Genomic DNA, 72,089 nt, shown 5'->3' with positions numbered 1-72,089 from the left:
CTACTAGTATCTTTATTCCGTCTTTTAACCTGTAGATTATATACTGTGTAAATTTTAGTTGGTCCTTGGTATTGTCTTAAGGGATAGTTATTAAAGTGTTTGTGCGCGTATATTGCAAACAAAAAAAACCTAGTGGATCTGAAAAATGTAAGAAATTTGTATTCATTAAAATTAATATATAACTCATTCCTTCCTAATGACAAATTCCAAAAAGAATGGCATATCACAAATTTACGAAACATGATAAATACAATTGTTTCAAATGTTGGCTATAAAACCAGTTGTTTTTCATGTGGTATAGTGAGTAATTTTTTTTTCTTAATTTTTTTTGACAATATAATCAAACATGGTGTTTCCATTTCAACTGATGATCTACAGTCACTTGACTACAGTCAAAAAAAACATTAAACATTTTGATTTCTTTGAGTTTTTTAGTAACTTATTATTAATAAATAATATATATATCGAAATCCTCTCAAGGTCGTTGCGAACTCTAACCTTGAGAGCTTCTCTATTATAGGCAGAACAGACCACCTGTGCTGTGTCATATATTTTAGCTTAACCATCTTGCTATGTACATTGTTGATTTAAACAATTTGATTTCTTCATCTACAAAACGATTTCCAAATGAAGCTAGAGCCCTGCCACCTACTCCATATTTTTTTAATTTCGTGACAAGTAAATCTATGTCTAGGACATCGAATGTTTTCTGAATATCAAAATATATAGACAAGGAGGTGTATTCATGATCATCCAAGCTGCCAACAACAGTGCTATTGTGATAATTCAATGCCATATCTGTACTTTTCCTGGGAAAATAAATCCCTAACAGGTTAGAGGAAAAAATTTATCAAGCAGTAAAATACATTAACTTTTCTTTTACAATGTGCTAAAAGATACTACTGTACGGATCAATGATATTAGCCTGTATGAGGATAAATCTCTAATATTCTCAGTTTTGTAAACTGGTATGACAGCTGCTATTATTAACTGTTTGGTACTATCCCATTTTTTTAGTGATTTTGGAAACATTAAAAAAAGCACTGAGACAAGCACATCTACATTTTCTTTAGTAACATTAACACTGATAACATCAAACCAAGAACTATGCTAAAACAATTTTTTGTTAATAGGTTTTATTAAAAGCAGTATTGTTTAGAAAATAACATTTTAATTTAATTTATTGTAAAAATATACAAAAAAAACTAAGTCTTTTCTCAGTTTAAAATACAAAATAAAATTTAAGTGGTTTGGTTATTTTTTTATAAAACAAGTAACATTTTAACATCAGTTTATCTAATTAGGCCCTACCAACATCTTTCGAACTGTACCTTTTTTGTTTTGTTAAACGCCAATGTTTAATAATCTTCATTGAAATGACCTTTCTATTAGTGCCTTCAACAGACATCACTAACAAATTGCTTCGATTGGTTATGCTTAACCTTTCATGAATGTCTGACATTTAAAAAATAAAATCTGACTAATAACATAACCTCAAATCTCCAGTACTAGTTACAGACATCAAGACAAGGCGTTTAGAAGTGTCAGCCATAGTGCTGTAGTAGAACTGCTGTTATAACAACAAACATGGGTGTGTTCGTTGGATACTACTTTCACATCAAAAAGTACAGATAACTTTGTTTGAACATTGACCCACAAACTAACTAGTTGAATGAAAATCATGGGAGTTAAAGTTAAATCAAAACGTAGCTTGTTTACTTCTGTGTCTAGAAATATATCAAATTATTTACAAACATTAAATTTAGGTTTTATATTCGTAAGAATGAAAAATGGTACCTGTTTTGGTGCTTTTCAACTAGATTACAATTTTGAACCTTTATAAACAGAAAAACTTGTAATCCTATTAAGACCAAAGTTTTAAACAAGATATGTGCAATAGTACTAACTTAGATGATTGTAATTTTAAAATTTTTGAATTATATGGATAAAATTTTTTTGTCAAACCAGTTTTTTGGTAAACCATTTTAACTTTTAGTCATTATTTTGGTTTTAAAGCAATACATTTTTGTATGTAAACACAAAATTAAAACTAGTTTTTAACACCACTTTAACTTAATTAAACAGATTTTGTTCATTTGCCATAGCTGGCACTTGCTTGGAACATGTGAACCATCAGACTGTCGGGGGCGATGCTGCAACGATCGTGCGAAGCCGTAGTAAATTATATATTGTTTTTAAATATATTGGATCATTTACCATCAGCTTTTTTATACAAGCTTTGGGCCTCCAATGGCATGTTTAACAATGAATAATTTAATCTTTCAAAATTTTAGTTTTGTTTAGTAGTAAAGCGCCAAAACCGGTACCTTTTTTCATTGTTACAGACACAAAACTTGGATATTGTTTTTAAATAATTTGATTATATGAAGGGAATTATTAATGGTATTAATTGGTCTTTGTATAGTCTTAAATGCAATGTACAGGAAGTATGGCCGAACACCGTTAGAATGCGTTCTGGTGACGCTGTAAGGCAACAGAAAAATGTCATATGGGTAAAAACTGGCCCGATTGGACTGGTGACTTGCTCTAACCATAAAAACTGTGCCGATCCGATTGGGTTGACATTACAGTTCAAATGATAAGATAAAATACTTCACACAAATGCCACTAATATCTAAAAGTTATGCTGGTAGATGAAAACCCACCAATATTACACATATCACAAAGTTAATTTGTTGGAAAAGTACATAGCATTCATTTCACATTATGCTTGTATATTTTTTATTGTATATGTATTGTATTTGTTTTGTTTTGTTTTTTTTTTTTTGTAGTTTTTTCTAAAGATTGCATTATAATGCTCTCCTAAGTATTCCATTATGACATCAGCAAGTAACAGTATAATGTAAAGAGTAGAGTTTCATGTAGATTGAAAACAGGTATTTTACTATTAGTTATTATATTAAACTTTCAATGTTCGGAAACATCCTAACATAACATGTTTTATAACAATGAGCATTTAAATCAGTTCATGGTTTCATTCTAAAACTTAATGTAACTTTGAGGGGAGAACTGTTTCGAGAAAAACTTAAAAAAGATAACACATGTTTGTTGATTGTGTTTGACAGTTTTCTATGATGGATCCCAACTCTGTACCAGATATAATTCCAGTGGAAAACGTCAGCCAATCCCTGTCCCAGAATTCATCTGATAGATGTCTGTCTCAGAGTCTAAACAGGTTAGCAGGGACCTACTTCTATAAAACTGTTTCAAATTTGTCATCTTCTTATGTGTATATTATATGATTACTTTTCTTTTCTATTTTCATGAACTATTTTCTCTAAAAAAATGATAAAATACCTGACCCGTTATCAAATTTTTAATTGATAAAAGTTTAAATTTGTCTTCTCTTTTCCTATAAAAAATGAAGTGGGTAAAGATAACATTTAATTAGTGCATTTTTAAATGGTACCATTTTTAATGTTGTAAGCTTGCTGCAAAATTACATAAAATTGTTTTATTGACTTAGTTGTTACATGCATTTAAATATGACCGTTAGAAAAAGTTATATATAGTATTTTAAGCCCTTTTTGATAAATATAACTGATATTGATATATTATTATGTAAATGCTTTTCTTTATTATTCATTTTGTTTTGAAACAAGAGCTTTTGTAATTTGATCGCTAATATCACAATATTTATGTTTGGAGCTTATCACTTTGTAATATGTATAAAGTAGAATCCCATAATTTAGTATATGCACTAAATTACTCATGTTTAAAAAAGTATATGCTAGTAAAATATTTCAATGATTTTGGCTAAATAATAATTGTGGCTCAGATTTCACGTCTCCTGTTGAGCTTGATGAAGCAACAAAGCTGGCATATCAAAGGCTGGCTGCAGAGTCCCCAGGCTTTGTGTATCCCCGGGGTCCAGACATGTTAGAGAGGCCCAGGCAAGAGAAGTTCAGGTAAAAATCTCTTGACTAGTTTTAGAAAATAAGAGGGCATAATTAGCTTTCATATATTTATGTGATAAAAATTAATCAAATATACATGTTACACTTTATTCATTCTATGTTTTCTATGCCGGATAAATAATTTATAGTATGATAATATAAGACGTTACAAAAGTAACCATCTTTCGCTTACTATTAGTGAGATTAGTGCTCTCTCTTTCACACATGTATGCACAGCAGGTAAGTCAGCATCTAGCCATACCAGTTGGAAGTTAATAAGCATGATCGTTAATTTTCAATAGCTTTTCAAAATGTGTATCACGATTCAGTTTAACGCAGATGAAAGTGCATGCTGTAATTAGGTTTTTTTATAGCAAAACAATATTTAGCAGCAACTACTCTTTATAGTTGTAACATTTATGGGTCAAACGTTTATGGGTGAAGGTCGTGCACGTGAATGGGTTTTGATATTTTTTTAAGTGGAAAACCACGGCAAAGAAAGAAGTAGCAGGCCATCATTGATGAAAGATGAATTTGTCAACAAAATCAACGAAATAGAGGAGATCAATGTTTTACAATCTCAAAGCTTTCAGATAAATTTCCACAAATTTCTGAACCGCTAGCTCTCAGCATTTCAATAATGACTGTCTATTCAAAGATATTGTCATTGGCTGGCTTAAGATCCAGATGACAGAATGTTTCAAAGAAAGCATTTTTTACATTAGTCAAAAGATATGATATGCTACTGATAATGGCAATTAGGCACAATATTTTTAACCCGGATACGTTTTATAATACTATTTTATGTTATTAACAAATGAATAGATTTTGTTATGCAAATTTTACAAAATATACTTGGAAAATACTTTAATTTCAAGACATAATGAGTTTCTAAAATATTTCATCAGTAGTACTGTTAATATTATTGTTTTCAGATGTCAGCCCCAGTACGTTCTCAGTACTTCTCCAGCACTCCTGCCACAGTCATGCAAGGTAGGTGTAAATCCTCTAATTGTTGTACTTCTGATACTTGTTAAATAAAACCGGTTTTAAGGTATGAAAAATCTCCTTCAAATGAAGGAGGTAAATAAAATAAAAGTCGAGTTGTTTTATTATGTATGACTTTACAACATTCAAATGAAGTGCAGGAGCAGACAAATGGTAATTGTGATACCAAAACATTGCTTGATCATACAGAATAAATCATTTTAAAAGAATTAAAGTCAGTGAAAACAATAGAAACCTTTTTACAGGAAAATAACATTTAACATTATTACTATTTATTATTATTTGGCGACTAAAACAGAAAACATTAAGATATGGGACATTTCCAGAATTTCAAACGAGCAACTAAATACAATGTTTTTGGTAAAGGAAATTAATAAAATAGGGATGTAGTGATACAAAACATAATTAATAGTTAATGATATAACATTTTAAACACAATAAAGTAAATAGGACTGTTACAGATATTTATTATTTAAAATTATAAAACTTAAACATGACACCTGCAGCCTGTTAGCAGTCATATAGGTACAGTGTAAAAGCTTTGTTCCAAAGTTTAGCCATGTCTTAGACGATTCAGATATTTACACTTGCTCCGCATTCTTTTATTTAAATTTGCAAAATTAGTAAATTGGTGATGTTAAATTTTTATGTAAAAGGTCTTTATTTATCAAAGTATTGTTATAAGCATTGAATGTGTTACAAATAAAATGTCACTTATAACTTTATTATTAAAATCTATGATTACACATTTATATTTTACTATAAGCTACCAACTATGGAGACAAAAATTATTATTCTAAAATTCTTGAACAGAATATAAGATATTGTTAATAAGACATGTTTTATGTGTAGTTTTAAATTATGTTGATTTGGTGTATTAATTTTATATGATTTGGCAGGCAGTTTTATATAATCTACAAGTGTATATGGACATCTTCTCGTGAAGTGTGAGTCTAAATGGAATTACTCTGTAAGATGAATAGTACCTTGCATAATCATTGTGCTTTCATACTTTTTCATTAGTTACAAATTTTTAAGTAAGAAAATAAATATTATGTAGATATAAGACCAATGCCAGAAATGTTTATTTTTACATAGTATTTTCTGGATGTACGAAGCTTTTTCTGATCACTATTTTTTCTAATGTTACAAAATAGGGAATCTCACAAGTGGAGGATCGAATTTGAGGTGATTTAATTTAAGGTATAGGTGAGGTAATTTACAATTAAAAATGTTAGATGGTAATATTAAACCATTTGTAAGATTTGTATTAAAATTACTTTACTTACTGGATTTACTAAATAAAAACTGTGTTATAACAAATGCTTTTACTTTTTAGGTTTTATTGTTGTTTTAACGTATAATTTATTTTATATGTACAAAAATAATATATGATTGATATAATATTAATTGGTTTCAGATTCTTATCAACCGACACCTTACTCTCCACCTACTCATATCAATACAAGCAATGTTCTCTCTCCACCTGCTGGAAAATTTTGGGTAAACCTTAGATCATTTTTATAACCAAAGTATCCTATAGTTTAGACCTGAATAAATCGAAGGAAACAAGCAACACTTATCTAAATAATAATGTTTACAGTTTAAATAATCAGAAATCTCTCCACGCTATTATAGTGCAGTTTTTTATGACAGTAGACTCAACCATGGAATACTACTAGCCTGCATAAAAAACACCATTGAAAACAATATATATAGAGTGTTCCTGATTTAAGGGGAAAACTGGCTAACAATTCAGTTATATATTTTACTTTCTTTCATGGCCTTGTGTGGTGCACTTGTGTATGTAATGAATTTGAGGAGATATAAATAAATTTTATTTTAATTAAGTGGTTTATTTAAAAATTACTAGGAGAACAAACAGATAACATGGAATAATCATGGAAAAGTTAATGATAATTGTATTGATATTTTTAGTAACTTGTGTTTGTTTATTTACATTGAGCCAACATAAATGAATAATACTGTCGTACAATATTTTAAACATCTCGTTAAGACACTCTCTTCTCTCACAATTTCAATTTGATGACAATAATTTATAATTTTTTTAATGATATCAAATTAAACCTTATAAAACTGCCTTCACACATTCCTTCCCCCCAAAAGTTATATATACATATTTCTAATATATTTGTATAGTTTTCTAAATTTGAAATGTTATTGATGAAGCATCCAAAATTTAACTTTTTTTCAAGGTTGAGTTTAGATTGTGAAAGCCGTGTAAGTGATAAGTGAATGTTTTTATTTGATCTGGTGGAGAGTAGCAGCTCAATGTTGAGTATATGTTGAAATAAATTTACATTAGTCATGAAAATAATGTCTTAAAATCAGTTTTAGGCTTAAATGTATGTAACAATGCCAATCGGTTAAATGAATCATGGTTTATATATTTTATTTATGTATAAAATACAATAAACTGACTGATGTAAGCCAAATTTGATGAGATGTCAATTTTGATGAGGACCCCTCATTGCTGCGCCTATTGATGTAGGTCAAATTTGATGCGAGTGTAAATTTGATGAGAGTCCCAGGTTATAACACCAATTTGCTATGTGTCACTCCCACGTTGGTTACGATAATTTGCTGAAAGTCAGTTCTTTAGAATTATTCACTCACCATGTAGTTGTACGCGCCTTGTCACCAGTGGCACGTTGTTATAACCATGTTGTTCATCATAGTATCGGTCGCCATCTTGCCCAATTGCTAGCTGTATTTCCCTCGTATTACTCAAAAATTATTAGATTTGAATGTCTCTGGTGTTATCACCAGAGACAAGTCTGTGTGTATGTCAGGGTTCCAAAATATATTAAGTAATAATTACAAAATTTAACATCACTCCACACTTTTTGTAAAAGGGATATTTAAAGAAAGTCAAAGCAAGTGACCACGAGATTAGTTTTATTAAATGTCACACTCTCAACAATATTATAAACTCACTCACCTTGCAGTGCTTTGATAATTTTAAAAGTCTAAACAATATCCCATCCTTGATTAAATTTCCAATATACTAGTACAACAGATCATTACTTTCCCAGGAGAAACTAACACAACCTCCTTGCTTCGAGTCTGATGGTAGAAGAAGGAATCTCCGTATAAAACGACGGATACCGACTCAAAACAATACTCATCCCTTCTCTCGTTCAAATCAGCGTCTTCACGAATAAATTTAATTTAATTCTTTTTTTTATAATTGTCGAAATTTATTACGTTTACCTATAATTAATCAATTTAAGTATTTCTATTTTCCTTTTTATTATTTTTTCAAAGCTTTTTATTTAAATTTTTAGCAACATGTGCTTTATGACGTCATCAATATACAATTCATTCATCCCACAATTGGCTTTTCTGCGTAATTCTATTTAAATGTATTTTGTAAAACACGAATTTTGGTTATGTTTTACTTCATTTTAATTAATCAAATCTTTTCCCGAATAAAGTTCAATAAATGTCTTCGTTATTAAATAAATCTCAATTCCGACAACATGTGATTCACTGATGTCACAGTTCCTCCCGATTCATTGACGTCCACAGTCTGCCAATTCCCACGCGGAATATTCAAATGTCGTAATTTGACCTGTTACACAACCCCCAAATATAAATTGATCATATATTTGTTATCAATTTATATTTCTCCTCCAATTTAAATCTTTTAAATTTTTGGTCCAAATTACGCTATTATTTAAATTTCTTGATAATTTGTTTTTAAAAGTATTCATTTAAAAGAAAGTAAAATATCAAAGCAAAGCTTACAATCATATTACACACAAATTACAATGTATTAAATGTTCACACAAATTATAATTAATATTAAATGATTACACAAATTATAGTGGTACATATAAATCAATACAATTAATGCAAATATCAATGAAATATATAAATCAGCTACACAAAATTATAATTAATATTAAATGATTACACAAATTATAGTGTAACATATTATCCAATGAATATATATATATATAAGAAATAGTACTAAAGTTTTAAATATTTTAAATTGAATACTTGTAACCTCTATATGTTTTGAATATAATGTTTAACGTGTCCCATTTCACATAACACAATGTTTAATACAAGTTAACTCTATCAGATTATACACTCACAAGTTATAATAATTACACAAATACTTTTGTAAAAATCCTAAATATATTCTTACTGATAAACAATATTGTAATATCCTTATATTGTCATCTCCTACTGGAAACAATTATTACATATACTATCTACTATATTACATTATCCTTGTCACATCTTATTCTAAATATTTATACAACCCTATACTAATCTGACTAATTGTCAGTTTTTTGGGTTCAAATGAATTTTATACTTTTTATTGTTTTATCTGACCGTTAAGGTCAGATATTTTTATGTCAGCCCGTTTTTTTTGAAAAGGTTTATTTGTCATTATTATACGGGGCATAGGCTGACTACATGGGAGCCTACAATATTTTGAAAGAAAAACTGGCTTATTCCCCTCAAGGTTTAAATTTTGACAGGTAAAAAAAATATTTATATAATTGGAGGGGTTATTCTTTTATTGGCACATTTCATTAAAGAGAAGGTCACAAGTTTTATTTCATAAGCATGTATTGTTTTTTATGTGCTTCTCTGTACATTCATCCATCCACACAAGCCAGTTTATAGACCATGTTTTTAAAAATTTCTTAAATAAAATGGTCTCATTCAGCATCAGTATGGTCATTCACACTTAAAGAGTTTTTCATACTCCTTATTCTATGAATCTCTTTAGTTCCCTTACATTACGGATCCCAAAGAATTCATTATTGTCTAATCTGGTTAATGCATATGCATTTTCTCTTTTAATGCCTGCGATTACATATGGTCCTTCATAAAGTAAGAAATATTTTTTAATCTTCTTATCTAATGCATTTGATAAAATATGGTTTTTTTTACTAATACTTTGTCACCTATTCTATACTTAATTGGATTTAATTTCTCATCGTGCCTTTTATTCCTTATTTCTGCCTTACTTATTAAGTTTTCCCTTACCATTCTGATTTTATTCAAATGATTAAATTTACATTCAATTGGAAACTTAATTATTTTACTTAGAAAATTATCAGATCTTCTTCCAAACATTACTTCATATGGTATTGCTTCAATGGTGTCCTGTACTGAATTGTTTAACATATGTTCAGCAAATAACAGAATGTCAGGCCATTGAGTATGTCTTTTATGACAATATATCCTACAAATTTTATTTACTTCTTTATTTGTCCTTTCCACTATTGAACTTTGTGGGTGATAAGGTGTACTGTGATAAACTTTAATATCTAAGTTATTAAAGAGTTTGTGTTCCACAAATTTGAATTAAAACATGGACCATTGTCGCTGACTATTGCTTTCATTTTTCCTACTTGAGGTATAAACTCTTTAGTTACTTTACTTAATACACTTCTACTGTTTGGTTTCTTTATGGCATATAATTTCACAAATTTTGAAAAAACATCTACCATTGTTTAATATGTATTGTACATTTCCTCTTCCCCTTTGGTAATGGACCTATCAAATCTATTGACACCAAGTCTAGTACATTCTGAGATATTATATTCATTTGTCTACCTTCTTGTCTTACATTCCCATGTTTACTCTTTTGGGCACAATATACACTTTTTTAACTGTTCTTTTACACTTCTTTCCATATTCTTAAAAATACAATACTCTTTAAGTATATTAAATATTTTAATGACCTCCTAAATGTCCATATTTTAAATGTGTAAAATTAACTAAATCCTTTTTAATATACCTTCTGGAATACATACTTTCCATACATCACTATTTTCATCCTTTCTCTTAAAAAATTATCCCTCTATACTCCATAAATATTTTATTTATTTTTTCCATAATGAACTCCTTCGCTGTCATTTAAGATATTTTTTATATTTCTCAAATACTCATCCTGTTCTTGTTTTTTTATCTAGATTCTTTAAATATTTCCTTTATCTCACTATCTTTAAAACCTAAATCAATTTTGTTGTACAAAACCTTGATACTGTATTTTTCTACTGAATTTTGACTATTCCTTCTGTGTAATCCTTGACAGTATGTCTGCTGGAATGTTTCTCTTTCCCTTTAACAAATTCTATTTCAAGATTAAACTCTTGTAATGCTAAAGCCCCATCTCAACAATCTACCATTTGTTAATTTACAACTTTTTAAGAATGTCAATGCTTTATGATCTGTTCTCACTATCACTCTGGGATGTCCTATTAAATATGATCTAAATTTTTTACAAGTTAATACTAACAGCTAACAGTTCCTTTTCTGTGATCGTGTAAAATTTTTTTGCGCTTGTGTTAAAGCCTTGCTATAAAAATTATATCACCTGTTCCTCATTGATTTCATCTAACTGGTATAATATTCCACTAATGTTAAGGTCACTTGCATCTGTATTTAAATAAAATGGTTTGTTAAAAATCTGGATGTTTTAAAAATGACTGCATTTAAAAATTCCGTTTTAATTTGTCCAAATGCCTTTTCTTCTTTTTCTGTCCACTTCCATTCTATTTTATTACTCAATAAATGATTTAACTGTCCTATTAAATTGCCATAATGTCTTTGAAACTTTGCATAATACAAACATAATCCATTAAACATTTGTAGTTCTTTTATGTTTGTAGGTCGCTTAAAATTCACTATCTGTTCAATTTTATTTTTATCCATTTTAATTCCTTCAGCTGAAATAATGTATCCTAAATAATTTATCTCTTTTCTTAAAAATTGTGATTTTTTTAATTTGACTGTTATTCCTCCTTCTTTTAATCTACTTAAGACCTGTTTCTACATGTTTTAAATTTTCTTCATATGTGTTTGAAGTGATTAATATATCATCCACATATGTAGTTACAAATTCTGTCAAGTCATGACCTAATACTTTGTTTAAAACCCTTTAATGAACAACGCAGTACTAACATTCAAACCATATGGTAGTCTTTTTATATTGTAAATTCCTCCCTTCGAAGACAAACGCTACATATTTTCTGGACTCCTTTACTTAATTGTGTTTGTAGAAATCCCTGTGATAAATCTAATGATGTCATATATTTGACTCCTATAAACTTTTTCAATACATCATCTATGTTTATTGGTGATTCCCTATCTGGTATTATGTGTTGATTCAAATTCCTGCTATCTAGACATATTCTCAATGACAGATCCTTTTTAACTACACACACCAATGGGTTAGAATATGGACTATCAGACTCCTCTATTATGTCTCCTTTTAACATATTTTCTATTTCCTTTCTTACACCTTCCCTCTTTGAATAAGGTATTGGATAGGATCTCCCTACAAATGGCTTTTCATTTGTTATATTTTAATTTGGCCTCATAATTCTTTATACAACCTGGTTCATCTGAAAAAATATCTTTATTTTTCATCAGTATACTTTTTAATTTATTTAAATCTTCATTTTCCTTTTAGTACGGGAGCTAGCAACGTTTCTAAAAACAAGAATTTCAGGTCAGCTGAAATTTTGATATGCTGTCTTTCTTGCTCTTTCGGTTGGAGTCCGCGCTATCTGGCTGGCGGTAGTGGTTGCGTTTATTAATGCGCATCTTACCTGCACAGGTAAAAATCCTGGAGCGCTTCGGCAAATGGACAACATGGCGTCAGTCCTAAAGTCACATGTTTGTTTTTTGTTTGTGTTATTTGTGATGTTTATTTATTAATTTCGCTACAATCGCCAGTGGTAAAATGAAATGTGTTTCTGTAAAGCACATAAAGATAAAATCATTCTTTTCGTGGTTGATAAAACTGAAAGAAGTGCCAGGAAGTTTTGAATATACGTTTAAAATATAAATTAAAGTACCGTGACATTGAACTGCCTACTGGAATAAATGAGACAGGCGGTTGGAGAGAGACAGTTGAAGTGCTTTTTTTTTAATTACAGAAACACATTTCATTTTACCACTGGCGATTGTAGCGAAATTAATAAATAAACATCACAAATAACACGAACACAAAACAAACATGTGACTTTAGACTGACGCCATGTTGTCGATTGACCGAAGCGCTCCAGGATTTTTACCTGTGCAGGTAATATGCGCATTAATAAACGCAACCACTACCGCCAGCCAGATAGCCCGGACTCCAACCGAAAGAGCAAGAAAGACAGCATATCAAAATTTCAGCTGACCTGAAATTCTCTCTCGAAAACGTTGCTAGCTCCTATACTATTTACTTCACAATGTTCTAATATTTCTAAAACCTGTTTATCCTTCTCATCATTAACTTTGTCCTTCATATTTTCTGTATGTGTTTTTACATAGAAATTCTATGTTGTTCCAAGAATTTTTCAGCTCATCTTCACTTACTAATGTATTTATGTAATTGCACCCTAATTAACTTTATACCATTGACTATATCCTCTGATTCACTGTTTGATTCAGTAAAATTCAACATTTAATACTTCTTTATCTACCTCCAACTTTATCTTACCATGTTCAAAAGTCAATTTTTGCATTGTGTTCTCTTAAGAAGTCACATCCTAGTATTATTCCCAAGTTCACTGCTTTAAACTACTAGAAAATTTATTTGAAATAATTTATTTTCTATTTCCACCTCTATCATGACCTGTTTATCAATCTTTTTTACTTCTAATACCTGTTTACTCCTATTATACTTAAATTTGTTACCGGCAGCTCTAAAATTTCAAGTACACTTCTTTCTTTTATCTCATTAATAATACTTTTCTGACATTATTGTCGCCTGGCTTCCCTGAATCTATTATCATGTGATACTCCTCTTTATTTATTTTTCCAAGTATCTCAGGTAGTGCTTCTGCTACTGGTTTTATGGGAATTTTTATTATAATTATCTTCATTGGTCAATTCATCAAAGATGTCATTTTCTAGTATAAAAGCTGTATTCACCCCCTAGTCTTAGTCCGGATTTTTTCTTATCTGATCTTATCAGATTTTCTAAGCTCATTTGCTAGAATTGTTAGAACCCTCTTTATTCAGATGTATTAAATCTTCACACCTTTATAGAATATTTCATTTTCATATAATTTCACATTACAGTCTGTACTATCATAGTTATCATAATACTTCTCTGCCACTTCTAAAACTGTAACTTTTTCATTATTTTCTTTACTTTTTATATGTTCATTTATTCTTTCAAGTTTATTTAAATGATATATGTCCATTCTCACCTAACTTTGGTATGGGTGGAATGGTTACCAAGATTATTTTATCAGCTTTCTCCAGTAAAAACCTCTACTAGTTTATCATAATCATTACAAATATTTTTTACTTCTTTATCCCCTTAATAAATCATTTGTACTTATCATTACTATTAGCTGTTTTTCTAAATTATTTGTATGTTTTAGCTCTCTGGTCAACTGTTTCAATTGTCTGACCTCCTATGCATAAGTTAATTCTCTTTCCTCCTTTCTCTCTATATTCACCTCTTAAATTCATTATTTTCTCCCCAAAATCTCCTAAGTTGAGAATCTCCTATCATTTGGTATCCCTCAAAATTAGGTTCCTTTTTCTCAATCGTTTCCTTCATTCTAGCCTGTCCTACCCATTTGTTTTCCATCCTGTTTTCCTCTAGTCATCTATTACCTCTCATACTTCCTCTTCCCCTTGTATATATTCATATTGATCTCTCTGATGCCTCGTTTCGTTGTTTTCATACCTTTCTTTCTCCTTTCCATAATCATTTGTATCTCGAAACCCCTATTATTGCTTTGTCTTCTCCTATCATTCTCAAACTCTAGTCTCTCCCTATTGTATGTGTTCTTATTGTAGTATGAGCCTACTCTAGTCAAATTATTTCCTCTAATATTCCCTCTAACTTGTGTCCCTCTATATGGTGTATCTCTATGTCCTAAATTCTTGTATTGATTTACATTTTTATTGAGTGTTGTCTCATTTCTCATATCAAATGATCTGTCATAACTTCTATATGTGTCACTATTCAGTATATTAAGTTGATTCAACAGGTTTTCTAGATCTTCTGATCTTTCAACATTTTGGGCTGCAGCAATTGCACTACGGTACTTATGGTTCTAGGAACATGTTTTGCTTATATATGCTAGGAAATGTTCCCATGTCAATTCTAGTTTCCAAATACTGGCTTTTATTATAAAATTCCAATACATAGGTTACTAGATTATCAAATCCAACCCTGTATGTACCATTACCCATTAGTTCTTTTTCAAATTTTTTCTGTTCCCCTATGGACCAATATTTCCCTTTAAAACTCCTATAAAATTGTTCAAAGTTTTTCCAATTATTTATATGCTGTCGCCCCCACTTTCCTGCTTCATTTTTCATATATTTTAAGATTATCAATACCTGGAAGTCCCATCCTTCTCCATTTTTCTCTATATATTTTTTACAAGCTTCCAAAAATTCCATAGGATGTACATTATTTTTTATTGGATCAAATTCCAATAAGAATATTTCTGTGTTTGCTGGTTGGCTTATTCTCATGCCCACCATGCTTTGATTTCTCATCATATTTTCTAGTTGTGTTTGTTTGTTTTCTAATTTCCCTAGAGTTTCATCCAATCTCTTATTCAGGGATTTTTCTACCCTATTTTCCCATGTCCTCTATTTCCTGTAAACTACTGCCCGTTACTGACTTGTTTTTCTACATCCCTAGTAGCCTTACCATTTTCTGTATCCTGGTCAAGTTCTAAGTTAGTTTCTGTCCCTATCTACTCTACCATTTAATTCATCTAGTCTTGTTTTAAAATCTCTTATTTATCTTTTCTAATCTTTGATCTATTTTCTTTTTATCATCCTCAATGTGTACAAACCTTTTCTCAATTTCCCTCATATCTTCTTCTCTTTTATCTTTTAATTTCTTTATCTCCGTAGTAACCTCTCCTCTAACCTGACTTTTAAGTTTATTCCTCTCACCTTTGTTTTTCTCAGCTTGTTCGTTTATTTCAAGTCTGACCCCCCCTCCTCCAAGTTTCTTTAAGTCTTTATTTAAAGTATTTAAGTCTTTATTTATCTCTACTCTCATAACCTCCGTTGTCTCTACTATTTTATTGTTTAACTCACCTCTCATCTGTTCCATGTCTCATTTTAACAGTTCATTACTTCTTTGAATTTTCCTTTTTTAGTTTCCTCATTATTCTGATCTATTTTATAATTCAGATCCCTTAATTCCTCATTATTTTTTTCCATCTTTTCATTATTTTTATCTATCTTTTCATTCAAGTCCTTCCTTAATTCCTCATTATTTTTCTTTAACTCCTCATTATTTTTATCCATCCTTTTCATTATTTTTATCTATCTTTTCATTCAGACTATTCATCATAGTCCTCATGAATGCAATAAGACCTTCATCCCTATCAACTCCTACTGGACTACTGACTCTGCTAACCCTCATTCTCTAATGAATTTCTGTCATCTCTTGTCGACACCTCCTGTTCTACTGTATTAGGGGATGACCAACCTAAAAAACCCTGTATCTCCTGAGCTATGAAGATCTATTTCTATTGATCTAAATATTGGTGTGGGCCCTTCATTATTTTGTTCGCCTTCCATTTTGTAGCCCTATGTTTAATTTGAAAATTTAATTTAGGCCTTATTTTTTGTTTTATTAGCCTACCAGGAAAATTTTAACCAATTTATATTATAACTAGGTTGTTCAAAGTTATCAAACTTATAGACTAATAATAATTTGTCATACTTCTTCTAGACACACACCTGAAAATACAATTTACAATTATATAAAAACAGTAATTTTTCACTTAGTCTAAAATATGCTTACCACTAACCTACTTAAATTAGTTGTGGAAGTTCGAGCCCTCCAGTTGGTGCGCCATTTGATGTAAGCCAAATTTGATGAGATGTCAATTTTGATGAGGACTCCTCGTTGCTGCTGCGCCTATTGATGTAGGTCAAATTTGATGCGAGTGTAAATTTGATGAGAGTCCCAGGTTACAACACCAATTTGCTATGTGTCACTCCCACGTTGGTTACGATAATTTGCTGAAAGTCAGTTTCTTTAGAATTATTCACTCACCATGTAGTTTGTAGTACGCGCCTTGTCACCAGTGGCACGTTGTTATACCATGTTGTTCATCATAGTATCGGTCGCCATCTTGCCCAATGCTAGCTGTATTTCCTCGTATTACTCAAAAATTATTAGATTTGAATGTCTCTGGTGTTATCACCAGAGACAAGTCTGTGTGTATGTCAGGGTTCCAAAATATATTAAGTAATAATTACAAAATTTAACATCACTCCACACTTTTTGTAAAAGGGATATTTAAAGAAAGTCAAAGCAAGTGACCACGAGATTAGTTTATTAAATGTCACACTCTCAACAATATTATAAACTCACTCACCTTGCAGTGCTTTGATAATTTTTAAAAGTCTAAACAATATCCCATCCTTGATTAAATTTCAATATACTATACAACAGATCATTACTTTCCCAGGAGAACTAACACAACCTCCTTGCTTCGAGTCTGATGGTAGAAGAAGGAATCTCCGTATAAAACGACGGATACCCGACTCAAAACAATACTCATCCCCTTCTCTAGTTCAAATCAGCGTCTTCACGAATAAATTTAATTTAATTCTTTTTTTTATAATTGTCGAAATTTATTACGTTTACTATAATTAATCAATTTAAGTATTTCTATTTTCTTTTTATTATTTTTTTCTAAAGCTTTTTATTTAAATTTTTAGCAACATGTGCTTTTATGACGTCATCAATATACAATTCATTCATCCCACAATTGGCTTTTCTGCGTAATTCTATTTAATGTTTTTGTAAAACACGAATTTTGGTTATGTTTACTTCATTTTAATTAATCAAATCTTTTCCCGTATAAAGTTCAATAAATGTATTCGTTATTTAAATAAATCTCAATTCCGACAACATGTGATTCACTGATGTCACAGTCTCCCGATTCATTGACGTCACAGTCCTGCCAATTCCCCGCGAGTATTCAAATGTCGTAATTTGACCTGTTACATGACTTGTTACAGTTCTAATTCTATATAAAAGTAGCCTATGTTGTAGTCCTCCTAGAAGTATCTTGTGTAAGTTGGTTGTTTTTTTTAATTACTCACTAAAGTAAAATTTATTTCAGTGTAATGGGTCTATCTCAGTGCCGATTTGATCAATCATAAAATATCAATGGATTTTTCAAGACAAAGTTTATTAAATTTCACTAAAAATAACATAACATTTAAATTATTGTGACATGAAGGCAATTTAGAAAATTTTGAACAGAATGGAGTCTTAATAACTAATTATGAATTTAGTTTTTAATGTCAGCACATGTGCACAGTTCAAGATTTTAGTTTTTTCCAATGAATTAAATGTATAGTTCTTGAACCCTAGAATTGGCTAAAGACTCATGGGAAGTTCTTTCAACAAGCCTTTCTTACTATCATATTTATTTTAATCCAAATACAGCTTATGATGTAATCTATATAACATTGCACTTAAAAAGAAATGCTGAGTATTTTGGCTTAAGATATTTGATTTTTAAATAAACAAACTTTATAAAAAATTGTAAACTTTGGTAAAATCATAATTAATTGTCATGGCAGCATCTATGATTAACATTTCATACAGAATGCTATTTTATCACTTCATTATTAAAGTTAAATATTTTTTTATTTGTGATTTTGTTTTTCTTGTTATCTCTTAAAATAAATTTGGAAGTTGTTTTAACCCTGGATATCTCAAATGACTAGTGACTAAATGTTAAAAATGTTTCTCTAATGTTAAGCGACTAATCTCTAATCGGTTTTGCAGTCATATTTTTAATAAAACCTTTTCTGTTAAAAAAACTGATTTAATTAGAACAAATTGTGTATCAGAAAAGTTGAGATGTTTTACAGTTTAATTTAATGTATTGTTTATTGAATAATAATGCATAATAAGTATGCACTGACACAATAAAATTTCAATACAAAACATTGGTTTGCCTTTTCTGCTCACCCAGTTCAACAGAATGCAAAATAACAGGACTTTTTTCTTCTATTTTAGACATGGGAAATTTTGATCAGGCAAAATTTTGGCTACATCACTGTATTTAGAATTTCTCCCTCAAAAAGATCATCAGTTTCAAACGTATGTTTATTACTCTTTAGTCCGAGGAAGGATATCTGTTGCAAACATGTTTAGCGGCATTTCTATAATGTCAAACTACTAGTTTTGACTAATCACTAGTATTTTGTTATTTTTTAATTTTACTATGGAGTTGTTATTGTATTAAGTGACATCAAATTTCTTATCATAAAATTTGCCAAATTTTTAATATTAATATTTGGTTTTTTTGTAAAAATCCTAAATCTTACTATTTTTCTAAAAAACATCAAAAAGTTTGTGGAGAGTCAAACTTCTTTTATGCTTTGGATAAAACATTTAGGAGACATTTTTTATATTTTGAAAAATAAATTTAAAAGTTTCTATTTTTTATAAGGCTTTACTTTGGATTTTTTGTTTATTTTTTCATTTGTGGTGCCGAAAAATTGTAAATTGACAATACAAAAATAAATAGCAGATAAATGTCCCTTGCAATGCACTGAAAAATAAAATATATTAGACTATATATTTTACTTCAATAATAAACATTCTACATAGGTTTGAATTATGATGTGCTTAACCAGAAAAATAGTGCCTGACATTACAGGAATTTCAACAGTCAGATCCAGACTTAAAGAATGATTTTGTTTTAATTGTAATGTTAGTCCTAACAATTTCAAGCTTTTGAATCAGCAGTGTAAATAAAATAAAATGTACTAGTTCGTTCAGAAAAACATTATGATTCCTAAGGACCAACATTTCTTCAAGTTGCAATGTATAAAAAGTAACAATGATAATGATAATTTGTGTTTTGAATTTTGCAAGAAAATTCACACTGTTTGGTAATTTGGTAGACTTTTACAATTTTAATTTTATTATATAAAACTACAAAAATGTATTCATAATTCTTATAAATATAAGTTTTTGTTATATAACAAATGTTATAATTATGACATAATGTAAAAGAGCATTTCCTTGCGAATGAAATAGTTTGCAACATGATAAGATAAGTGTAGAAACTAGATTTTTTATGAATTTGTAAAGTATATCTTGCATTGAGGCCAAAAATTATCATTTTATTATAATTTATAATAAATATATTATGTTGGAAGCCAGAAACTCAGAAACTTTAATTTGAAATAAAATCTGTACACAATCATTTAATATATGGGATTAAAATTTTCCAGGATTAATTTTTTATCAGTGAAAGATTGTTTGTTAGACACATTTATTCCCTCTTTCAGTTATTTTATGAGGAGTATGTTTTATTACTAATAAAATCAATAAATCTACTGAAATTAATATCATTCTATGTATTTTCAGACTACCTTTCTTATGAACTAACCTAATTGAAAAAAATTCTTTGTTAATGTATGATGTAGTCGTATGTTTATTCTAGAGTCCTTGTAGACTACCATGTAAGCTAATTTTAAAAACATTAACATAATTTTTCCAGGTATGTTCAGTTTTGGAAAAGATACTTCTCAAAACTCATGTGACAAACAGATGGAAAAACAAAAATCACCTGATGGAGGGTTTAACTTCAATTTTATGTCTGGGCCTTCTTCAAGTAGTTCTTCATTTTTTAGTCTATTCTAATTTATCATAATTTTATAATAATATTAGTATGATAATTTAAAACTAGAAGACAAACTGTTTATGTTCATTTTTAAGTTTTTTGTGAGTTCACTCACAGGTCATGAGTTTCTAAGAAAATGTTTAATTTTTATCATAGCATTCATGTAGTATTTGTAATTTTGTTAGATGTGTTTCATTAATTTGTTCATCTAATATAATGGTAGTTATAGTTGCTGTAATAATAACATAAGAATTTCATGTATACTATTAGCATTATTAGTGTGCATTCAAACTGTTAATGAAATAGTGTCTTTTGTATGAAAGACTTGTTTGTTTAAAACAAAGGATTTCATTTATAGGAAAGGTGACTTTTGATGTTCTAATACCCAATTACATTAAAGATTAGTTTTAGATTTTGTATAGCAGATTACCTATGTAAACAAGGTTTTTTCAACATTAATCATATATTCCATTAGTTAGGTGCTTAGTAACTAAATGTAAAAGTGAAAATTTATTGAAAATAAAAGGTTTTTATATTAAATTTTGTGTATTATCTATGAGTTTAGTCAAAGTTTTTAACAAATACTATTTAATAACAATCCTAAGATATTTATGAGAAATGCCTGCAAGAATAAATATGTCAATCAAGTGTGTAAGAGGGAGGGAAACACCTCAAATTAGCACTGAAATAATGGATAATAGATTGGCCCTTAATTAATTTTTCCATGTAATCTCCTAGTTTTAACTTACCTGCACAAATCTTAACTATTTAACCTAATCCCCAGTCCATTCCTTGTATAAGTCTTACTCTGCTTGCCCTCATGGTATACCTCTTGTTATGTATAGAATCCTGACACCATTTGTAATATTAATAATTACAGTATAAATAAAGCAGATTATAATACCATATAATTAACCGTTTGAGTGCTATGGTGGCGATCTGTTGTCACCACATTTTGCCGGAGGGTTTAATGTTTGGCACTCTTTGTTTCAATGTTGTATGCAGTCGGCGATTTGTCCAACATTATGTTGATGTTATTCTCTGTGACTATTAAAATCAACTTCTGCTCTGAAAATAAGTAATTTTCATTTGTTGCTTAGTCATGAAATGGAAATTACACATCTAAACGTAATGCATGATATAAATGTTTTTTAAGTAGAATTCTAACACGTTTTTTAAGCATTTTTAAACCTAGCCTAATATAGGAGTTCCAAAAATATTTTTTGTGAATTTAGCCTTTTTTAATTGTTGACTGTAAAGAGATTTAGGGTAAAAATTATCTATTTTCTATGTAATAATTACTATGATGCCACTATGACACCATTTGTACAAATGGTGATATGCCTCATACTAATAGTGGTAATGAAATGTAGAAGAACAGACTACTACAGCAAGTTTATGTTACATCATTGTTTATGTAACATTAAAATTGATAAATGTAATGATATTGTAGTGAATAAACTAATTTTTTTGTGAAAAGTGCTGAGACACCAGTGTGACGGAGGCCGTTGTACTGGTGGTATATCAAGTTCGTGACAACACATGGTGTGACACAGACTTATATGCCAGAGAACGCGGCTGAAAATATTACATTATCTTGAAGGAATTAAAGAAACAAATTGAAGCAGCAGTTAAATCACATTGTGTTATGCTAATGTTTAACAGTGGAAAACATTGGGTGAATCATCTACAATATTCACCAGTATTTCTGTTCCATGTCACTTTCATTGCCATATAAGTGAGTCTATAAAAGATAGGAACAGTTCTAAGAGAAAATATAACCTCAAGTTACCTTAATTTTTCTGTACCAATTTACATCACTTTCTGTTTAAGTTTACAGAAAAGCATACCTTTATTTGTTAATTTATTTACTACATCCATGTCCCAATTTTTAAATTTTGCAATTTCCTAATTATCATAGTCAGAAATCTGAGAACCAATTTACATTTTAGGTATAATGCATGCTTTTTTAAAAATCAACATTGAAGATAAGTTTCAATTAACAAAAGAAATTGATCATCGTCAGAAAGAAATTGCTAGCTTTGTAGAATTTGAAATGGGATGACATCGAAATGGTTCAAATTACCGAATTATAACTTTTTTCACTGTCAATATTTTTATCTTTATACAATTATTTTTACAAACCATCAGAAACCTAATTAAATATCATTGTCAGCCAGTAAAAAGACTAAAAGTCATCTTTTCCATATAAATGGTTGGCCCTGATACTGATTTAACTTTTATTTATGTCAAGCTAAAAAAATATGTATGGAAAGTTTATTGTTTTATATTTATATTCTTTTCATAACCCCTCATGACTCAGTTACTTCAAAAACACTCATGACTTCTTTTCAGTTACTTGTGGTAACTGTATGTGAGTTGCGTGGATGGGGAATGAAAGCTGATTAGGATAGGATAGTTTTATTAGTTGCCTGTAAAGAGATTTATGTTAGAGTTTAATCTAAATGGTTAATTTTAATTATAATTTATATATATGCATTATTATGTTACATCCAATATGTAATTAATTATTAAAGTGATTTAGTTTAAGTGTCAATTACAATGTTGTAATAGGTATGATAATATTTTACTTTGTTTGTTTTTTTTTGGAGGTTAAGTGGTAGAGAGGACTTTTAAGTCCTAACTTCGCCTCTGTAAATAAAGGCATTTTTCATTTCATTTCATTTCATTTCATATTGACCAATATCAAAAATACCACTGCAGGCAATTAATATCTTCCTTAGAGATATTCCGTTACAATGCAAATTGGTTTTCAGTTTCCACACTTATATTACTAAAAATACAAGTTTTCCAGGTTAGAGGATTCTGCACCAATCAATTTTGAGTACCTACTACTAATTATCCTTGTTAAAATAGTTTTCGCAAAATTCTTTCTCAGGATTCTGCATTTTAAGTTGCAGAATTAACTTGTAGTGAAGGATACATTGGCTAAGTATTCCCTTGCATACATAGTGCTATAAACGAAAGAAGAATTATGGAAAGGAAAGTTCTGGAAGCCTCTTACTTGCAGCTTACTTTTCAACTTACTAATTTATACGAAAGAATATGCAAGTTACAGTTTTCTATTAACACGTTCACGACGACGGCAATTTTACGTGTTGTTACATATTGAGCATTCATATATAACACAAAATCTTCAAAATAGGCGTAAACGTTGTTTTCTATAAAACCATTCTATAATGCATAAATAATGCATTTTAGGTTGAAAAACAATGATAGAATGTATATGAATAAGTTAAAACCAGTGTGTCACCGGTGGCACACGACCCCTATACATTGCCCTTCGCTTCAATGGGCGTCGTGTATCACCGGTGACACACAGTTTTACTGAACCTAACCTACTCTATGCTACGATCAGCTGGCGGGTGGCGAGCCACATCACTACTTTCCCGCGTTTTTACTTGTTGTTGTTCTCTTCCGCGCAATCATCAAGCTAACCTAGTCACTCGCTTGCGGCTGCTCTGTTCTCTTACGTCTTCACGACAGCTTGTGTTCTGTTTATCACAATTAGCTCAGTGCTACTATTGTGGTGTTTTATATTGTGTATATTAGTTTTTATTGTGCAATTTGAATCTTAGCTTGGGAGATGGATGACAGTGACATTGAGAACGCTTTGGACGATTTTGATATAAGTGAACTAAGTGATTTTGAGTACTCAGGAAGCGAATATGTACCTTCGTCTATCTGCTCTGACGACAGCAGGGCAGAATCTGTAGGTGATATGAGTGATGTGGAAGATAACCCGCTACCTGTAAGTAATCAACAGCTTGTAAACATTGACATTGTAGCTAATCCTCAGCCCCCCCACCAGATTGTAAATAATTTACATGCTGAAAATAATCTACAAAATGATCATCACCCCAATAATAGGCCTCAACGACAAACTGAGATTGTAAGAGTTTGGGGAGAATGCACAGAAACTGTTAGGCAGTTTCCATTTACTGGAATATCTGGCTTACAGCTCAATGTTGATGTTTCTGATCCTATGTTGGTTTTTGAACAGTTTCTAAATAACGATGTACTGGACCTTATTGTGACGGAAACAAACAAGTTTGCAGATCAGTTTTTGACCAATAACGATGTAAGCCGAAGGTCTATGATGCGTCACTGGCTTCCAGTTGACAGACACCAAATAAGGCAGTTCTTAGGTATTGTTATGATAATGGGTATGTGTCCTTTACCCCACATGAGATTATACTGGTCATGTAAAGATATTTACAAAAAAGACCTGATCAAAAATACAATGAACAGGGACAGGTTCGAGAGTATTTTAAAGTGCCTTCATTTTAACAACAATGATGTTGTTGATACAGTTGAACCTAGGCTCTCTAAAATAAAGGAGCTAACCAATTTACTGAACACTTTGTTCAAAAACATATATGTTCCTGGGGAAGAAGTCGTCATTGACGAGTCGATGGTGCCTTGGAGGGGAAGACTGATCTTCCGCCAGTATAACGCTCAAAAATCCCATAAATATGGAATAAAACTTTATAAAATATGCACAACATCTGGCTACACACAAAAAGTCAAAGTATATGCAGGAAAAAGTGATGATACGGCCAACGTTGGTCATGCACAAAAAGTTGTGATACATTTGATGGAAGATTTGCTGAATAGTGGCCGTACCTTATTTTGCGATAATTTCTACAACAGTGTTCCTCTTGCTGAACAATTACTAAGCAAGAAAACCTATGTATGTGGAACACTGAGACAATATCGACGAGGTAATCCCAAAGAGTTGTGTGCTGAAAAAATAAGGAAAGGGAATGTGCATGCGAAAGAGAATGAGTTTGGGGTTAAAGTAATTAGTTGGAAAGACAAACGAAGAGTTCTGATGGTGAGCACTCGTCCAGAAGATGTCGATAACCTTATACCAACAGGAAGGCGCAACCGAAGAGGTGAGTAAGTACGGAAACCATCAGCTGTACTTGCTTATAATGCTGCAAAGAAAGGTGTAGATTATTCTGACCAAATGTCTGCATACTACACGTCTCTAAGAAAAAGTACAAAATGGTACAAGAAGGTAGCAATCGAGCTTCTGTTGGGTACATGTGTGGTCAACGCTTATGTAATATTCAACGAACATCGGCAGAAAAAAATAGAAATGTTACATTTCAGAGAATCACTGGTAAAGTCACTTATAGCACCAGCCGCAGCACCTCAGCAACCTGTTCGGAGGAGACCATCACAGAACCACAAATTTTTGCAGAGACCAGGACCAGCACGATCATCACGAAAACGATGCCTGCCGTGCTACGAGAAAATGAGCAGTGAAAGGGGAGCAAAAGAAGCACCAAAAAACTCTAAGCGGGTTGTAACTTATTGCAGTGGGTGCCCAAATGAACCTACCATGTGCCTTGAATGTTACAATGCGAAACATATGTAATTTTATATATCAAACATAAAATGTTGTAGTTGTTTTCTTCATAGTTTTGTCAACAGTGTGATTGGTTATTATACACATTTTTATTAATACTACTGAGACTTTACGTACATTTTTACCTCCCAACCACAATCACTTTATATATGAGAAAACACCATGCTAACTTTTATTTTAACTGTATTTATTAAAACAAACATTATTATGATAGGCGTTGAACATAAAACATGGCCTTAAACTCTGGCGTAAGTTAACAATTCATCATAACAACGTATAGCGATAGTGCGTCACCCGTGCCACACTCCGCCCAGTTATAACCTATAGAGTGCGTCACCGGTGACACACGCCGGCATTCTGAACGAAGCAGCGTGTGTCACCGGTGACGCACGTCGTCGTGAACGTGTTAATGGCTCTCAAAACTTTGTTACGTTGTTTTTTCATTAATTATCATTAAAAAGTTGAAATGATAGGAATAAATTATTTTTTACAATTTAGATTATGGATTTTAATAAACCTGAAAATAATATCAGCTGTTAATTCTATAACAGTAATTCCAAATCCTTTTAACCTAAGACACAAGGTGCACTGGGCATTAAATCAACCTTTTTATACACTGGATGAGTTCCTGAACGCCTGCAATGGAGAATGGAGACTACAAAAACCTTGACTTTGTTTCATCATAAGCTAACTTTTTGTAATATGTGACTCTATTACTATTCTTTAAGAATATGTCAATAAAGAAACTTGTCTATTGTTCTTTGTTTAAAGGTTATTTTTGACGATGGAAGGATTGTGAAGGAAACAGGATTTTTCCGGACATTTGCCATCGTTCAGTGAAACAAGAAAACAGTAACACTACGTTTCGAGATCTGCAATCTGATCTCTTCTTCAGGTAAAGAACTAACCTAATACATAATTACAAACTAGGTTAAAATAAACAAATCTTACTAAAGCGTTGTGGCACGCCTAAGTCAGGAATCACAACGTACATGTTGTTGTCAACTTCACTAACACTAAAGACATGCACTTAATACAAAACTATACAAAACACTAATCATTAAAACTAAAATACGGAATACAGGTCACAATACGTCTTCACTCGTCTACTAACCACCTACGACTGACCAGAGGGTCTAACCAATGGCAATCGTGACGGCTGGCTAAAACAAGATGGCGGAAATACAAGGGAAGGGGAACAGGAATGGGCCCTTTCGTTATTATTGGTTCATGCGAGATGAACTTCTTAAAACCATATTGTGACTCCGCATTGGTTTATTACAAATATCCGATCCGTTTGATACTTTTGGTTTTCTCTTTAGTTCATTTTTTAGAATTGGCAACCAAAGCGGCCTAATCTCGACTGATGGTTGACTGATTGGTTGGTCTGCCAATTTAATGTATGTTGCCTCAATTAATTTCCTTTTGAAGAAATGTGGTTCCCGATGTATTATGTGGGCTTCATCCCAATTCATATGATGGTCTTCGGACCAACAATGGTGTGCAATTTTTGACTTTTCTGTGAAACCCTTTCTCGTGTTTTCTTTGTGTTCTTTTATCCTTACGTTTAGTGGTCTTTTTGTCTCGCCTATGTATTCCCTATTGCAGCTACATTTTATACTGTAAACACAGTTTTTGGAATCCTGTGTGCCATTTTTTTGTTTTGTTTTTACGAGACTTTGTCTAAGAGTGTTGTGTGTTTTAAACGCGGTACTAATGTTGTACTTTCTACCTACTCTTCTAATTTTCTCCGATAATCCCGGCACATAAGGGATTGACATAAACGCAAATTTATCACAATTCTGTTTTTCTGACTCAGGAATGATTCTTCTGGTTCGTTTGCACTTATTAATTACTAATTGAGGGTATCCATTGCTTCTGAGATCCGATTCAATTTTCTTAAATTCTTCTTTTAGTCCATCTTTATCTGAGCACAAGCTCTTTGCTCTATCAAACAACGAGTAGGCTACTCCTTCTTTGACAGATTTTTGATGGTTGGAATGATAATTTAAATATTTTCCTGTGTGTGTTATCTTTCGAAAAACAGTTGTCTTAAGGACATCCCTATCTCTTAATACACACACATCCAAAAAGGGAAGCTTGTTTTGGACTTCCACTTCCATTGTGAGGCGGATGGAAGGAGAAATACTATTAATGTGATTCAAAAAATTATTTAATTCAATGTCTCCATGAGAAAAAATAACAAAGGTATCATCCACATACCTCCACCAAATCTTCGGTTTGAACTGAGCTGAAGCCAAAGCTTTTCGCTCGAATTCCTCCATAAAGATATTGGCGAAAATAGGAGACAGTGGAGAACCCATTGCCATCCCCTCATCTTGACGGTAAATTTTACCCTCTAACTCAAAATAATTGCATTGAGTGCATAGTTCTAACAGTTCCATAATTACTGGCACGGGAAGTTTAGTTCTATCCTTTAATGTTTGGTCTTCTTTGAGACGTGATTTAATAATTCCGAGAGTTTCTGGAACTGGTACATTTGTAAATAGACTTTCGACATCAAAACTTACCAGTTTGTCAGTTTCAGTCAACTTTAGGGATTTTGACTTCTCTACGAAATCCCTGGAATTTTTGATGAAAGAGTCAGTTTTTCCTACCAATGGCGTTAAGATGTCCAAGAGGACTTTAGACAATTCCCTGCAAGGTGAATCACGAGAACTAATGATGGGCCGAAGAGGGATGGTAGGTTTGTGGATTTTGGGAAGGCCATACATATGGGGGATTTTTGAGTGGCGAGGAGTTAATTTAGATCTAAATTTATCTGAAAAAAATTCTTTATGTTTTCTTAAGGTGTTTGCTACTTTGCGTTCAAATGAATCAGTCGGGTCTTTATTTAAAACTGTATATTTGCCAGTATTTAAAGTTTCCGCAATCTTTTCTTTATACGCTACTGAGTCAAGTACCACAGTAGCGTTGCCTTTGTCGGCAGGTAAGATTTTGACCGTATCGTCTTTCCCAAGGATCGACCTGGCCTTTTTCTCCTCTATTGTCAAATTGGGTTTTATGGGAGGAATTTTTCTGAGTAAAAGACTGGCCTCACAACGAAACCGGTCACCCTGTTCCTCAGGTAACTGTGAAACAGCCGACTCGATTCCAGTTACGAAATCCAGTGCCTTTACCGATTTTTGTGCCACAGAAAAGTTTAAACCCTTGGATAAGACTGATATTTCCGCTTCATTCAGGATTTTTGAAGAGAGGTTGATTACATTTTTATTATTTGCATCCGTATTCACGTTGCCATCCTTAGGCAAATCACATTTTTTAGGCCTAATTTTTTCCAGTTTGGAGATTTTCTTTTTCTTATCTGTTTCAGAAACTTTTATACATCTATTTTGGATGCTTTCGAGAATGTTGTTGAATTCTGTACCGATCAGTGTTTTTAATTCAGTTTTTTTACACTCAATACTATTTTGGAGGAGGTATCTTTCACGATGATGATATGCAATTCTTTCTTTAAGTAAAGATTTAGAAGCAGAAGACAAAATTTTACTGGCTTTCCTACTATGAAAAGGAGTTTTTAGAGTTAACCCTATAGGCATAAGGTCTTCAACCTTACATTTATGCAAGAAAGTTAAATGATTAATGTGTTTAGTTAATTTAAGATGCAAGCTCTCAAGGTCTTTGATTTGTTTACTGGTTCCGGGTCCGTACCGAGAATCAATTCTTTGTTTAAAGGTTATTTTTGATGATGGAAGGATTGTGAAGGAAACAGGATTTTTCCGGACATTTGCCATCGTTCAGTGAAACAAGAAAACAGTAACACTACGTTTCGAGATCTGCAATCTGATCTCTTCTTCAGGTAAAGAACTAACCTAATACATAATTACAAACTAGGTTAAAATAAACAAATCTTACTAAAGCGTTGTGGCACGCCTAAGTCAGGAATCACAACGTACATGTTGTTGTCAACTTCACTAACACTAAAGACATGCACTTAATACAAAACTATACAAAACACTAATCATTAAAACTAAAATACGGAATACAGGTCACAATACGTCTTCACTCGTCTACTAACCACCTACGACTGACCAGAGGGTCTAACCAATGGCAATCGTGACGGCTGGCTAAAACAAGATGGCGGAAATACAAGGGAAGGGGAACAGGAATGGGCCCTTTCGTTATTATTGATTCATGCGAGATGAACTTTTTAAAACCATATTGTGACTCCGCATTGGTTTATTACAAATATCCGATCCGTTTGATACTTTTGGTTTTCTCTTTAGTTCATTTTTTAGAATTGGCAACCAAAGCGGCCTAATCTCGACTGATGGTTGACTGATTGGTTGGTCTGCCAATTTAATGTATGTTGCCTCAATTAATTTCCTTTTGAAGAAATGTGGTTCCCGATGTATTATGTGGGCTTCATCCCAATTCATATGATGGTCTTCGGACCAACAATGGTGTGCAATTTTTGACTTTTCTGTGAAACCCTTTCTCGTGTTTTCTTTGTGTTCTTTTATCCTTACGTTTAGTGGTCTTTTTGTCTCGCCTATGTATTCCCTATTGCAGCTACATTTTATACTGTAAACACAGTTTTTGGAATCCTGTGTGCCATTTTTTTGTTTTGTTTTTACGAGACTTTGTCTAAGAGTGTTGTGTGTTTTAAACGCGGTACTAATGTTGTACTTTCTACCTACTCTTCTAATTTTCTCCGATAATCCCGGCACATAAGGGATTGACATAAACGCAAATTTATCACAATTCTGTTTTTCTGACTCAGGAATGATTCTTCTGGTTCGTTTGCACTTATTAATTACTAATTGAGGGTATCCATTGCTTCTGAGATCCGATTCAATTTTCTTAAATTCTTCTTTTAGTCCATCTTTATCTGAGCACAAGCTCTTTGCTCTATCAAACAACGAGTAGGCTACTCCTTCTTTGACAGATTTTTGATGGTTGGAATGATAATTTAAATATTTTCCTGTGTGTGTTATCTTTCGAAAAACAGTTGTCTTAAGGACATCCCTATCTCTTAATACACACACATCCAAAAAGGGAAGCTTGTTTTGGACTTCCACTTCCATTGTGAGGCGGATGGAAGGAGAAATACTATTAATGTGATTCAAAAAATTATTTAATTCAATGTCTCCATGAGAAAAAATAACAAAGGTATCATCCACATACCTCCACCAAATCTTCGGTTTGAACTGAGCTGAAGCCAAAGCTTTTCGCTCGAATTCCTCCATAAAGATATTGGTGAAAATAGGAGACAGTGGAGAACCCATTGCCATCCCCTCATCTTGACGGTAAATTTTACCCTCTAACTCAAAATAATTGCATTGAGTGCATAGTTCTAACAGTTCCATAATTACTGGCACGGGAAGTTTAGTTCTATCCTTTAATGTTTGGTCTTCTTTGAGACGTGATTTAATAATTCCGAGAGTTTCTGGAACTGGTACATTTGTAAATAGACTTTCGACATCAAAACTTACCAGTTTGTCAGTTTCAGTCAACTTTAGGGATTTTGACTTCTCTACGAAATCCCTGGAATTTTTGATGAAAGAGTCAGTTTTTCCTACCAATGGCGTTAAGATGTCCAAGAGGACTTTAGACAATTCCCTGCAAGGTGAATCACGAGAACTAATGATGGGCCGAAGAGGGATGGTAGGTTTGTGGATTTTGGGAAGGCCATACATATGGGGGATTTTTTTAGACAATTGTCTATTGTCTATTGTCTATTGTCATTTTGGATTCGGTTGATACCAAACTGTAACTATTCAAATGCACTCCACCCTGCAAATAATAATTAAAGCAATTACTATTAAAACCAAAGGTCCCTAACATGGCTCAAGGGGGCTTCACCCTAAGCCGCATTTCCCTACAATTTACATATTAAGGATATTTAGCACAATGAAGAGCTGATCCGCTGTTGAATAATTCCCTGGCCGTGACACGACAACTAGCTACCCACTGCCACAGCTCCTGCCCTGTCTACTCTAACCCGATCAACGGGCTCCACTAAACCAAACACAGAGACGTTCCACCTGATAGCTTTTTTTATATATCTCCGCTACATTTAGTAATTTATGAACATTAGGATGTATATGGAAACTAATCCTGTCTACAGCTTCTTAAACCCTGGAAGGGTCAACCCTTCTTTATCAGTTCATTCATATTCAATGATTGGAATTAATATACCATTGTTGTTATGATATACAGACCTACTATAAAGCAAATGACAAATTTTTTTTATGTTTTATGATCTTGTACACTTCTTACTAAAAAAAAGTTTCCAACCTATAATACTTGCGTAGCCAGTGGTCCAATATTGCCATCATATGATCAGTCAAATATTAGGTAATTGTAAAAATCAAGTCATCTTGTTTTCATTTTAATTTTTATTGTGTGGATTGTTTGTCTTTTTATTGAATTGTTAAGTTTCAATCGTCTAAAATATATGATTCTTTTATATCATGATATAAAGGGCATTTTTTGCTAATTTCTGTGATTTCATTGATTCTGTAGTTTAAACAAGGGTTATCACCAGTTCTTCAGAAATGTATTGTTTTTTATGTTTCCATTGTAAAAATAGAGTTTTATAGACGCTACACTAATTTTCCTTTTTAACGAGATAATTAAAACATATTATTTTATAAAAATATTTACTAAATATTGTAATACTGTGATATTATTGCTTGACACCATTTTAATAACATGTATCGAATTCCAACATCCAAATTTCAGGAAATTTTTAAAAAAGAAGATACTAAAAATTTTCCTTTTCTACATACTGTATTTCATTAATTCTCAGTAAAATTCTAATTGTTAAATGTTTTATGTACTGCACAAACACTGCAGATTGTAGCAGCAGTGAAGGGTGAAGAATACAACTTCACAATTAAACACAATTGATAACAATATTCAATGAGAATGGACAATAATTATTTTGAATATTTTATTTTTATTTTTGGAAACAATTTAGTAAATATGATTAAAAAATTTAAAAATGTTATGGGGTGTTGGTTTCATTAAGCAGGGGATTTTTCTTGATTACTTCTTCGACTATTAACCTTGAAAATTCTTAAGCAATTAATACTAAGATAATAGTAAGGTATTAAGGATACTTTTTTGTTTCTTACAGTTTATAAAAGTTTTGAGTATATATAGAATGTTAATATACAGATTTTTCAAAAACAAACAATTTTTTTGAAGTGAAAACTTCTTTAGGCGCTTTGAGCGTTTTGGTAGAGGGTAAAATCCTCGGTTCGCGTCACCGACATGCTAATGATACTAACCTGCATGAAAAAGTCAGTCTCGCTGTGTTTTTTAACCGTAGACTTGGCCGCGGACTACTAACCTGCATGAAAAAGTCAGTCTCGCTGTGTTAAAACTGTCCCGGCGGAGTATGAAAACAGACTGCGAAAATCAGTGACCTTTACGGCTTCCTCTCGCGATTTAAAAGTGAAGCCAATGTCGTACAATTCTGTAAGATGCGTCAATTTAAAGCTCTTAATATTGGCAATCTATTGGTTACATTTTTAAATATTAAAAAAAATTTCGAAATAATTTTGATTATTGTTTACATTTTACATAGCATTTACAATGACAAGAAAAAAGTAGTAAGCGAGGATTTTTTTTATTTTTTGGTCAGACAAAATTTATCAGCGAGAAAGTTGTGTGAAAATATATGAATATTTTTTTTGTAATTTATCATTTTTTTATTGGAAGTTTAGTTTAGCCTGTAGTAGCGTATGAAGTGATGAGTGAACGTTTCTGCCGGAACTGTAGTTGGCGCATTGGCTCACTGATACCGTATTAACTCAATAAATTAGTTTATTGTGCAATAAAAATACCTTTACGAAAGAACCAAGTTAATTTAACTAATTTATTAGTTTTAAAAATATTGTGGGTTTAATTGTTATTGCAATTATATACTTTATCCGTAGCAATAACTGTATTATTTACAATGGTGTTCAACTCACTGTTGTTCACTCGGTGTTTACTCACTTGTATTCTATGTTTAACTAACTATTAATATTGAGCAATTACAACAAGTATAATGATTGCATTGAACTTTTTTTCATTAAAATAATATTCTTTAATACTTACAGTACTTTTTTATTAAGATATTGTTAAGATAATTGTATATTAATTATTTTTTCAACCACTTTGTATTTATATTTTGTTCATGATTTGTTTAACCCATCATATGTAACTAATAAATAAAACATAAAAAATTTCATATAATTTTTGCATATAGTTTTAATTACTCTCAACTTAATAGTTCCGTTTTCACTTCTATCGGCAGTCCCACGACTGCTACTGTTTTTTTTTAGCTGATGTATTTATTGGGAACTTATGTTTAATATGTACAAAGTTATTGCATCTTTAAATAACGGTACCGTATGTAAGTTGCTAAAAATGGCATAAGCGTTTTGGAGTAACACCTCTAAAAATACCTTAGGCACTTTTTACTAGAACTCCTATAAGGCATCTGGCACTGAAAGAGTCTACAGTAGTACAACATTTGTAATTGATTTGACCCTTTTAGTACCAATGTCTGGAACGCATAAAGTGTCAACTTCTGGGTAATTGGACATTTTAAGAATGTACATCCTTAACTTGTTAGGATACTGGAACAAAATTTATGGATACTGAGTGTTTAATGGACAAAACATTGTAATGAGTAGGAATCTTGAATTTCAGACCTAAAGAAATAAATCCAAATGTGCCAGAAAAATCAAAATAAGTGTTCAATATATCTTTTGATCATTGACAAATTTGAGATGTTTAGTTACTATTTAGAAGATGTCAGTGTTGAGGGTAAGTAGAGCTATATTCAGGTAGATGAGTGGATTACTTTAATAGTGCGGAAGACATTCATGTTGAATTGTTGAGTATGTGAGTGAAGAAACGTATATGGATGCATGTGTTGGAAGAACTACTGCTGGTGTTGGAAGGCCAGTTTGAGAACATATACCTCCAGATCACCTTCAGGATTACATTTTGCTTGCTGATACTGGTCCAAGCTTTAAAGAAGTTCTAAAACGACTAACTGGTGGGACTGGTAAATGGTAATGAATGGTGATGTAACATGATTCTTTTACAGAGGGCAAAATATGGACGAAAGTTCTAAAATTTAAAAAGGAAACACTTTTTAGTTTAATTAAAGTGTTCCATACATTTTCTGTTATCTATGACCACTAAGTTGTACAGTTCCAATGTAGAAGATGGTAGCATTTAAAGCTCGTGGCTCTAGTCCGACAGGGAAACAATCCCCATAGAGTTTCAGCTTCGGTTCACTAGGGAGGCAGGCAGCGGGTAGGCTGGGGCTCATGTCCCTTGCTGATGCAGCTTCTCTGCAGCAAGCAGAATGGCTGCTTGTCCATTGTGTATTCAGTCCTATAGGTGGGGGTGTGTAGTGGTCTGTGTTGTGGGTGTTGCTAGAGTGTCTTGTAGAAGTTCTAGAAGTTGGTAGTCTTATCAGTGTGGTTGTAGAGTAGTTTTAGTTAGTTGGTTTCTGTCTATTATATTTTATTTTACATTTCAACGGACATCTCCATTTTTACAGTTTTGAACAATAATTAAACAATGAAAGTAAACAACCACAGTGACAAATAGAGCAATAACGATTAATAAACTATTTAAGTTATTGCTGTCCTTGTGACGTTTAGAGTATGTCATCCAGGATGAACTTCAGTTGGGGGATTTTTCCGCTGAGAATCGCTTCAATGGCAATGTGCCTTCTATTGGAGAGCTAAGGTACTATGACATAAATACGCTGCAACTGACAGGCTCATGCTCTCCGCTACATGATAAGGTATGTGTAAGCCCTGGTGACTCCATGGCTCTTTCGCTCAGTGATTTGAGCAGAGAATTGTATGTGGCTCACATAAAATTCTATTTAGCAAGCTAAAATCCTATGGAATCATGCAGAGAAGTCATGCATGGGGTGCCACAAGGCTCCATCCTGGGGCCTTTACTCTTCTTAATTCTGGTGAATGATTTAGGACTAGAAGGTGGGGCAGTGCTGTGTTCAGACGACACTACGCTTCTGTCCAGAGGAAAGTTGATACACTCAGTGCTTCAGGAAACCAAAGACTTGTTAGCAATGCCAATAAGTGGTTCAGATTCAGATTCAGAAATTCTTTATTCATAAAACAAATGCTCAGAATGTACAATGAATAGAGTCACATCAAGAAAATTATAGTTAATAACAAAATTATCTAACATCAACTTATAAAATATTAACTAACATAAGCATTAGTACTAGGATTACTATTATAATTTTTAAGTGGATTTCATGTACAGTTGCTGGAATAAACATTCATTCGTTATAAGTTATGGTAATAAATAGTTCTTATACATATAAACAGACACATACATACGTAAATACTCGTACATATAGACATGTTGAGCTAAACCAGTCAATTAGCCCTTTCAAAAAATTCTTGGAATGAATATATAGGTTTATTTAGTAGATATTCTTTAAGTTTAGTTTTGAAATTATTAGTGTTGTAGTTAGTTTTCAACTCAATCGGTAAATGATTTAGAAACTTTTTCCCCATGTATGAGGTTTTCTTTTTATAAAATTCCAAGTGATGAGAATCATTAGATATATTGAACCGTATTTTATTTGATGTTTTCTTTCTGTTAAGGCAAGATTGCAGAAATTTACAACGTAATTTATAGTTTCAAATATGTATAGATTGTAGACAGTAAATATTTGGAGTTCCCTAAAAATATGCTTAACTGAATCTCTACTCTTTAATTTCTTTATAATTCTAATAGCGTGCTTTTGTTTAACTAGAATTTTGTATAAATTATGTGATGTGGTAGCTCCATAAATAGCTATACCGTAAGCAATGTGGGTATTTATGAGAGCATAATAAACTGATTTTAGAGATTCTACACTGCAAACCTTAGCCAATCGTCTCAGTGCATATAGACCACTGGAAATTTTATTTAAAACATAGTCCACATGTTCATTCCAACTTAAGTTTTTATCTATAATCAATCCTAAAAATTTTGTGCTGTAAGCATTTAGCAATTGTTCTTCCTCAATGAAAATGTTGGGTTGAACCCTGTTAGAGGTTGTTTTGTGGAAAAAAAGGTAAAATTTGATTTGTTTGAGTTTAATAAAAGGGTTTTACTTATCAAGAAGTCTTTTATCATTGAGGGACCTATAAAAGAGGACATCTCAACACTTTTTCCTGAGATAACCAGATTTGTGTCATCAGCATATAAACAGACAGCAGAGCTTTCTCCAACCAATAAAGGCAACTGATTTATATAACAAAGAAAAAGAAGTGGACTTAATATTGATCCTTGTGGGACTCCATGCTTTACTGTTCTTAGTTTTAAAATTGAATTTGTTTTTAAAACAATACCGAGTACTGTTTGAAACATGCTCTATTTCAACGTATTGCATCCTATTTTGAAGGTAAGAACTAAACCACGCAAGTTCCTTTCCCATAACAACCAACATTTTAAGAGTACTTATTAATTTACAATGTGACACACTCAAATGCTCTGGTCAAGTCCAGAAATACTCCAATCACGTGTTCTCCCTTATCCACTGAATTGATTATTGAATCAATAAACTCGATACCTGCGGTAATTGTAGATTGTCCAGATCAAAAACCGTGCTGTTGACTGTTTAAGAAATTGTTAGATTCCAGATAATTTAAAAATTGGTTACAAACAACTTTTTTCATATATTTGTTATAAAACTGGGAGGAGAGACACTGGCCTATAACAGGCAGGATCATTTGGATCTCCCTTTTTAAAAATAGGAATTACTTTAGCTATTTTGAGCTTATCTGGAAAAATTCCTGATATCAAAGAAGAATTAACCAAACGTATTAAGGATTTTAATATTAGTGGACAAGACTGCTTTAGAACAATAATTTAAATTTAATCAAATCCTGACGAATATTTGTTTTCAAATGATGAAATTATGCTTTTTATGTCAACTTCATTTACTGGTTTAAATTTAAAAGTAGTTGAAATTTGGTTTGAGTGACAAAAATTTGGTTCACCACAAACAAACTATAATTAAATTACATTAAAATACAAAACCAATATTTAATACATATTATTGTGAGGCCTTTCGATATCCAAGATACCTTCATCAGACACATCACAAAATCTGTCTGATGAAGGTATCTTGGATATCGAAAGGCCTCACAATAATATGTATTAAATATTGGTTTTGTATTTTAATGTAATTTAACAGTGACCAATATAAGCTCCATCTACAGCAAACTATAATTAAATAAAGAAAAAACACAACTGCTATTCTGTACTCTAAAATAGAGATGTCTTAGAGGAAAGTAAGGAGGCTGTTAAATTGGAATTACCAAATAGCCAAAGTCTGCACAAAACTCTTCTTGACGACCCTGTTTGGAGTTGCAAAAACAGAATTAAGGAGGTAATAATAATCTCTTTATTGCATTCTTTTAACAATTTTTACATCGTATCGCAATCGTCAACAATTTTTATAAGTCTATTTGGACGAGTTCATCCACACATTCACACAACCTCATACTCACAATTCTTACAATCATTCAGGTCACAATCGCATTGACCTCAGGTCTAGCAATCTCAAATATCCCAGCGGCTTGACATGAATTCATCAACAAAGTAGAAAGCCTTGGACTCCAAAAGGAGTTTGAAATGCGTTTTAAATTGATTTTGATTATTGGAAATTTTGATTTCTTCAGGGAGCCTGTTGATTAATCTGACACCAACTTCTTGCGGTAGATTTTGCGCTAATGTCAATCTGTGTTGATGCGTGCGAAAGTTGTCCCTGCCTCTAATTTCATATTGATGAACGTCCCTGCCACGAATCAAGGTGTACCTTGATCTGCAGTACATGATCACCTCAAAAATATAGAGGCAGGGCAAAGTCAGCAATCTCAACTCCCAGAAAGATTCCCTACTAAGATTTAAGATTTCCCTCTCTATAATTTAAATTTTTAATGATTCTGACAGCTTTTTTCTGAAGTCTAAATACGCGCTCCATTTTGTTTTTTGCACAACTTCCCCAAAGTCTTATCCCATACGCAAAATGAGCATGGATTAGGCCATAGTAGGCCATTTTTAAAACTTCTGGGGAACAAAATTTTGCTAGATTGCGCAGAGCATATATACCTGAGGTAGCTCTAGCACAGACCCTGTCAACATGATTCCCAAAAACTTTGTGGGGTTATTTTCTTCGAGAAGGTCGTAATCTATAAATACGGCTGGACGCACCACTCGATCATGCTGATGAAGGCCGAAATTTACTATGATTGTTTTTGACTGATTTGTTTTCAGATTCATTTCAGTGAAATACTGAATGCAAGTGTTCAGTTCCATGAATGAGGTGATTTCTAGTTCTTCTATTGATTTACTTTTAAAACAAAGAGTCGTGTCATTGGCATATTGAACCAGTTTTCCATGCTGGATAACTGAATTCAATCCGCCGACATAAATTAAAAACAGGAGAGGCCCAAGGATAGAACCCTGTGGAACACCGTGGGCTATTTTAATTTTGTTTGAAATGACGCTTGAAATCTCCACACACTGATGTCGATCCTTAAGGTAAGAACTGATCCATAAGTGCGGGACACCCCGAATGCCACATTTCTCCAACTGGTGCAACAGTGCCTCGTGGTGCACGCAGTCAAAGGCTTTGGACAGATCGAGAAATATACTAAGCACATGCTCTCGTCTATCCAAACCATCGACAACATTTTCCAAAAGGTTGTTCACAGCATCAATTGTGGATCTGTTTTTTCTAAATCCAAATTGCTCTGGATTCAGAATTTCGAATTTTTCCAGAAAGCTTTCAAGCCTTTCGTAGAAAAGTTTTTCAAAAACTTTACTGAAAACTGGAAGAATTCCAGTCTCCCATGAAAAATTGATCAATTTTGTTAGAGGACTCAAAATATGCTTGAAGCATCGTTTTAGTAGCCATAGTGACGTTGGCGTCACTGGTCTTTTTTGATTTCAGTCTCTGTATGACACATGCTACTTCCTCTTCACACACAGGAGCCAAAGCCATGGACGCAACAGGTACCCCAGTCTCTCCTCCGTGAGACTGAGGATTCTTAAATGATGAATTCGTAAAAGCAACGTTTGAAAAGTATTTGTTGAACTCGTTTGCCACTTTTAATTTATCTTCAACAATTTCATTATTAATTTGGATTGCAATAGATTTGGAACACTTGGAACCTCCATCTCGAGAAAAGTTATTAATTATTTTCCAAGCCGTTTTGGAAAAACTTTCACAGGTACCCAAGGCTCTATTGATGTCATAGGCTTTTGCAGCTCTTATGACCTTCTTATAGATTCTCCGATACCTTCTAAAAAACATTTCGAAATCATAATTTTGAGTATTGGTGAAGATTTTATAGAAGAATTGGAGCCTTTCTCGAGATATAAGAATTCCTTTAGTTATCCATGAATTTTGCAGCTTTTTACTGTTTTTTTGTTTTCCTGAATGGGCATGCAACATCCAGATAGTGACTGAAGGTGTCACTAAATGACTGATACATGTCATCGACATTTCCACACCCACTCAAAGACTCCCAAGACTCGGTTTTTAAACATCTATTCAGGTGGCAAATGTTTTGGGAAGTAATTGCCCTAGTAATTTTGAATTTTGGATTTTGATTTTCTAGTTTGCATCTATGAATCACGACTTCCTGCGCAAAGTGATCAGAGATCGCAGAACTCAATACAGAGAGAGACTGTTGTGTTAGGAATATTGGTGATCACATTGTCGATGGCAGTATGCGTCGTGGCTGTCACTCGTGTTGGCAAATTCACGGACCAATTTAGATTGAAAGAATTTAGAAGATGGCGAAGCCGCTGGGTAAGGGGGTCGGTGTGATCCAAAACATTAATGCTGAAATCGCCAATTATTACAAACCTTGTTGATTTAAAGGAGAGACCACTCAGAAGGTGTTCCAAGCTCTCGAAAAAAGAATCTCTAGAGCCATTGGGGGATCTATAAAGCCCAATGATATTTATTCTTGCGGAAGAGTTGGACAAGATTGTGATGTCTTCAGCTTCAAAATTCATGTCCAAACTGTTTTTAATTCTGAAATCTTCAAATTTTGAGGAATTTTTCATAAAAATCGCCACACACCGCCCCCTTTACAGCTGGTTCGACAAAAATATTTAGCCAATTCCAAATTTTGAATCTTAAAAAGATGTATTGAATCGGATTTGAAACCGTGTTCTGAGACTATAAACACATCAGGTTTAAGCTTTTCACACATGATCTCTAGCTCTTCAACCTTGTTGGTTGCAATTTGGGTGTTTTGGTGAATCAATTTTATCGTTTCAGTTGCCAATTTTAAATTTTGGATGTTTTTTAAATGTTGATTTTGAATTTTGTTGCGTTTTGGAGCTGGATCTGAAGTCATTCCTAGGTCGGCTTTACACATGTCTGACCAGAACAGTTTTTTGAAATAGGAGAGCCTTCTTTTCGACAGTCTCTGTCAGGTGTAGTTGACGCCGCAGCTGCCTCCGCATATGAGACAAGCTGGAGCCTTGGATACCATTGAGAGACAGCAGCCGGCTCCCCAGGGGTTGCAGCAGGTGGCGGCACGACGGCTGGAGGGACGGCGGTCACTAGGAGTGGCTTCTCGGGTTCCGGAGGGACAGGTCTCAGCAGAGCGAGGCTCTCCACAATCATTCCAGCCAGTATCCGCTTTCCCCGCATTGAGAGGTGCATATCGTGTCTTGTGACATGCCTGCGATCGATCCTATTGAAGTTTAGGACCTTGATGTTGTGTCGGATTGCGAGCTCTTCAATGTAGGCATTTACAAGTGCGGTCTCATCGTGAATGGAATGGCCCGGCTCCAGATCGTGTCGGTGTGGAAGGGTGACAAGAACGATGTCAGTGTTGATTGGTCTGGCCGTGATGTAGGTCTCCAGGTGACTGTAAATATTGTTCTGTTTTCCCACCGCCAGGTCGTTTGTGCCAGCCATCAGCACCTCGCAGCGGGTTCCGGACTCAGTTGACATCCGCCTTGGACATACAACATCAAGCAGCCCGGCGCCAGGCAAGCACACACCGCCAACCGAGATCGTAGGGCCAGTTATGCTTCGTACAAGGCCCGCGATGTGACGGGCATGGCTGTCACCTCTAATAAAAATACTTTTGAAGTGGGCATTTTGAGGATATTGCTGGTTTTTAGGGAACTTCGTTTTTTTCTTTTTTTATTTGGGGTAGGCTATTTCCTTTAGGTTTACGTGCAGTCGGTGTTTTGAGATTAACCGACAGAGTCTGGAACCTATTTTTTGTAGATACTGGAGATGGGTGTTTTTTTATTTTTAACTTCGGTCCATGGCTGACCAGAGTTGAAACTCGCGCTCTCACACGTATTTTGCTGCTTCAAACACTTATTTTCAGCCTCAAGAACCTTTATTGTAGTTTTGAAGCATCGAACAAGCTCAGTGTTTTCCGCACACAACTCACACACCGAAGATTGTTCCCGCAGGTCACACTGCACACCAGAGTCTACAGTAGCGGGCGCGGGGTCCCGTGGTGGGCTGGGGTTAGGCTCGCACTGAACGCCAGAGGTTTTCTGGTGCAGGTGGAAGAAACGTGTGGGTTGGTTCCAATGCATTATTGACATGCTTCCAACCCCATTTTTCTGGGTCTAGTTGATTACCAAGCGACACCTGAACCATTGTTCTGGGTCTAGTTGATTACCAAGCGACACCTGAACCTAGTAATATACACGATAAAACTGTTGGTGAGCGGAAGCCCCGGTTGGAGGAAGGCAGGATAATTCCACACGTTTTTTATTACGTGTTTGTTTTGCAAAAGATAAGTAACGTAACTTGTCTATAGAAGTAATTTTTTGGAGCTCCATATACATACAGAAGAAAGCGAGTTTCTGGTCAAGAGTTGATATCTTCGAAAGCTTGTGCACAAGTAATAAAATTTTCTTTTTCAAACAATTAAAAAATTGTTGTTTTACCCCTTTGAAATATTGCTGATATTGTATCACAGCCAGTCATAGCATGTAAAAACTGTATATGATTGAACCAATTGATTATCTTTCCGAATAATTGCTACCTCAGTTGATAGGACGTTCAATTGCTCTTCTTTGCTTTTAAGTTTTTTTCACTCCAAGCTTGATTGATAATATCATGATAATTAACAAGAAAACATACAATGTTAATTGTCTTAGTTTCTGAGTAATAATGACTATTGCCATAATTTAACTTCAATCGTAATTTAATTTTTCTGTTATCAACACTTACGTTTTTACAAATATTTGCTAATTCTTCTAAGGTAAACTGGCAGTCATCACTACTTCCAATATGTGAAAATATTTCCCCGATGGTGAGATACAATGCTTCATCTTGAGGACGGCCGACTTAGCCTCCAGTGGTCGGCTTTAAAACTGATACATAGCAATCATTATGGTACTTAGCTTCAGCAACAACTAAATCGTGTTCAAACCCGATACTAGCAACAATAGTTTTTGCGGTGTCATCAGAACGAGACTGAGCTGCTTTCATAACTGAGTCTTTAAATGAAAGAGTTATAACATTACAAAATTTACGACGAGATTTCTGTGCTTGTTTCTTTTTGTATTCCTCACTCAACTTGTCGCCGAAAAATAAGCAATTTTTAAAAGAAAAATATGACTCAGATGTGCTCTAGTACGAGGAGGACTTTTTGAGAGGTACTAGCTGATTCCTCTTCATGTTGCCGTTTTGCTGCTGCAATATTGTACTCTTTCTATTGTATTGTTTGCGACACTGCACATGATTTGTCGCTGAATTTACATTCTTCAATTAGTAATCAGTAAATTGATCCCCCCCTTGAATCCTCGCGTTAAGTAACGTCTTCATGCCGCGATCAACCTTTGATCAACATTCACTTGAAGATAAAAGTTTAGTGGAAATAAAACACTATTGCAACATATTTTCAACAAAAAGTGAATACAGTACAAACTTTAGCAGAGAATATTTTAAATAAACTATGTGTTTTCACTACGAAGGAATTTTAAAGACTAACGGTGATTTCGTGCGACCTCAGAAAAGTAGGTAGACGGAACGGCCACTCAAACAATGGAATGACAGGCAGATATTGTTCAAAGGGCACATGGTCCCTTAAAATTAGGAATTATCGGTCAATATGAATGTATTAGTCACGCAGACTTATAATTTTACTTATATTACACGCCCAATGATATCATAGGCAGCTTAGTCGTGCTTATTATGGACAATACAGCGTAAGAAAGTTTGTAATTGTTTTTTCTCAAAAACTGTTAGTGTTATGAAAAAGGTATAAGGAGCATTTTTGTAGATAATTGCATGATCTACAATTTTTGTTTGACATATTTTTTCATAAAACTAACCTTTTCACTGAAAAATTAAAAACCATGTTTTTGTGAAATTTGACCTTTAATAAAAAATCTTGCAGACATGGGATCGATGGGGACTTTTCACAATTTCATAAAAATGGTGTCCCTAACATCTATGCAAATTTTCTGCTTTCTGGGAATTAATGCAAAGTTACCCCTATTTTTTGCCTAAATTGACTGGACTAGGCTACTGTCACTAAGCAGTAATTAAGTTGTAGTCGGCTTTAGTGTTAGATACATGTTACACTGGTATGTTTTGGTGACACTTCTTCTGCTACTTGGACAAATGCCATACCTACTTGCCACATGGAGTTAGACATTTGGCGCTGATAATCTGAATCCGATCACCTGATACCTGTTTTTAACAGCTTGTATCCTTCATCTGGAAACCGTTAGCGAAAAGATTGGTTCGTTGATCTGGACGCACTTTTCATGTGTTATCATTAATTAGGAGTTTTTATTTTTCAGTGTTCTGTGCGAAGTTAACCTCAGCTTATTAAACCTTTTCTAAACGACAGTTCTTCTTGTGATAACAACGGTTGTCAATATTGTAAATAACATATAATTGCTAAATATATCTTTCGCTACAATAAAATATACATCGTTATTTTAAATATTACAATTCTAAATCTAGAACTAGGCATAATTCCTCATTTATTTACGGGAATAATTATTTGATGTATCTACAAAGAAAATGGTTACGATATTGAGAATTGTATTTTTTTAAGTACACATTGACAGAGGTATTATTTTAGTATTTCGACGATCTAACATCACATATTAAAAAAAAAAAAAAAAAAAAAAAAAAAAAAAAACTGTTAAACCCAATTAAAACAATAAATATATTTAAATGGAAAAAGAATTCTTGGAAAAGGGAACTTTTAAAATCGGACTGGTAGTAAACGCAATGTTTTCCGTGAAAATCTGTTCTCAATGTCTATTAAAAAAATCTGCTGATACAACCAAAACATAAATTCATTGTAACTAAGACACATATCTAGACCTACATTAATTTTTATTCAGAAATAAAGTAACTATGGATCCAACTGCAGACAAAAGAGTCAATAAAAATTACAAAGCAATTACAAAATATAGGGCAACAAGACATCATGGTGAATAAACCAATTCTTTCTTTATACAAACAAAGAAAAAAGTACAAATTTAAACAGAATTATAACTAACAGGCAAAAAGAAGAAGAAGAAAAAAGTAAATAGTAAAGGGGCCTAGTTGTTTTGCGTTGACAAGTTGAGGTTATAAGATAACGTAGTATTTGTTGATGAGGTAGCTTTTGTGTTCTTGTTGAATTAAAATTGTAAGTCTAGTAACATAAAAACATTTAATATTAGTTATTTACATGTTTATATAATTTTAATATTTCTGTGAGGGGTGTTTTAAAACTTTTTAATTATTAAGCTCAATCTAGCTTTTATTTTATCAATTGTAATTGTTGTGATCAAATTTTACCAATATAAGAATCAGAATATTTATTAGTCTTTAGGAGTAGCTATCTAAAAAATCTGCTGGTTTGCAGGTTAGAAAGTGACAATTGATTATTGTTTGGTAAAAAGGTTAGGAAGGATGCTGTTGAAAAGAATAAGTTACAATCAGGTTTCAAAAATGTCATGTATGATAAATTCTGGGACAATAGACCTTCAGCTTTCCAAAGTAGCATAGCTATACTAATCTTTATGCCAAGGGAATTGCATGTAGACTACCAGATAGGGTTGGTTACACAAAAACAACCATTGAAACTAGGCTATAATGTGGTTATTTGAGTAACCGGGTAGGGTACGATAAGCGGACCCGGTTTTTTATATCGAAATTGGCAACCGATATTACTTAATCATAACCATCGATATAATCAATCGATACTAATTAATTATTTTGAACAATTAACTAATTAACTTAAATGATATATATCAACAGCTGCAAACACTTTCAAATAATACACGTAAAGGTAATATTTCAATTTTACATAAGTAACATTTCATTACTGGCAGTCAATTTTAGAAAACTACAGAACATTGCTTTGAAAGATGATAGGACATGTTTTACGTGGCTTCAATACGTTGGACTCGTACCTAAAAACCCATTATGTGAAATTTGTAGGAAAGAAACAAATGTGACTGTGAGAGAACCAAATATGGTTGTCTTATGTTTTCCTAATTTTGGTTATAATAATTTGTTTTATCATTGTTAATATTAAATTCACATTTTAATTTAAAACATAAGTTTGTTATTGGGACTATAGATTCTTTTATATCGATTGATAGTCTAGGATTTGAGATGTGAATATTAGGTATCGATGATTACATTCTTCGATATAAAATACCGGGTCCGCTTATCGTACCCTACCCGAGTAACCTGCGTAGTTGTGGAATAAAAATTTAGTTTTGTTTAGATTTCAGTAAATAAGAGATTTTTTCCTAAAATGTTTATATAAATAATATATTTTGATACAATATGTTCAAAAACATCTTGCACTTCTCCATATGAACATTTTTTTGTAAAATATTTGAGTGATCTCAGAAAATAACTTTTTTGTACTTTTTAGAAAATGAGATATGGAAGTTATATTATTGTTTCTGTATAGTTTATTTAATTTTGAGTTATAAAATATGCAATATAACATATATATTGATATACAATTGTATTATATGTAAAACTTGTATTACCAAACTCTTACATACAGGCTACACCCAATAATTATAATTATATCTGCATACCTGCTTTTTTGTTTTATAGGTTCATTATGGTTACTTAAAGTTTATGTTTTTCTGAAACAAGATAAAATTTTACACAAAATAGTTATCTCATTTTTACATTTTGTCACAATAAATTGATTTGATAGGCAATACGAATTGATATAAAATACACTTATCATGTTATTATACGTACCCGCAACAAAATGCAGTAAAGAATATTTTTGTTAATATTTTTATTGCTTGAGGAAAGTAGGGATGGACCATCCATGTTTTCCTCACCCCTACTTCCACTACCTGATGTAACTTAAGTATAATTGGCTTGCAGCGGTCTTCAGTCTGGTACTGATCAATCATGTAGTTAATCTGTAAACATTTACTTAATGGGCACATGCTGGTGACTGTCGATTTTTAATCATGTGAGCAATTTGCTAATAGGCAAATATTTATTTTATTATATTATACTTGTAACTCTGTTTGTCCTTCAATATGTTTAATTAGTTCATGTGCTGTAGTGGCAGAAGAATTTAAGCATTGTCAAATTACTAATGTTGCATATAGTCGTGGTACAACACATGAGTGCTTGTAAAGGTTATCTTTAACATTGTTACTACTAGTAACATTTATGAGAACCGTATCTAAACCTACTTATATCACGTAATATAATTCCATAATGTAATATTTCCATTCCTAGCCTCATTGCTTCCACGAAATAGCCTCTGCCGTTACAGGTTATTGGGTAACTTAATACTAGAAAGACGTTATGAGAACGCCAAATTATTCACCCCAGATTTTACTGAAATAACAGGGTATTGCTGGTGATGCTTTATCCTGGTAATAGGTTATCACTGAATAATCCTGTTACTGACACTAACACGTTATAAACCGCCTATCTTTAATGGCTACAAGTACAATGGCGAGGTAGATATGTCATTTATGTCATAAGGTGTCAGACACGTTCATCCTTCAAAATACACTGTTTTGTTTGTTACATTTTATAAATAAACACAGCCTAGATAGTTTTTTATCCATAGTTAAATAATTACTTTTTAAGAAATAAAAATAGCCCAACTATACTTTAATTTTATAATTTATGCATGGTTTACATTGTTATATTAACAGATTAAGATGAAAGTGAATATGAAAGTTAGATTTTGAACATACTATACTCAATTGACGCATTGGAATTATGTTGGAGGATATTCACTATCTCTCTTGTACTACCTCTTCTACACGCTAAGCACTGTAAGAGCGCTTTGTGTATTCAGCATTTGAGAATTTACTTGACTAGATAACTGAGCCGTTCCATCAAAGCCATTAAAGAAGCTTTATGGAATTCATTACTTTGATGAAAATAAAATTTCCCAGAAGTTTTTTCCAGTTTGATAATCCGGTAACAATAAATGTTTCATCTACTTTACATTTGGACAAAACCTTTAGGTTAAGTTTATTAGATTTTAGGCAGACATAGCATTTAACTGTTTCATATTCAGCATTGCCAAGATACCCAAGACCACTTTTGTACCATTCTTGTTTAAGTTATCGATTTACACAACTTATAACCTTTAGTGGTTATGTAAAATCTAAAGGCTGAAATGGCTCATCCATTCATTCAATCATTGATGTGGAAACCAGACCGGGCTCATTAGAATTTTCACACCTTCACTTACAGATGTGTCACTCTTAGTTTTTTTTTTACTAAAATAATTTGTAATAGTTTGCCTCTTTATAATTAGTAAAAATTTGCCCAACACAAATAATCAAAGAGTAACAACGGAGGTTTGATTTGTAGCTTATATGAATGTCACGTCATACTAATGCCAATGCAGGAGCTGTGCGTTGCTTGAATGTACTTGATAAAAACTAGACAGGAATTACAGTTTCTGACCGATTGGTAATTTCATTTGATGTAATAAAATATGACAATTCAACTTGGCAAATTATATTTTGTTTTCTTGGCCACCAATAATTACTTAGCTTTTATTCATAATTCTGCGTTGTGGAGCGACTTAACGTAATCTTTTTCACTCTTAACTAACTTAAATGTTTTGTTACCTACCACTGGGTACAGCAAAAACCGATGTATCACTTAAATCTGGGCAACCTTATGGATATCCAAGAGCAGCACATCACTAACTGCAAATGTTGAGATTCTGGGGTGCAAGGGCAATTCGATAGGTCTAGTGTACTGCAAAAGATGACTGTTGGAGTTTGGTGGGGTTTGTTCCCTAACTATCAGAGGTTCTTGCTAGCCTCAACAAGGGTCTGCAACCCTCTGCCTACTTTGACTGGAGAGGTTGGTTCAAAGCTGGCCTCCCCTTCTTCAGGGAGGACATGACTTTGAGATTAGTGCCCTAATTCTCCCTCATGGATCTCGATAGGAGGTGGCCCCTACCCCCTAACCTTACCTGTCCTGAATATCCTGTCACTCCAGAAGCCAGCGCTAAGGTTCTTATAGGACTAAGTGCAATTTGCTAAGAGAACAAAAAAACTTAAATGTTTAACACCCCACCTCAACTCTTTCCTGAAAATTCAGAGAGATCAGGTGACCCCCTGCACCTGGTTCTGCAGCCCTTTCACAGTTTCATAGTGAGACCTTGAAAAATAGCCATTCATATAAGCAATAACAATTGTATATTTTTTGTTCTTAAAACAACTAGATTTTTAAATTTATTGTTTTTATTTAATTAATTAATTTTTATTTTATAACAATGACACAATTTTATAAATAGTGTAACATATGCAATGTGACAAAGCACTCAGGTAGACATTGTTGTTAATAAACTAAAATAATTCTCTCAGTAGCCTAAACCATAATGTGTGTTATTAAAACAATATTGTAAAATCCAAGAGTCTCTATTGGCCATAATTTACACAGCCTAAGTTTATTTATGTACCACTGATATTTTTATTCCCTCATGCATTTTTCAATGTCAGCAGTGCAGTGCTTTAACAGTTCTGGTGATTAGTGATATGTTATATTATACAGCTCTCACAAATGTGAGTGCTGGGTTTGTAAAGTGATATACAACCAAGTAGGTAGCGCATCACTGCAGTTTATATGTTGCTTATTTATACTCATTATTTGCTTTTATTTCAGAAGGCTTGCTGTGTTTCAAAAATGGTGGTAAGTTCTCACTGCAAAAATTATAAATTTTTATTTTATGTTGTAGTTATTGTCATGATTTTATATAGACAATCAATCCTGTCCACTTCAGTTTTATAATACAACTTGTTTTTTATTAGTAGCCAAAGGTGACATAAAACTTCTCAGTTTCTTTCCGAAAACTCTCTAGAGGGTTCATACTACAACCAGTTTCTTTGTTCAATGTTTTTGGAAATCCCTTGAGAAAAAAATGTTGTTTATAAGTAGCCCGGGATCCTTTAGATCAACAGGCATCTGACGAGTAAGTACATGGTAGTTGTTCATAAATTGCACAGTGGCAATAAAGGTTTAAAACTTATCATCAAGAGACAACTTATGAAAGCCGTTTTTGCAGACCTTACTGTACATTTGTGAGACACTTCCATGTTTTGGTGCTGTAGATGAGATTAACTTATGTACTATTTCTCTTTTTACACATGATGAAGAATTTTAAAATCCATCCAAAGCTGTCTTGTACAGGTTAAAACCTCGACGCACACTCTGAGAACATGCAAAGCCTTTATAAAAGTTCTTATTTACTGGTGACTTCCAGATGCACTATGTTTGTGGATGAGCATGCAAACAGGCATCTACAGTTCATAGTATTATTATCCAATGGTTACTTCAATTGGTTTCAAAGTAGCATACACCAGTAGAGAACAATGGATGCATATTTTCAACTCATGTCACTCTACTTACTATGGTAAAAGAACTGCTGTCTGAGTCTGTTTCAATTAACACTGTCAATCTTGCACATTACACTTATCTTTTACTTCCTGAACTATCTACAATTCTATCTAGATCCACTAATCCAATCTAGTTCCACTAAGTGCAATTGTAAATCCTCAATGAGTCATTTTATCATCAATTTTGTTGTTTGACTCTTTATATCCTATATTGGTTTCGATTCTGATCTGAGTTTAGCTTATTCTCTGTAGTCATCTTCGTTCATTGAAGAAGGTGACAAGATGTACACTTTAACTAAAATTTGGAAAGAGATTTCCTTTTGTCAGAGTATGAACATTTCTGTAAACTTTTCAACCTGCACTATTGTAAAAAGATATATTTGACTTTTTTGACATATTTTGTGTGAATTTGCAAGTGATAAAGATATTCCATTTCTGATTTTTAACTTCAAGTAATCTTTTATGCGAATTAAAATAAACTTTTAAGGTGATATATTTCAATATCGATACATCTTACTTTTCCTGTCATATTTTCTTTTATCAATTTTGCTATATACTATCTACTACTTAATGGACATATAAACATGCATGCCATGATGTCCATTAAGAGCCAGCTGTATTTTAACGACCTTGAGTATTTTCCCATAAGAAAGCTGTTAAACCTAATACTCTTTTAGATTCTTGTTATAGTGATCTAGATCATAGTGTTATGCAAGATTTCTCATTTTAAAGATATAAATAATACGCATCCAATTGATTTTTAGTTTTTCTCTAAAGTATATATACTTCAAAGCAGAATTCCAAATCTATAGCTCATTTCATTATTGGCAGATAGAATAGCAGAGAATCATGTGGCATACATTTTTACATCTCCTGACAAACAAAAGAAAAATTGTGTCAGCCTACTAAGTAATAAGCTTCAATTACGCTCAGTCAAGTTCCTTCGTTGGATATGCAACATCATGGAACTCATTCTTGTCTATTTTGAAATTAAGTTTCATGCAAAATTTTAAGTTTTCAAATGAAATCTTTCTCAAGATATCTTCACACATGATACATTCACATTTTTGTTCAGTAAATTGCATTTCATAGCTGTAATGAAAGTCTACACACCAAGTCACCATGAAAAGATATTGGGTGTAATAGCATAATTAAACTAAATGTGTTACATCACATGTTTAAAAACTCTTATGATTTTGTTTACAAATGTAATTATTCTGCTATTTTCTGATTGCCGTTGTGGTTATCCATAAGACCAATGTAAAATTATTCACTGACACTCAGCCAAATCCTATAGAGTGATATGCAGCATAATCGAACTCAGTGTTTCTTACATAGAAATGAAGCTTCATGCATAATTTCAGGTCTATAGGTCACATTGTTTTTGAGATATTGTGGTGACAATCTGCTGAGACAGACAGAAATGACATTTTTTCAGCCCATATCATTGATTTTAGACCCATATGTATTTATATATATATATATATATATATATATATATATATATATATATATATACAGTATATGTAACTTGATAAGTAAACATTTTTTTAGTATTATACAAGTATATTGTCATTGATAATTTAATAGTAGGTATGTTTAGGCATGCAATTTTATGTAATTGAAAAAATGTATAAAAAAATTATTATTAAAACATATTTACTTCTAAAATGAGGTATTTATATTGTAATTTAATATAACATCTTGCACAATATTTTCAGTTCTTTACTCTCTGTGTCAAATGTAACTTGGAAGAAATCAAAATACTTCAGCCATCAAGTGATTTTACATGGACCATAAAGGTAAATAAATACATTTTATTTGTATACACAAATATATAGTAATTGAAAAGTTGCGGAGCTGATTCGTTGTGAAAAATTAACAGACATCTGTTTTTTGTAAACATATTACTAAGCAAGAAATTGAGTATTGGCCCTTGAACTGGCAAAGTTGTAATTTGCGGTGCATTAAACATTATATGTTATTTATTCATAATTCGTTAACACCCGCTGAAATTGAATTACAAGTTATATCACAAGTTGTACAGTTTTAATCGTAAGATTTCACACTTTATACTGTTGTATTTTCTTTAAATGTTTTCTTTTACTGGCCATTGGAAGTTGAAGATTATTCACATGTGATGTAAGCTCATCAGTTGTTTCAATAGAGGCAGCTATTTGAATTTTGTGTTTATTACATGTTGTTTTTATTGCAATAAATAATATAGTGAAAATTTATTCAGAAGACTAACATAAACAGTGCAAGTGAAGTATAATTGATTGAATCATAAAATCAATGTGTCAAGTATGTCCAGCTGTTTTTATAAAAGAAATTGGACATTAAAAAATGCTAGTCTTGTGATTGAATATGGATCAATAATCATTTATCTAGTGAAAGGAAATAAAATTTCTGGAGGAATAAAAATAGGTGGGATGGAATAAAAACTCATTTTAAAGATGGCATTAGATCATCTAGAGACTATGATCATCTTCACATACTTGTATTTAACCCTCCAGCTGCTGGTAGTTTTTCATAAAACACTAGGCTGTTTTTATGGTTACAAGCATATTTTTCTTAAATTTGTAAAAATCACAATTTTTATTGAAATTTTAAGTCATTTCTTTTTTTAAGAAAGTACTAAATAGTACTAAAAAAATTATTATGACAATTTCTATCAAATGTAGTCTTAAAAACTAGAAAAAAGTTAAATTTAAAATCTTTTTTTTTATTTTCTTCCACAGACATCAAAGAATTAAAAATGTATTATATATAAGAGATTCACAATTTAATAATACTGAACAAAAGTATATACGGGGTGTCCCTGAACTCTCTACTAAAATTTGCAGGTATTATTCCTGGACCAAAGGTAAACCAAAATATCATATTAAAATTGTTGAAAACACAATAATTACCTGAATAGCTGCCATTTTGTTTTTTCACTTAACAATTTTTAATTTGAGAACGGCTATATATTTGAAACAACTCTTTTTTCTTAAATTTGGAATGCTAAACATATCAATTCATGCTTTAATAATAGTGCTTTGACAGTTCTCGCTAATGCATGACGATCACGATTTAGTATTTTAGCAGTCTAATGCATAGCGATCGTGATTCGTAGCACTTCTAGAGTTAAAAAAACCTTAACATTGTTGAGTTAAAAAAGCACATTTCCTTTTTAGCAGAATTAGGTAAACAATTAGTATATGAGTGAGAAACAAAAAAAAATTGAGGATATGTATATCAACAGAAATTTCTTTTTGTTCTATTCAAAATTCTTAGGGAGGATTGCTTCTCAACTCAACATTTTGAAATGGCGATTCCTTGTTGGTGATAGTTGTGCGAATAGGAAGTCTTAGCTTTTTTTGTTTTATAGATATTCAAGATCAAAATTTAACTATATAACTGAATAGCTATTTCAATCTAACATGACAACCATTATATACCAGTAATACTCTAACTATAGTAAACCATGGTAATTTCATATACACATTCAAATAAAGATTAACTTTAAAATGACTGAAAAACTCTCAGTAGTTAAGAAGGACTTCAAGACACAAATACAAAACGAACACATGTTCTGAATTATTAACCCTACAACTGGCGGTAATTTCATCCTGTAATATCAGGCTGCTCAGAGCTGATAATTTACTAAACAGATTTCAGTAAAAAGATACAATCAATCATATGTTATTTTATTAGAAAACGAAAATATATAAATAAAACTTATAATATTATACATAGCTCGGCACAGATGCAAAAGTAAACAAATCCAGCAAGATAGGATTTACAACAAACAGACGACGTTTTCTTTTACATTGTGAAATATTCAACTTGCTATGTAATCAAACAACAGTAATAACAAAAAGGAATACAACTTCAGTTTTCATTAGCATTTTTATTCCCAAATCCAATTGTGCATGAATCAAATCGATACTTTGCCAGAGTATATTATAAGAAGTAATAATGTGAGAGAGTGTTTGATCAACAAAATTTTGTCGATAAACACTACAGAAACGGCAAAAGGCGACAAAATTTTGTTGATTAACACTACAAGGGTCAACTCCTAAGAGATGTAAAAACCAAGATCGTTTGCTTTTATTAATTAAACATGTTTAGTACTTTTCTTTATAATTCTGTAAAAACTAAAACAAGTCATCGATGATAAAATGTTGCTTGCAAATAACCACATAATAACAAGCACTATGTAGTGGTTTTGTCAGTGTTATTTTTATGATGGAAACAGGATTTTTTCGTACGTTTACCATTGTTCAGTAACACAAAAAATCAATCACTGATAATTTTCTATTGTATCACTAAATAATGGTAAATGTCCGGAAGAATCCTGTTTTCCTCTCAATCCTTCCATTGCCAAAAACAAACATCAAAGAAAGAATTATTGTTATACTAAAACTTGTTTTGTATATGACTTGATAATTTTAATTTCATAAAAAATTATTGTTTAATAGGTAAAGTGTTCTGGGTGTGGGGAAGAGTCGCCCAACTGGCACACTGTTGATGCTCAGTCATCATATGAAGGCAAAGGAGGAAAAGGAAAGTTTCATTTTATTTACAAATGCAAATTTTGTAGTAGAGAAAATAGTCTGGGTAAGTCAGTACGTCAGTTTCTAAGATGAGATTAATTAGCTATCGACGTATTTATGAGATATTAATGCTGGCATTTCAGTTTATATTTGCAATAATAATATTGTGATTTATGAAATACATGATAATTGTTACTTTATCTTAATTTAGGCATAATATTACCTATTATAAAACAATTAATTGAAACTTATTCATATTTTGAAACTTATGTTTTTCCAACTTTATATGCACTCTTAGTAAAATGAAGTATCTACTAAGTGAAATGATAACTTATAAAATAAATCAGTTTTGAGAATTAAAACATGGATTAGTGCGGAACTTTGGTATTTAACTAAGGAGAATGTATCTTAAATCTATCGAATAGTTTAAAAAGATTTCATAAACTACAATGTTACGATTTTTAAGTATTTTGTCATAAAAAGATTTCATAAACTACAATGTTACAATTTTAAAGTATTTTGTCATAAATAATATTTGTCTTTATTTGAACAAGTATCTTTATTGGAGTAATAAAAAAAACCAAATATTCATAATCATAATCTTTATTTGTACAAACAAATACATTACATTGATATTTTGAAGTAACAGTAACAGGCACAAAACCATGTTAAGTTAAAAATAATTTTTCTATCTAAGTTATTATGCTAAATTATTGTCAATATCTAAAATATAACAAATAGAATCAAATAAAATAAATATTACTACAAAAACATGTGTCATTCTAGAAGCAATTAATCGTTGCACCAAGCACTTATTAAGGGGATGGCACTAGTGCCAAGCTTTTATGACAGGTCTTATCACTTAGTACCATGAAATTTTGGTATTTGTGTAGTGTTACACCAAATAAGTCACACATTTTTCAAAAATAAACCTAATGGGATGGTTATTGTTTTATCATTTAGAGGAAAGTAGACTATAAATAGTAATATTTATTTCAATCATAGAATCTGTGGATTTTTCAGATATAAATTTTTTTTTAATTAGTTTTTATTCCATTTTTGAATACAAAAATTGTAGTTTTATGATCTAAATTTATTTATATTCAACTTTTTATTGTTCCCTATGTACATGTAAACAGATATACCAAGTTAAAAAATTAATTATCTGTATATAACTGAGTTCTTATATTTTTAAATATTTTTGATATTTGTATAGTGTTCAACCAAATAAGTCTCAACTTTGTTTTAAATTATGGAATAATCAAATTGTAATTTTGTGATTTTTATTTGTATGCATCTGCTTTATTGTTCTATATATGAACAGAACAAATATACTAAGTTTCAAAAAGTAACTGTATAATTGAATTTGGTTTTTTATATTAGTGCTGAATGATGAAAATCTGCACCCATATATACTTTAAGTCAACTCTCATATTAGGTAAATAGCTTTAAACAGTGGTAAAAAACAAAAGTGGATAATGGTTTTTTATTTGATTTATTATATATAAAATTATACAAATACAATTTCATATGTCAGCTATATATATTAATTTTAAATCTGCTATGTAAACTAATAACTTAAATGTCTAAACTGAAATCATTGTAAAAATACTAAATTTTTGTATAAAAATCACTTAAATACTTAAAAACAATTCTAACGAACATTGCAACACTTTTATAGTTTGGTTACATTTTCTTTATGTAAAATAATTGAGTTGTGATTGAGAAGATATTTGGGTCATCATTAATTAGCAATATACAATATCTGTTAGATTGCATTGTCCTATTTTGTTAAATACAAGAAAATATTCAGACTCTCTTAGAATATGAAATAGACAATAGACTTTTTTGCACAATTCATAGAGAATAACATTAGCGTCAAGAATAAAATATTAAATAATTAGAAAGAAAAAACAATTTAGTTGTGTCATTTATCACATTAGGTTTATGTCAAAGGTTCTGTAAGATAAAAATTCATTTATTGAATAAAATGGGTGTTTTAAAAGTTCTTCAACATCACTTATTGTCTTAATTCTTCGGATGACGTATAGTCCCGGACCTTAGCTTCTTACAGAGACTATCAACATGAAAAGTCCAGTTAAGATCTTTATCAGTTATAACACCTAGATATTTTGCTACATCTACTCTTTCTATGCTAGGTAGAATTCCAACTTCAAGCTTTTGCCTCCTCATAACTAAATGTTTGTTTTAGTTTCATATAGTACCAGGTTGTTCTGGTGGCAGTATTGAGTAGCTACTTTAAGTGCAATATATGATGAAACTTCAAGTGATTCTCATTCTGTATTACTTAATAAAAGACGGTTCATCTGCGTACATAGTAGTAGTTGCAAATTCTTCCAGATACTTGGGTAGATAAATTAGTACGAATATTAAAAATAAACTATTTATTTTGTAAAGTCTATAAGCATACATATTTTGATAAATTTAGCCATATTTGATTGGTAATGTTGAGATAGAAAAATTGTAATATGTTTTATTGGATATTTTATTGAATCATTTCAGCTTTTACCAGGTGTTATGAATACATATAAGAGCGATAACGGTACTATAATATTGCTAGTAATATGTGTGTAATCTGTTGCAGATATAGTTGGTTCGTCTATCAAGAAAATTAATTCCGATGAATGCATGGACTTCAAACCGTTAGTAACTTTTGATTGCAGAGGACTGGCGCCAGTTGACTTTACACCTGGGGTAAGGTATTTTCATTAAATAATGTAACAAATTCTCTACTGAAATATACATTAGTAGCGTTTAGTGTGACTTGCATGATTGGACATTCAGCTGCTTGGTAGTCAAAATGTCAATATATGAAGCAGTTGGGACACAACACTTCCTTACTTGTTGTAGAGGTAGCTTCTTTAACATGGAAAACATTGTGTTTACTTAACTTGAAATTATTGATCTATGCTCAGTTGAGTTGTATAATCAACTAAATGGATGAGCACCTTCAGTCTATCAGTTTATTTATTTTTATTAACTACATAAATCTTTTACTCTTTTCTGCGGCATTGCTATACCTACCTAAACTTTAACATGTTTTTAATACATTACATGTACACGTAATGCGCGTGCTGTACACGTTTTAAAGATAGTGTACAGCAAAATCTTTAGGCTACAAAGAAGATCAAGTAAAGTTTAGTTTCAAGATTTGCTGGACATTTTTCCAGGTTACTTTGCCATAGTATATGATATGTGCTGTATCAAAAAGAGCCAGGGCAAACTTTACTTATTCACAGCCTTCCACATTAAATGTTAAAACTTTGTTAAATTTGGATTAAAACACTTGATTTTTTCATTTCTTTTATAAAAATATACTTTAAACAAATTATGAACCTATTCTATTGTGCATGCATTAAAATCATATATTGGTAATAAATAATGACTTACATTGAATTATTTTATTTATTTCATTTTGAAGCAATAAATGCATAGTTAAAAAATCCCTTACATAGTAGATTGTATTATAGTTCTCACCCATGGGTATTATAGTGCATAACTTCAAAAATGCACTGAACTATCTTGACAATAAACTTTTGACACCTTTTTATATAACAAAGTTAAGTTGCAATATTTTATGATCTTGTTATAATTCATAAACAAATGACATACACACGTATTTACATAAAAAACTCTTTAATACAAAGAATGTGCTTGTTGACCTCCAGGCATTGATCAGAGCAACAAAGTAAAGCCAACTATAGTGTAAAAATACCTCAGATCTGAAGTAGACTGCAATGGCGGGAAGTAGATGATTTTTTAACTTTTTTAAGTAGACTTCTCAGACATACATTTGCATATATTTTCTTGATGAAATTCTACAATATAAACTGAATATGGCTCCGATAATGGATTATAATGGCCAGGAGTTAATTATAATGGACACATTTTGACTGAAGTTGACTTCTCGGATATGCTTATACAGTATACACATATTTATCCTGTTTTGGGGAAACAATACAAACTCAACTATGGCGTGATAAATATAATTCATTTCAACCTGAAGTGTTTATACATGCACAAAACCTGAAATAATCTTCAGTTGCAAGTTCACTTAATCTCGTGAAGCTTCTTATGGGAAAGAATAACAATGGATACTTGTTACTATGAGAGAGTTTAGAAAGCATCATACTTTATGAACTGAATGCTATTATTTTTAAACACGAGCACTGATTACACAGATTGTGTATTTTTACAGTAGGAACAAATATTGTAAAAAGAGAATATTGCTGATAATGTAATATAATATTTTACATAACAGCAGCCTATCCTACTATGATTCATTAGTGGTAAAATGGGAGGAATGCTACAGCTAAAAGTGTTCTCCATTATAATCTAAAATACCTATTTAATGTCAGTCTGAAAGTATATGTTCACAAATAGTTTTTTTCTCATTCTGAATTTCAAAGGAAGTTGCTGTAAAGATTTACTAGTATGTTTTAAAATCCTCATTTACTGTTTGTTTACAGAAAGGTTGGATAGCAGAGGCTGCAGAAAGTGGAAGACAATTCAAAGATATTGATCTCTCAGAAAAGGAATGGGTGGATTATGATGAAAGAAGTCAGCAATCTGTTGGCATTTATGAATTTGAATCTAAAATTGTTCATAGTAAATAGATACAATGTTCCTAAAACACTATATAAATAGTATATGTGTTCTAAATCCTTTACCTTACCAAATTCTAGATTAAAATATTATTGCTGTTTATGTGTTGGTGTTTTTTATGCACATGGTATTTTGTTATTAAACAATAGAACAAGCCGACTAGATCATGGATCAAACACTTACACCACTGGTGCATTCAACATATATCTTCTATTTAACTCAGTGCTGCAAGAATATATCTTTCGACTCCTCAGCCAAACGTCTCAAATAAATTTAAAGTAGTAGTGTAGCTTCCAAAAGTATATAATAGAATTAACAAATATAAACTATGTTTAACACTTTTGATTATAAACATACACATTAAATATATTTTTATTAAGCTATTGTGTGATTATTTTTTATTTTATTAAGCTATTTCTTTGTATACATTTATACACAAAGGAACGCCCAGACGTTGGGGGGGGGGGGGGTTGATTGGGAAGGGTCTCCCCCTCCAAGAGCATATTTCAAAACAAATCAATTGCCTAATAGTCTATTTTTGGCTAAAAATAACATTTATGTTGTAACTTTCAAATCATTTGTAATAGACTATATAAATTCAAACTATTATACCTATTTTAACTTACGGAGTACACTGTACTGCATATGCAATAATTTAATTTAGTTTAAACGCTAAATATTTAAATTTTACTGCCACACCAGCTACGAAAGGGAGGTTAGTTTTTGCTATTTCTTGTGCTTTCTACCTGTACCTAATTTTGAATCATATGTTATAGAGTGCTCCTAAAATGATACAGTTACATGCTCGATTTGCTGTTAATGTTAAATGAGTTTTAGTACTTTTTATCAGGAATTGCAGTTAATGTGTATCTTTTGTATCAGTTCTGTATTGTGTAATTCGTTGTCACTTTGAGGCAAAACCTCCCTGGATAGTCTGGCAATTTGGGTGTTAAAACGAGCAGTTGCCAGTTACAGTCAATTAAACACCATGCTCAATTTAATCCCTGTTAAAATATAATGACTAAGAATCCATAACGTGACCAATTCTGAATTTGTTGTTGCCATTATTATATATTAGGACATTAATACTAAATTTTTTTACAATGTCACAACCAGCACTAATGGTCAAAAACAATCAAGTTTAGTCAATTCTCTAGTGGTTTTTATAAACAAGACATTTTTTTAAAAGGTGCATTAAATACTGCATTAAAACTTTGTAATGAATTTCCGCTTTTGATTGTTTTATACCTTCCAGCTAAACCAACACTGGGTACAGAGAATAACGGATGTGTCACTTAAATCTGGGCAACCTTATGGATATTCCGGAGCGGCACATAACTAACCGAAAATGTCAAGATTCTGGGGTGCAAGGGTAATTTGATAGGTCTAGTCTGCTGCAGCAGATGACTGTTGGAGTTGGTAGGGTTCCCTAAGAGTCACAGGTTCTTGCTAGCCTAGATATAAGGGTGTGCCACCCTGCCTGCTTTGACTGGAAAGGCTGGTTCTACACTGGCTTCCCCTTCTTCAGAGGGGACATGACAGCCCTAAATTCGCAGGTTGTTGAAATGTTTCATATGTTTCATCTTGATTGTGATGATGGTATAGTGCTAGTTTTGTCTCTACCATTACCAAACATTTGTTCACATATACCAATTCGTTCATAAATTCTTCTGACATTTTGAAAGGAATACATGATACAAAACAATACAAACATACAATACACTTAACATGGGCGGACCGTTGGCTTCAGACGGTTATTGTGAGACATAAAATCTAACTTAGGCGTCCGACACGGTTTTAAATGTCTCATGACCCGATGTCCTGATACAGGTAATCATGTGGTCTCAACAAAGGCACATTTTCTTTGTGCAGCGGCCCATTCTAATGCATGGGGAAATATACAAGAGTCCGACAAAACTATAGGATCAAATTAACTCGCGATACTTGCTTCATACAGCTTGCTCCTCCAATGTGAATCCAGCACTAGTGTTAAAGGCAGTCTAGCTTTAATCTAAGGGCGTGTTATGATTGCCCATTTCAACTGGATAGATTGGTGTCACCCTTTTTTCAAGATGACAACTGAGATATAGTGCCCGTTATCCCTCCTCATGGTTCTCGACAGGAGGTGGCTCCTATCCCCAACTCATGGTTCTCAACAGGAGGTGGTTCCTATCCCCAACTCATGGTTCTCGACAGGAAGTGGCTCCTATCCCCAACTCATGGTTCTCGACAGGAGGTGGCTCCTATCCCCAACTCATGGTTCTCGACAGGAAGTGGCTCCTATCCCCAACTCATGGTTCTCGACAGGAGGTGGCTCCTATCCCCAACCGTACCTATCCTAAATATCTTGTCACGTTGAAAGCAAGCGCAAACTTCATTTGGACTAATTGTAATTATAGGTTTCTCAACTTCTTGTCTTACTAGAAGTGTAAGTACTAGCAACAATTATTTGCTATGGATTTGAAGACGGAAATGTACATTGGTAACTTGTGCTATGTTGACAGGATAAAGAAACAATGTTGAACGTTAAAATATATTTGTTTGCCTTATTTTTATTGCCCAGGCGGTGTTGCCTCGCTAGTCTGACGGTTTGTGCGTTTAACCCTACAGCACATACATGGGGTATTCACAGCACCCCAGTAGTGTAAAATAAGGGAAATTTTTGTTTAAGTTTGGCAGTCCTGCTGGCTGGTTCAGTACCTTTCCATTATATTACTGTCTTTGTGATCAGCTGCTACTCAATAGTTGTTAAGGTTATGTTTTGATGTTGTGAATATTGTCCCCTGGGGTGCTGTCAACACCCCACATATGCGTTCATGTGAGTTTTGATTTTGGCATATCAAAGAGAATATTTGAAGTTTTATATCGTAAATAGTGATAATTCATAGAAATAGGCCATGAATAACCCACACCAAGAACAACAGAGAATATACAAATTATTGACAGAACCTAGTGATGAAAGGGAAGTGAATAATATTCATCTGATGGAGACAAAAATAATGAACAACAAAATCAACCATTTCATAACACTGAATCTAAACAATCAGACAGTGAAGAAGAGGAACAACCAATACCTGACAATAATGAAGAATATTGTATCTTGTAGGTCATGTTAAAACTCCTAAGTGGCGTAAATTTCCTTCAAATCTGAACAGTCGCACAAGAAATCAAAATATTCTTATTCACTTACCAGGTATAAAGCCCTAAGAATGCTGAAACACTGGTTGATTGATAATGACATGTTTAACAGATCACACATTTTACCAACATAATAAAGTTCATCCTAACTATGTGAATCAACATTATTGTAGACTTACAGAAGAAAATGAAATACAAACAACGATTGATCTACTATTGCTTGCTGGTTTTTCGTAGTGGCAAACAATCTAAAAGATCTCTCAGAATATAAAGAGTTATTTCCAATGGCTATGTCTCTATACAGATTTTTGTTTATATTTCACTGTTGAAGTTTTGATAATATCAATGACTGCAATAGCCGTAAAAGACAACAGCATATCCCAGTGCGAAAATTTTAAAGAAATTTATTTTAAATTGTCAAAAAGCTTATTCAGTATTAGAATACTGTACAATTGATGAACAATTGGCTTCATTTAAAGGAAATTGCGGTTTTTAAACAATATATCCCCAACAAACCAATATGATATGGTTTGAAAACTCATATTTTTTGTGATTAAAAACATAGTATGCTTTGAAAATGGTGATGTATCCTGTTAAGCAGCCCCATGGACCTTATACATTATCAAACTTTGTCAAAGATTTTGTTTTGAGATATTTCAACTAATATCTGGTAGTGGTAGGAATATTACCATTGAAAACTGGTACAGTAGTGTGCCAGTAACAGGAGCTGCTAAATAAAAAAGCTTAGCTTTGTTGGTTCATAAAAAAATCCCATATTCCAAAAGAATTTGTAAATTTAACTCAAAGACCAATAAAGAGCATAATGTTTGGTTACAAAGAAAATATAACAATTTTTTCAATAAATTATTGCGTTGCTAGTAAGTGCAACCATTTGCATTTGGTTGTATTCCTTGAATTAATTCATTTGTTTTGTACGCAACAAACAGTGCAGCCAATGCTATGAACAGATTAAATTTCCTTTGAAATGTTGCTAGTTCTATGATATATTTACAAATCAGACTAGGGGCCATCACAAAAAACCTACCAAGAGACATGAGAACCAAAGTGGCTAAGGTGGAACCAACGAACTATACTACTGGAACGCGCACTGCCCATAAGCCACATGTTGTGTTTTCCGGTCGCACACAGCTGTGCGTTACGGGTGTATCCATGGATTAGCAGGCGCTTAAAGTGGGCAAGAACTCACCGAGTTCTGTACTATATGCCAATGATGCTGATCTTAGAACACATTAACTTTTTATTTATTTTCTAAATCTAAGGTTAAATTAAGTAGATCAAGTGATGATGTATTGAAAATTGTAAAATATTGTTATTTGCTCTAGTTATCTCAAACAAATGCGACCACTTCTAAATTGACATTGAGAGTTTGTAACTAGTTTACTGGTAGTGTTTTCAAGGGGCATTTAACTAATGACGAATTCACTGGAAGCCACGAGTTAATGTTAATTACAACTGTGACTAAACTATTTTTTTAATATAATATCTCATCACACCGAAAAAACAGAAAACATTTGACATTATAAAAAAATCCAACTTAGGAATAAGGCAAAAATTGGTCAAAATAATTTTATTTCCTAACACGTAGATTAAGTGTCATGTTTGTAAATTTTATGTAGTTTACTTTGAAATAAAATACTGTCAATAAAAAAGTTGTTTTTTTCATCTGGGAAATATTTTAATGCCTGTAAACTTTGTTTCCGACTCTGTAGGAAAAATAAAAATCAAAATCTCAGTTATTTTGATATTGTACAAAAATCAGTTTTTTTACTAAAAATAAAAATCCACGGTAAACAGCAGCTACTAATATTTGTAATAATAAATAAATTGTAGTATCTAACAATTGTATTAAGTCTAGAAGGCGTTTTAAAGTCTGCCATATGGGCGGAGTGAGTTCTTGCCCATTTCCAGCGCCTGCAGACTCGGAACGCAACCCAGGATTTTGGCTCGGTTTCTCCGGCCCAGAGCACGTTCCATTATTATAATTCGTTGGGTGGAACCAGCCCACCCTCTTTCTGCCAATGTCCAAGCATCAGACAGATATACGTATGTCCAAGAAAATCTGACAAGAAAACTAAATTTTTTTGCTGTTTGTAATTAGTTTATGTGCTTGAACCACATGAGAGATATTTGTAAAAAATGTTTGGAGAACCAATACTAGCAAAGATCTAGCGGGGAAAATTAAAATATAATAAACGACTCAGAATATAAGTATTTCTTGTGTGAAAAGTGTATTTATTCTATCTCAGCCTATTTTACATTTAAAAGGCAAAAAATCAGTAATTTTCACGACACTACAATTATTGGTAAATCGAAAAATAACATTGAAAAATATGTTTATCATTCAACGAGCGGAAAGGAAAGGATTTGAATTTTTATATGTGCGTTATTTATTTTTTTTACTACATCCACTATCTGCTATCTTTATTGATCAATAACTCAATTCACTATACACGACTGTGCCAACAACAAAAGCGACGAGAACTACGTGTTAAGACTATTTACAAATAGCCGTTTGAAGAGATGACTAGTAGACGTTCATGGCCATTACTCGCTATCTCTCTCGCCCGAAGCGCGGAAAGCGACAGTGTCTGTATTATTTATATTGGACAACCCCTCGGACTCGTCATTCAGAAAAATACAAAGCATGAATTTTTGTTTCACTATCTGTCAGATGTAATTAAAATATCAAAACAAATAAAAACAAAACTGAAATGTGATACATTGTTCGACTATGAGTATACTTTCAATTTAACACAAGTGAAAATATACCTTGGATATTTGTATCAATAGGGAGAGGGGATTACAATTCAACATATAAAAACACATTATAAAAAAGTTAACATCTTAAAAACTAATAAATTAAATTTTACAAAATTTGGCTCAAATGTTTATAACAAGGCCAGTGATTGAAAAAATATGATATTATCTTTAATGTTTTCAAAATGGCGGATATTATAACTCTTTAACTTTGCGCATAGTAGCAATTTTTCTCAAGAATTACAAGTCGCAAATCTAATGACACCAAAATTATTTTAATCGAATAATACATAGCTGATTTGGAACAGATTTACTGTGACAAGACATGGCCCATATTGAGAGCTTTCGTTTATGCAGTGTTTGTACATTGTTGGCTATTCACTGAGAACCTCAATGTTACCACGAAAAATATTAATACATCTTCCTATATCAGTGTAGAAATCGCCTGAGATTAAACTATTATGGTACTAAACATGATAACTTACATGCAAAAATGAGTTTCTCACTTGTCCATTATGAGAGATTATCTACTCCCCTCTTCGATTTTTAAAGTAAGAAACAAAAGTGGCAACATTTATTTTAAATGGACAATTTTTATTTATTTGATTTCTCTTTTATTTATACTGTCAAAAATTAAAAATAAATAATGAAATGTTTGACAGATTTTTAAAGAATCAAACTGTCTTAAAGTTACATTCTTATACTTTGCCACGGCTTATATAAAACTGGCAATAAAAGGTAATTTATAAAAAACACAATAATATTTTATATACCAGTAACATATAACCCAACATAACATAATGTGAGTTTCAACAGACAGACTATCTAAGTACCACATTTCAAGCGTCTGCTGCCTCTCTATCAAGAGGTTTCCTACTCACGTACAGACTAAAGTTTAACTAAAGTACCACATTTCAAGCGCTTACGGCCTATCTGTCAATAGTTATCACGCAGTCGGACAGACTGCCCTCAAACCCAAGTACCACATTTCAAGCGCTTAGGGCCTATCTATCAATAGTTATCGCGCAGTCGGACAGACTGCCCTCAAACCCAAGTACCACATTTCAAACGCTTAGGGCCTATCTATCAATAGTTATCACGCAGTCGGACAGACTGCGCTCAAACCCAAGTACCACATTTCAAACGCTTAGGGCCTATCTATCAATAGTTATCACGCAGTCGGACAGACTGCGCTCAAACCCAAGTACCACATTTCAAACGCTTAGGGCCTATCTATCAATAGTTATCGCGCAGTCGGACAGACTGCCCTCAAACCCAAGTACCACATTTCAAACGCTTAGGGCCTATCTATCAATAGTTATCACGCAGTCGGACAGACTGCGCTCAAACCCAAGTACCACATTTCAAACGCTTAGGGCCCTATCTATCAATAGTTATCGCGCAGTCGGACAGACTGCCCTCAAACCCAAGTACCACATTTCAAACGCTTAGGGGCCTATCTATCAATAGTTTATCACGTAGTCGGACAGACTGCGCTCAAACCCAAGTACCACATTTCAAGCGCTTAGGGCCTATCTATCAATAGTTATCACGCAGTCGGACAGACTGCGCTCAAACCCAAGTACCACATTTCAAGCGCTTAGGGCCTATCTATCAATAGTTATCACGCAGTCGGACAGACTGCCCTCAAACCCAAGTACCACATTTCAAGCGCTTACGGCCTATCTATCAATAGTTATCGCGCAGGAGGATTGACTGCTTTCTAACCCAAGTACCACATTTCTAGCGCTTAGGGCCTATCTATCAATAGTTATCGCGCAGGACGACTGACTGCTTTCTAACCTAAGTACCACATTTCAAGCGTCCAGGACCTCTCTACCTAGAGTATTACACAGACGCAGACGGACAGACTGCCCTCAAACCCAAGTACCACATTTCAAGCGCTTACGGCCTATCTGTCAAGAGTTATCATGCAGTCGGACAGACTGCCCTCAAACCCAAGTACCACATTTCAAGTGCTTAGGGCCTATCTATCAATAGTTATCGCGCGCAGTCGGACAGACTGCCCTCAAACCCAAGTACCACATTTCAAAACGCTTAGGGCCTATCTATCAATAGTTATCACGCAGTCGGACAGACTGTGCTCAAACCCAAGTACCACATTTCAAACGCTTAGGGCCTATCTATCAATAGTTATCGCGCAGTCGGACAGACTGCCCTCAAACCCAAGTACCACATTTCAAACGCTTAGGGCCTATCTATCAATAGTTATCACGCAGTCGGACAGACTGCGCTCAAACCCAAGTACCACATTTCAAGCGCTTAGGGCCTATCTATCAATAGTTATCGCGCAGGAGGATTGACTGCTTTCTAACCCAAGTACCACATTTCTAGCGCTTAGGGCCTATCTATCAATAGTTATCGCGCAGACGGACTGACTGCTTTCTAACCTAAGTACCACATTTAAAGCGTCCAGGACCTCTCTACCTAGAGTATTACACAGACGCAGACGGACTGACTGCCCTCTAACCCAAGTACCACTTTTCAAGCGCTTAGGGCCTATCTATCAATAGTTATCGCGCAGTCGGACAGACTGCCCTCAAACCCAAGTACCACATTTCAAACGCTTAGGGCCTATCTATCAATAGTTATCACGCAGTCGAACAGACTGCGCTCAAACCCAAGTACCACATTTCAAACGCTTAGGGCCTATCTATCAATAGTTATCACGCAGTCGGACAGACTGCGCTCAAACCCAAGTACCACATTTCAAACGCTTAGGGCCTATCTATCAATAGTTATCGCGCAGTCGGACAGACTGCCCTCAAACCCAAGTACCACATTTCAAACGCTTAGGGCCTATCTATCAATAGTTATCACGCAGTCGGACAGACTGCGCTCAAACCCAAGTACCACATTTCAAACGCTTAGGGCCTATCTATCAATAGTTATCGCGCAGTCGGACAGACTGCCCTCAAACCCAAGTACCACATTTCAAACGCTTAGGGCCTATCTATCAATAGTTATCACGCAGTCGGACAGACTGCCCTCAAACCCAAGTACCACATTTCAAGCGCTTAGGGCCTATCTATCAATAGTTATCGCGCAGTCGGACAGACTGCCCTCAAACCCAAGTACCACATTTCAAGCGCTTAGGGCCTATCTATCAATAGTTATCACGCAGTCGGACAGACTGCCCTCAAACCCAAGTACCACATTTCAAGCGCTTACGGCCTATCTATCAATAGTTATCGCGCAGGAGGACTGACTGCTTTCTAACCCAAGTACCACATTTCTAGCGCTTAGGGCCTATCTATCAATAGTTATCGCGCAGGACGGACTGACTGCTTTCTAACCTAAGTACCACATTTCAAGCGTCCAGGACCTCTCTACCTAGAGTATTACACAGACGCAGACGGACAGACTGCCCTCAAACCCAATTACCACATTTCAAGCGCTTACGGACCTATCTATCAATAGTTATCGCGCAGAGGACTGACTGCTTTCTAACCCAAGTACGCAGACGGACTGAGTCCAGGACCTTCTCTACCTAGAGTATTACACAGACGCAGACGGACTGACTGCCCTCTAATCCAAATACCACATTTCAAGCGTTCAGGACCTCTCTACCAAGAGTTATCGCACAGACGCAGACGGACTGACTGCTCTGTAACCCAAGTACCATATTTCAAGCGTCTAGGACCTCTCTACCAAGAGATATCGCACAGACGCAGACGGACTGACTGCCCTCTAACCCAAGTACCATATTTCAAGCTTCCAGGACCTCTCTACCAAGAGATATCGCACAGACGCAGACGGACTGACTGCCCTCTAACCCAAGTACCATATTTCAAGCGTCCAGGACCTCTCTACCAAGAGATATCGCACAGACGCAGACGGACTGACTGCCCTCTAACCCAAGTACCACATTTCAAGCGTCTAGGACCTCTCTGTTAAGAGCTATCGTACAGACGGACATACACACATAATATATATTATTGTTGCCATGAGGATAAATGTAATTTGTAATAGACTGATTTTGTATGAAAATTCTTCTTAAACACAGGAACTTAATACAATATTATGTTTTACTTTTAGTAAAAAACATTACAATTGTCTAATTCTAGCATCAGTAGGGAGTATGAATCTTTATACATTTCATACTGATCGTTATTGCTTGTTTTATTTTGTATCTCATTTTTGCGGTGTATTCAGTTTTTGGTTGGGATATTTAAAAAAATTAAATACTTATGACAAAAAATAGAAAAGCTCTGGACAGTTCTTAATTTTGTTAGTTCGTTGTCACTACAAGGCAACACTGCTCTAGGCAGTCTGACTATTTACGCATTAAAACTAGCAGTTGCCGGTTACGGTAAATTAACAAATCCTGCTTAATTTAATCTGTGTTAAAAATTGATCATTTTAATTAGTAATTTACTAAATTAAACGCTCAAGATAATGACTTAGCAAGAGTTTCGTAACCTGGCCAGTGCCGAGTGTTGTTGACAACACAGGTTAAGAATAAAAGTTAAGATGTTAATTTAATAACAACTTTATTTTCGTACTATATTATCAATTCTAAAATTACATACTCAATTACAGTACACTTGTATTTTGTATATAATCATTTGGCTTTAATCGGATCACAAGTTTCAGAGTTATGGATTTTAAAAGTTACAGTTCGGTTGAAAAGCTGTCGTTATTGATGTAAAAACTGCAAGTTATTGTTAGTATACAGTTTTTATATGTAGAAACGCAGAAATAAACTAGCTAAATTTTAATTTAACTCACATTATTGTAGCTCTATTAGGTAGTTCTTTTTCTACCAAAATAGACTTCATAGACCTGCCTACGTGTATACGTTCTTGATCCTGGCATCAACGCAACATCAATTTCAGTTTCAAAATTACATAAAGAAACATTATTCATTACATTATAGGTGTGTTCACTGAAAAGCTAAGAACTTCAACTTTAGGATTCCTCCACACTGGCATAAAATAGTTTAATTTTTACTGAAATCGTTTATCATGAAATATTGAAAATTTGAGTTATTTTACGGTACTTATAAAAACTGTTTCACTCCCCCAGTTAAGGTCCCCATATCACTGCTTTATACTTAAATCTAATATTGATCAGGCGATTGGAATATTTTCAGAGATTACATCTAACTTAGGTGTGTTTTAAAATACTATCATTTAAAAGGAATAGGTACACAATGTCCCGGTTTTTGTCAGTAAGAAATTGAGTGAAATTAATAGACAGTTTAATTAAAGGGGCCTGCAAGCCCACACTCACAGCGTTTCTTGTAGGGTAACTGTGAACAATAGGGGTGAGGACGGCATCGTTATGAGAGTAGGTGTAGACCAGTACATTCCTAATAAATAACTGCCTAATTGTAAAAATATCAGTCTCCATAAATAACAGAGTAGATGAATATTGTCTTTGTTTATTAAAAGCTGCTTTTATTATTGATTTTTGGATAACATTTAATGGTTCTAATGTAGTTTTATAGGCCCCTCCCCATGCGATGATACCGTATTGTAAAATGGACTGTACATACGCAAAGTAAACTGTTTTTAACTCATTATAATATAGAGTTTGGCCTAATTGACGAAATATATAGATTAATTTCCTTAATTTTGTGTATTTGTAAATATTTCCAATTAACGTGAAGTTCACGTGTGGTTTTACTCATTTTGAAATGTAAAACTAAAGAGAAATTATTCATTAAATCGTTTAATGTGCACAACCCTGATTGCACATTAACTCTCAAGGTTAATTAATATACTCGTAATACTCAAATATTTTGAAACCATCGTCTTGAAACCTTACACAAGAAACCTTAGACAAACAACGCTATGAGCATATTTATTACATTGGTGTAATTTTAACACACAAATACGTCGTGAACTAAAATTTTAAAATTTAGTTGATATCGATTCAAAATAATATTTGTAAACATATTCTTTTACAACACTTTGATTGTATATTTCTAAAACTTTTGAACGGCCTTCATTTTTAAACCTATCGAAAATGAGTATGAATAAATATTGCTTAAAATTGCTTGAAAAGTTAGTAAAAAATATAAATGTTGATTTATGTTTATTTTTATTTTTATTACATTCCAACGGCAAACAAGCCAAAGTACAAGTGGGTAGTATACATATAAATATTTAAATATCAACTGAAAGAAAGAAACAAT

General features: G+C 32.7%; 2 protein-coding genes across 3 annotated transcripts in view; both read left to right on the top strand.

The window, feature by feature from the left end:
* LOC124361302 overlaps nt 1-6,432 on the top strand; it is a 9,254-nt gene extending 2,822 nt beyond the window's left edge. Inside the window, exons 2-4 of the mRNA XM_046815348.1 lie at nt 3,800-3,929; nt 4,853-4,910; nt 6,346-6,432. Of these exons, the coding sequence (XP_046671304.1) occupies nt 3,800-3,929; nt 4,853-4,910; nt 6,346-6,432 (275 nt within the window). The remainder of the gene's footprint in view (nt 1-3,799; nt 3,930-4,852; nt 4,911-6,345) is intronic.
* A 38,970-nt stretch (nt 6,433-45,402) lies between these two features.
* On the top strand, nt 45,403-60,112 carry LOC124360687 (CXXC motif containing zinc binding protein). 2 transcript variants are annotated; one of them, XM_046814514.1, is made up of 6 exons: nt 45,403-45,421; nt 50,113-50,139; nt 52,565-52,645; nt 55,310-55,448; nt 57,990-58,099; nt 59,875-60,112. In XM_046814514.1, exons 1-6 carry the CDS (start codon nt 45,419-45,421, stop codon nt 60,019-60,021), a joined length of 507 nt encoding a protein of 168 aa, XP_046670470.1. In that variant the 5' UTR covers nt 45,403-45,418; the 3' UTR covers nt 60,022-60,112. The 2 variants fall into 2 exon arrangements, with proteins under 2 accessions (XP_046670470.1, XP_046670471.1); XM_046814515.1 differs by lacking the exon at nt 45,403-45,421 and adding an exon at nt 45,480-45,622.
* The last annotated feature ends 11,977 nt before the right edge of the window (nt 60,113-72,089 follow it).

The sequence above is a fragment of the Homalodisca vitripennis genome, chromosome 4, assembly GCF_021130785.1.
Source record: "Homalodisca vitripennis isolate AUS2020 chromosome 4, UT_GWSS_2.1, whole genome shotgun sequence".
NCBI classification, from domain to species: domain Eukaryota; kingdom Metazoa; phylum Arthropoda; class Insecta; order Hemiptera; family Cicadellidae; genus Homalodisca; species Homalodisca vitripennis.
The sequence above is the reverse complement of the archived record's forward strand: the minus strand, read 5'-3'. Positions and strand labels throughout refer to the sequence as shown.

Excerpts from the sequence above, each read along its gene's own strand:
- LOC124360687 (XM_046814514.1), top strand. Across the intron at positions 50,140-52,564 it reads GCTGTGTTTCAAAAATGGTG|TTCTTTACTCTCTGTGTCAA; the intron begins GTAAGTTCTCAC and ends CAATATTTTCAG. Across the intron at positions 55,449-57,989 it reads TAGTAGAGAAAATAGTCTGG|ATATAGTTGGTTCGTCTATC; the intron begins GTAAGTCAGTAC and ends AATCTGTTGCAG.